Source organism: Babylonia areolata, chromosome 24 (genome assembly GCF_041734735.1).
Source record: "Babylonia areolata isolate BAREFJ2019XMU chromosome 24, ASM4173473v1, whole genome shotgun sequence".
In the NCBI taxonomy this organism is placed as follows: Eukaryota; Metazoa; Mollusca; class Gastropoda; order Neogastropoda; family Buccinidae; genus Babylonia; species Babylonia areolata.
The window spans coordinates 14232609-14294424 of record NC_134899.1 but is presented as its reverse complement, the minus strand read 5'-3'; the positions used below and the strand labels follow the sequence as shown (position 1 = coordinate 14294424).

General features: G+C 43.6%; 1 protein-coding gene across 1 annotated transcript; it reads left to right on the top strand.

Moving 5' to 3' along the window:
* The first annotated feature begins 18146 nt into the window (after window positions 1–18146).
* On the top strand, window positions 18147–31731 carry LOC143298563 (uncharacterized). Its single transcript, XM_076611441.1, has 2 exons — window positions 18147–18495; window positions 31331–31731. Exons 1-2 carry the CDS (start codon window positions 18294–18296, stop codon window positions 31729–31731), a joined length of 603 nt encoding a protein of 200 aa, XP_076467556.1. The 5' UTR covers window positions 18147–18293.
* The last annotated feature ends 30085 nt before the right edge of the window (window positions 31732–61816 follow it).

The window sequence follows — 61816 nt, the reverse complement described above, 5'->3', positions numbered from 1 at the left end:
GGGGGGGACGGGGAAAGGGGGGTGGTGGGGGTGGGGGCAGGGGAGGGGGGAGGTGTCGAGGGTGTGTGAGTTGGGGGCAGGACTAAATTGATTTCGATGTTGTCTGCATAGATTATCCACCATCTAAGCTTTTCCCTTTCTTTACTTTGACAGTATTATGCATGTTAGCACTGCGCTTGAATCCCGTTCCCAATTATATATGATTGGAAAACAAATCGCATCTCTATTTGGCGTGGGAGGTAGATTTTTCCTTCATTTGCTCCCCCCACCACCTCCCTCTCCCCGCCCGTCCCGCTAATGACTGACTGTGTTGTGTGTACTCACCGGAAGTCGTTAGATCAACAGGGCACTGCGCAATAGCCGGAAGTAATGGGATGAGGTGGAGGAGAGACTCGTGAGGATGGAGGACATGTGGGGAGGGGGGAGGGTGTGGGGGGGGGGGGGGGGGGGTAGATGAGGATGAAGACAGCTGATTTATTACTCTCAAATCTACATTTCCGTGGATTATTACCTGCATCAGAAACTGATGAATCGGTCAGAAAATGTCAGAATGCGCCTGTGCCAGTTTATGTCTGTAATTGGTGTGGTTTTTTTTTATGTGTGAAAATATGTATACGTCTCTGTCTGTCTGTCTGTCTGTCTGTCTGTCTGTCTGTCTGTCTCTCTCTCCCATTCTGTGTGTGTGTGTGTGTGTGAGTGTGCGTGCGTGCGCGCGCGTGTGTTTGTGTGTGAGTGTGTGTGTGTGTGTGTGTGGGTGGGTGTGAGTGGGTGTGAGTGGGTATTTTGTGAGAAAACTAGATTTGAATAAAAACAACACAGACAACAACTGGGATCTAGCATAATGATAATGAATGACCTCCAAGCCAAGGTGCTAATCTACAACTTAACTTCTATAACTTGTTGTTTTATATTATGTTGTGGCGTTGCTACGTTGCGTTGTGCTTTTGCACACGTGCGCACACACACGCACACACACACACACACACACACACACACACACACACAGAGACACTCACACACACATACTCTCTCTCTCTCTCTCTCTCTCTCTCTCTCTCTCTCTCTCTCACACACACACACACACACACACACACAGGCACGCGCGTGCTCGCCCACAAACATCTCTCTTCCTTGGTCTCTGTCTCTGTCCGTCTCTGTGTCTGTTTTTCTCCGTCTCTACCTCTCCTGTCTATCTGTCTGTCTGTTCTGCCTGCCTACCTGTTCTCCTCTCCCCTCCTCTCTACTTTCCCCCTCCGTCTCTGTGCCTATCCGTCTTATATTCATACACGTCGCATTATCAACATGCCAGCAGTGTGAGAACGGGGACAGACAGACAGACAGACAGATGTCAAGGCTGCAGGAGTGCCGAAAGGGGCCCGAACAGCCCTGCTGTATCAGTTGACAGACACCTAAGACCCTCTGACAATGGCCCCTAGATCACAGAGCAAGCCAGGAGGCTTCAGGAGCAGAAACATGAGCTACCTGCACCATTACAGGGCTAATGCCCAGTAAAACCCTGCAGACATTTTGAGAGAGAGAGACAGAGACAGAGACAGAGAGATAGAGAGGGACACAGAGAGGGAGAGAAAGAGAGGGACAGAGAGAGAGAGAGAGAGACAGAGACAGAGAGACAGAGAGACTTCCTTCCGACGCAAACGATATGTCTATGGTTCCACTAAGATATATGTTTACATTATATGTTTCTGCATGGTTCTAAGAATCTCACAATGGTGCGACATCTCCCCTGCTGAACTTGTCAACAAAACGCAGGATACTAAGAGCACGTTGGCGCGCTTCTACTAGTACAGGAAAAACGCCAAAGAAACTTGAACATCGTAAAAAGTAAAGACTCAGGCAGCCACAGAACGTTGCTGCAACAGCAGCGTCTGTCCCATAACAGACGTATGCATTGTATCTCAGAGGTCCGTCCATACAACACTGATCAACAGACTTCCAGTGCCTTGTGTGCAAACACCAGTTCTTTGCTTCCATGCAGAGCCATTGCCCGGCGTGTGCATAGCCACTGGTTCAAAAGCATAGCATATTTGAAGTTACCGCTTCGCGCTACACTGACACGAGTAGCAAAATGACTGATTGAACACTTCCGCTGGCTTCACTTAGCAAAGGTGCTCAAAGAAGGCATGCGCTATCCACCTTTTTTTTTTTTTTTTTTTTTTTTTTTTTTTTTAGACCAGTGGTGCATAGCTCGTTACACTCACATCATCGCTGAGACCAAGAGAACTACTATCTGTGTCTCAGCGGATATGTCCTCTTTCCCATTACACTGGTTTATTATCATTTGTTGGATGTTGTTTTTCCTTCTGCCTCTCCTTCCGCCCATCCTAACCATTTCCTTTTTGTCTCTGCGGCTGGCGTGAGCTTACAGTGCTGTCTATTAGTCTTCGTAATGGAAGCTCTTTCCTGTTTTCTTCTTTTCAGTTCCCTTGAGTTGATATAATTGTTGTAGTCTTTTTTCTTCTCTTCCTCTCTCTCGTCTGAAGCGGAACGTCTACCACTTGTGTGGGTTTTTTCCGTTCATTTTAATACTGTGTGTGTATATATATATATATATATATGTGTGTGTGTGTGTGTGTGTGTGAGAGAGAGAGTTGGAATTGAAACTGAAATTGGAATTGGAATTAATTCATTAAGGCCTATATGAAGAGGCATGAACATAGCAACATCTTTTTTTTCTTTCCTTTGGCAATGAAGAAAATAGTATTATAAGCCAGGGTATCAACATGAAAAAATAAGTGCCGAATGATACACAGTATAACAGTAATACTAAGTCATTTGTCAAGAGCTGACAATGTCTCATCTTTGAATGCTAAGAGAGAGAGAGAGAGAGAGAGAGAGAGAGAGAGAGAGAGAGAGAGAGAGAGAGAGAGAGAGAGGTGGGGGCGGAGAAGGGTGAGAGAACAGAGGACAAGATGTTGAGCTGTTGAGAGTTTACGACTATTTCCTCAAGGAAGCTGCGCGAGGGACGACGGACAAAGATGCTCTCAGTCAAGGGAGGTCAATGTATTCAATGAATGACGTCAATGCAATTTGTTCTCTCCCCTACCAACCCATCCCTACCATCACCCTCCACCAGCTCCGACCCCCGCCCTCTCAACCTACCCCCCCCCCCCCCCCCCCCCCACTCACCCCGTCCCCTCAGCCAACACTACATTCCTATTGTCTGACAACACAGAGAGAAACTCTCACGTTGGCCCACACACGCAACAAGTGGCACGTAAGGCCTCACCGCCTCACCTCTTATCTCACCCCACCTCACCCTTATTCCCTTCCGAGTCTGTTCTAATATTGCAGTTTAATTAATTAATACACCGACAAGCTCACATTGTGGATACATCACTTACTTACTGACTGACAGACGGACATGGCCGGCCATTCAGTTCTCTGAATAATCATTTGCCCTAACTGTAGTTGTCGGGGATAAAACAAAATAAATAGTAGTCTGGGCAGTCACCCATCCTTCTTTTCTGTCCATGAATGTTCTCTCTCGGCTTCAACTCTGTTAAAGCATTTATACCCCCACCCCCACCCCCACCCAAAAAAAAAACAACAAAAACAAAACAAAACAACAACAACAAAAAACCAACAACATATATTAAAAACAACAACAACAATAACAACGAAAAACAGGGAATGCAACGAGAGAGAGAGAGAGAGAGAGAGAGAGAGAGCAAGAAAGAAAGAAAGAAAGATTGAGACCCCCCCCTCCCGCCCCCCCCCTCCCCCTTACTTGCTTTTCGTGCGTTGTCATCTTTGTTGGAGGAAAGACTGACTGAATGTGGGGAACGACTTTGAAAGAAGACAGACAAGACAGACAAAGAAAGATTGAGAGGTCCCCCTCCCTTCACCCTCTTCCTTCCTCTCTGTGCATTGTCTTCTGCGTGGAAGCAAAGACACTGTATATGTGCACGGCTTTGAAAGAAAGAAAGAAAGACAAAAAGAATAAAAAATAAAGAACAAAAGAAAGAAAGAACAAAAGAAAGAAAGAAAGAAAGGTTGAGACTGAGGTCCCCTACCATCCCCTACACCCCCACCCCAGTCATTGTCCTCCATGTGTCTCAAGGACCCTGTGTGTACGGGGACGGATTTTGGAGTGATATGACGTGACGACAGGAAACAGCAGGGTGAAAAGTGGCCGTTTTAGGGACAGACGGTTACCGCCGTGCTCACAGAGGCTAAAATCTTGCAGGCTTCTGTCAGTTCGTGGCTATATTGGGGCGCGTAGCTTAGGGCCGGACGCGGGAGAGAGAGAGAGAGAGACAGAGAGACAGACAGAGACAGAGTGACAGACAGAGAGAGAGACGGAGACAGAGACACAGAGACAAAGACAGAGAGACAGACAGACGGGCAGACGGACAGACAGACGGGCAGACACACAAGACAGACAGACAGACAGAACACACACACACACACACACACACACACACACACACACACACACATATATATACAAAGACAGAGAGTTCAGTGTGCGAAAGTGTGTGAAATGGAAACAATAATTATAACACAATTGTCTTTTGCTTCTTTTGAAGCTATGAGCCACACTAAAAATGTCTCCACATACTGTCTTTTTTGCTTCTTGTGCTGTAACTTTGAACTAATCTCAAAGAAGAAAAGAAAATCACTGTAATTTTTATTTATGGATAAGGGCTGATAGTTGCATATTATTCTTTCCTGACTGTCTCCATGTCGGATGTCCACTATGGGGACAAAAGACAAAACAAAATAAATAATAATAATAATGGTATTTATATAGCACTGAATCTTGTGCATAGACAAATCAAAGCGCTTTCGCACCAGTCATTCTCACGCACACATAAATCTAAAACTAGAGAAACTGAAGACAGACAAGGAAGAGGCAGGGAAGGGAGGCTATTTTGGGAAGAGATGTGTTTTAAGGCCAGACTTGAAAGAGCTGAGTGTGGAGACTTGACGAAGCGAAAGAGGAAGTTCATTCCAACTGCAAGGTCCAGAGACAGAAAGAACGGCGGCCAACAGTCGAGAGTTTGAATCTGGGTTTGCGTAAAATAGAGTGGATCCGAAGCTGATCGTAATGAGCGAGATGGAGTGTAGAGGTGAAGGCAGCCACAGAGATAGGAAGGGGCTGATTTGTGAATACATTTGTAGCATAGAATGCTGATCTTGTACTTTATTCGGTGTGAGACAGGGAGCCAGTGGAGATGTTGCAAAAGAGGAGTGATGTGCTCAGATCTTTTCTTTCTGAGGACGAGTCGGGCAGCAGAGTTTTGTATGCGCTGAACGGACTGAATGGATGAAGCAGGCAAACCAGACAATAGAGAGTTACAGTAATCAAGGCGAGAGAGAATGAGAGAAACGGCAAGTCTAGATGTTGCGTCAATGGGCAGATATTTCCGGATGGAACTGATGCGCCGCAGTTGACAGTAGCAGGATTGACATGTCTGACTGATAAATTTTTGCACGGACAGTGTGTTGTCAAGGCCAGCGCCGAGGTTCCTGACTGAATTGGAAAGAGGGATGGATGTACTGCCAAACAAAACAAAACAAAAAACCCAAAAAACACAACAATAACAACAACAACCCCCCCCCCAACACCCCCCCCCCCCCCCCGCACCCCAAAAAACCCACTCTTGTTGCATCTTCCACTTCTTAACTTTTCAGTGGTGTTTGTCTCTTTTCATACTGGAAAGCAATATTTGGTTTGATACTGGGCGTTTTTTGTGCCTCTTGTAGACTTAAAGCTACAGGTGGTTCTATCTATCTATCTAACTATCTGTCTGTCTATCTATCAGGCTTTGTCAGGTCGTGACGACAGTTTCAAATCAATGCCGCTCTGACAGAAGAGGAGAAAACGCCGGGCGTTTCGCAATACAATTCATAGCGTCTGTGGACGTCGAAGTTTTGGATCAGCCACAGGATGCCATCTCATTGTGTGTCTGTTTGATTGCTTTTCTCCCTCATTCTTCTTCTTCTGCTCCTTGATTGTTTTTGTTAAGTATTTGACTCATGTTCTCAGCACGATGTTAGCTGGGTGAGCTTTTGCTTTGCTTATTTGTGCTTGTTTCCTTCGTTTTGTTGTTGTTGTTGTTTTAATATGACACAGATTGAGCACACACACACGTACTCTGTCTGTCTGTCTATTTGTCTATCCACCACCCCTCTCTCTGTCTCTCTGTCTTTCAGGTTGTTATGTACATTTGTTGATCTTTGAAACTCACATGCAACACTTACTTAATGTTTTGATGTCTGTACGCTGATCTCGTGTTCTCTATACTACTTGAAATTTCTTTTCTCCAGTCCGTATGGGTCAGACGGCCTGAAAACACAAAATGAAAAGTATGGTCATTGATTAGCTTTTATCATCGTTGATTTCGCTGTTGTTATTGTTACACACACACACACACACACACACACACACACACACACACAACCACTACTACTACTGCTGTAACACACACACACACACACACACACACGACTGTAACACACACACACACACACACACACACGTGCATATATAGACACGCACACACAAGCACGCACGCGCTCACACACACACACACTACTGTAACATACACACACACGTGCGCGCATACACACACACACACACACACACACACACTCACAAAAGCACACACACACACACACACTCACAAAAGCACACACACACACACACACACACTAACACACACTAACACGCCAAGAATGCCAGAGTCCTAGTTTTCACACCGAGACCTACGTGTAGTTAGTTGTTGGTGCCAGCTTTTCCGCTCCGCTGTATGCTTTGAAGATATCTAGTTGCCAATCAGAACCACATCCTGTTCCCTTCTTCCTGCTTCCTTCCTCTTGCGTGACGCTCTGTGTTTCTCCAGAGTTGAAGGCAAATCACAGTGACGCTCTGTTTCCGTTCCACCCCGTATTTAAAAAAAAAAAAAAAAAAAAAAAAAAAAGGAGGAAAAAAAAGAAGCAAACACAAACAAACCCGGAAGTCGTCTCATTTCCGCTTCCTGTTGATCTCTTGGAAACGCGTCGTGCCGGCTATATTGAAAGTGAACTACTATTCATTTTGCGAATCTGTTCTTATATGTTGATTGGTTGATGTGGATACCTCTATAAACGAGGTCTAAGAGCTTTACAAACATGGAATCATTTGCACAACAGGCTACCTAACTGTCTTATCTATTCTCTGAACGTATTCTTACATGCAGTGGCTTCTGTTTTGACTGTCTGGTGAGACTCAAGACATACGCATTATTACATTCTTACAGACACTACCATGTTTGTATTCCACTTAGCGGCATAAACCATGAAATACAAATAAAGTCTATGAGTGGCGTGAGGTTGTCTTCTTCACTGGTTAACTAAATAATATTTTGCTTTTTTGTTTTGTTTTGGTACTGATAGACTAGTTTCGAAACAAGAAACGACAAGAAGGTGTTATTTCATTGACTAAATGATATTGAACAAAAACAAGAACTGTCACCAATCATTTAACATACAGCCATTTATTGCAAATTTATGTTTGTTCTTTTCTATCTTCCATTTATTGTGACTTTTATTGCTCTTTTGCCCTGGCCAGTATGTTCAGCTCACAATTCAAAGTCTCAAATCCTCGGTCCAAGTAAACTGAGTAAGAGCAACAACTCTTCTCTAAATCAGAGTTATAATGCATTCGTTTTCTACCTAGCTGCATAGACCATGAGATATAGATATAGTCAATGAGTCTCTCTCTCTCTCTCTCTCTCTCTCTCTCTCTCTTTCATATGTGTAAGTGTGTGTGGCACGAGGCTGCTTTGGCATAACTGTTTGACAACACGATTTGCTGATCACCTGTTTTGGTAACTGATAGATTGGTTGCAAATCAAGAAATGGCGTGGAATTATTTCAATGATTGACTGACTGTTGAACAAGAAACGAAAACCGTTACCAGTCATTTATCAAATAGCCCAGTTGGCCGCTGAATGCAAATTCACGTTGTTGTTTTTTTCTTTTGTATATATAATGTAATATAGATTTATGCTTGTTCTTTCTTCTCAGTCCACCTGTTCATCTCATGGTTTAAAGTCTAAAAATTGTCGGTCCAGGTAAATTGAATAAGAGCAACAACAGCTGATGTATTCTAAATTTGTATTTGTATTCCTTTTTATCACAACAGATTTCTCTGTGTGAAATTCGGGCTGCTCTCCCCAGGGAGAGCGCGTCGCTACACTACAGCGCCACCCATTTTTTTGTTGTTTTTTTCCTGCGTGCAGTTTTATTTGTTTTTCCTGTCGAAGTGGATTTTTCAACAGAATTTTGCCAGGAACAACCCTTTTGTTGCCGTGGGTTCTTTTACGTGCGCTAAGTGCATGCTGCACACGGGACCTCGGTTTATCGTCTCATCCGAAATGGGTGCTAGTAGCTATTGGTGACCAATCCTTTTTAAATTAATTATTTCAAAAACACATATTTGAACAGATATGACAGATACAGCATAATTCGATCGGTTCAATACTAGACAAAAACATACTGTACAATGACTGATACGTTGTAACAGAAACAGAACAACCTGCTGGGTGATATACCGTTTCAGAATGTTCTCTCTGGAACATGGCAAGTCCGTGAAAAGACCAGATACCACCAAAGCAACACTCACCCTGTTGGTGTACGTCACTTGTCAAGTAATTTTCATTGTTGTTGTTGCTTCTGTTATCAATCTTCAGGTGCTTTACAGTTTGCTTTTATGATGTGAGACAGTCTTTCCCCCCGCTCTTTCGGCTTGCAATGGAATTTATTTTTTATCATTAATATTTCTTTCCTGTTTTCGTTGTTTGTTGCTATTGTTGTTGTTGTTGTTTTTGTCTCTGGCCAATGTCGATTTCTGTTTCGACTTTTTCTCTTCTTTGCTCTTGTGTGTGTTTTTCTCTTGCACTGTTGGGGGCGAGATGGCGTTGGAGGGTGGAATAAAGGAGTTCTGTGTTTTGATACTTTTGTTTGCTTTAATTTGCTTCTGCTTGCTTTCGTCCCTCTTTTTAGGGCGAGGGCTGAATGAAACGAAGAACACATACCTTCCACATACCTTGATTCAGAATTTGTTTTGTCTTGTGTCATGTTTTGTCTTGTCCTGTTTTACCTTGTCCTGCTTTGTCTTGCGTTGACCTGTCTTACCTTGCCTTGCCCCTTGCTCTGCCCTGCCCTGCCCTGCCTTGCCATGCCATGCCATTCATTTGTATGCGGTGCCTTGTCATGCTTTGTGTTGCCTTGCCATGCCTGGCCTTTGCTTGCCTTGTCCTGTCTTCGCCAGTGATGCCGTCAGCCCCATTGCCCTTGTTGTGGCAAACAGCCTGTCAAAATGTCTCTCTTTGGCTACCACACCAGCCAGCAGCAGAGGTGAGTTCCCCTTCCCCTTGGGTCGTGGAGTGAGAGAGTGAGAGGGTGACAGAATGGTGGCTGTTTGGTATGGGGGTGGGGGTATGAGAAGGTCAACTGTTGCTTAGTTTAGTTCCAATTTGGTAGATCTCAGCACCCCCTCTACCCACCTACCACCGTCATCCCAAGGCCATCTCGCATTCAGACAGGCACACACACACACACACACACACGCACACACACACACACACAAACACGCACACACACACGCACGCACGCACGCACACGTACACATATTAGACATATATTTCTAGAGAGAGAGAAAGAGAGAGAGACAGAGACAGAAACAGACACATGGAAACAGACAGAGAGAAAGACAGACAAAGAGAGAGAGAGAGAGAGAGAAAAGGAGAGAGGGGGAGACAGAGATAGAGAGTCAGAGAGACAGAGAGAAGGTCAAAGTGAACCGGAAGTTATGACATCTGGCAAATGACTTCCGGCCCCCAAGCTTCCGGTTTGCGATTGGTCACGTGATGTAATTGAGTGGCACCCGCCGAAAGTGAAAGGTTTCCGTGCTGCACGTGCACGGTCCACACACCTAGCCAGCTCCTCTGGCGGGCCTGGTGAACAGTGAAGATGAATGAATGAACCACCAATCCTCAGGATTGCAGACAGATCACATCACATGCACCCATTTGCTGAATTGCCGCAATACGATGACCCACATAGATGGGGGCGAGGGGGGGGGGATAGGCATGAGAATGGTGAGAGTGGAGGTGGGGGGGCGGGGCGGGGAGGGGGGGGGCGTAAGTGGGGGCGGGTAAGTTGAGGAGAGTGAATTGGGCTTGAAGACGGAGAAGGACGGATACGTGAAGGTACAGAGACAGAGACAGAGAGACAGATAGAGATCGACATAGAAATTCCAGTTCCCGATTCTTCAAAAGACGCTGCTACCTCACCAGTCCTGCGTCAGTAAAATCGGACGTAAAGTTTTCAGTCTCGCAAATCTGTGACCCCCACCCCCCACCCCCCCGGCCTTCCCCACCCCCCACTCCTTAGTCAACCCCACTCCTGGTCCACTATCCCCCACTCTCCAAACCCCACCCCCACCAGCCCCATCTACACTTCCTTCTTTCTCCTTCCAGTTAATTAGCAATGCGAAAGAGAAAATGATGACGGTGGTTCAGTTGTTGGGCTTCCAGTCATAAAGAAGTGGGCCAAGAACAACAATAATTAAACGATGAATCATCACACAGTGTAAACAAGAATATATCCACGCGCGTGCAATATGGAAGAGACAAACAGACAGACAGGTGGATACGTAGATAGATGGACAGATAGATAGACAGATAGATAGATAGAGAAGGGGAGGGAGAGACTGAGAAAGAGTGAAAGATAGAGACACAGAGAGAGAGAGGGAGAGAAAATGAGAGAGGTAGAGAGAGGGAGAGAGAGAAGAGAGAGAGAGGGGTGGGGGAGGTGGTTGGGGGTGGGGGGGAGATTGGCTTGTTCAGATATTGGGGTACAGCTGCCAAGCTTTACCCCAAGAGATGCTGCTGTATTAATTTTACGGCGGGATGGTCAAAGGGAGTCTTGATTCTTCTTGTGAATGAAACGGCACAGGGACTGAGAGAGAGAGAGAGAGAGAGAGAGAGAGAGAGAGAGAGACAGAGACAGAGACAGAGAGACAGAGACAGACAGACAGACTGACGGAAACATTTCCAGAAACAGAGACTGAATCAGACCAACAGAAACAGAGACATATCTATTGGCGCAAAGACAGAAAAAGAGAGAGTGGAGAGAATCAAACAGAGAGACAGACACAGACAGAGATCGAGAGGTGTGGGTGGGTGTGGGACAAGACGAGACAAAACAAGACGAGACAAGAAAGAGAAGATAAAACAAGACAAGACGACACCAGGCAGACGTTTCATCACAAAGAGGGCTAATGCCCACAGACACTGAAGGCGAGAGGAGAGAGAGAGAGAGAGAGAGAGAGAGAGAGAGAGAGAGAGAGAGAGAGACAGACAGACAGACAGACAGAGACAGAGAGAGCGAGAGTGAGCCACCGGAAGTCCCATGACCCCCGCGACACGCGGGTGACCTTGGCTGTACGGGGGTTGTGGAAGGGGAAGAGGGAGAAGCCCCTGTGACAGCACTAATGGGCGGAAGGGGGCAAAGTAATGAGAGGACCTGTCAGTCACCGTTTGTCAGAGGCACCCCCCCGCCCCCAACCCCCTCCCGACCCTCCTCTTCCCCAACCCCCCGACCCCTCCGAACGAACCCCCCACTTTTCACACCTTTCACCTCTCCTTGTCTGTTCACCGTGTCTGGCAGTGTGCCATCCGCTTGTTGCTGACCACGTGCCACAAATGCGTGTCCCCCCGACCCCCCCAGGCACACCCCCAACCCCCCCACCCCTCTCTCTCTCTGTCTGTCTCTGCCTCTCTGTCAACGTCTGTGAAACATTTGTCTCTCTGTCTCCCTCTGCCTGTCTGCCTGCCTGCCTGTCTGTCTGTCCGCATGTCTCTCTCCGTGTCTCTGTCTGTCAGCCTGTATGTATGTCTGTATGTCTGCCACACATACACTCTCCCCATCCCCCCCCCCCCCCCCCCCGTCCCCCCTCTACATTCTTGGAATCTGTTCTTGTCTCTCTCATTTCTTTGTGTGTGTGTGTGTGTGTGTGTGTGTGTGTGTGTGTGTGTGTGTGTGTGTGTGTGCGCGCGCGCGTGTGTGTTTTGAAATTCCATTTGATTTATCATTCACTAATACATATACAGAAACAAATGTATGTTGAGCCGTTCGATCATTCTCATTTAAATAATTATGAATGCATTTTAACTTACCTCTGAAAAACAAAGCCCTTCTCTCTAATCCGACGTATTTACGAAAAAAAAGAAGTCAATGTTTTATTTTTGTCTTATATAGCATGTATAAAATATCTTCTACAAAAGGTTTTGCATGTTGCTTAATAGATGCAAAAATCTTATCAATATGTCTTATTCATGTCTTACTTAGCATGCATACAATAACCACTACACACTGTTTCACGTGTAGCTGGACGGAAGCATGTTCTCTTTTTCCTCCAAATGTATCAAATGTGGGCCTGTTTCGCAGCCGACCAGTTTGTGTGGCCAAGTAAAGTGGGCAGAATGTCAAATGCGTTTCATATTCTGTATTAATTACTTGAAATGTGTAAGATTTTCATTGACCACCCACGGGGTTTCCGGAAATGAACGTATTTACGTGTTTATATATATATATATATATATATATATATATATATATATATATATATATATATATATACACATACACACACATACATACATATACACACATTCTTATACACACATACATATACACACATCAACATACGCATACATACACCCCCCTCAACCTCTCCCCTCCCGCCCCCCACACGCACACATATATATGTATATATATGTACACATAAGTACCCTCCCTTCCACCCACCCCCCTCCACACCCACACACACGCACACGCACACATATATGTATATTTTTACACACACACACACACATGCACACACACATACACTCCCTTAATAATAATTAGTTTTCAGCCTATAAGTATAACGTCCCATTAACAGGCATATTGAGAGATGTGATTGTTAATGTAATTTCCATACTGAGCAAAAGAAGTTCCATTTTCAGGAACAAAAATATTAATCAACTGTTATTGTTTATTTTGTCAGTATGTCATATAAAAAGGCTAAGTTTTGTGTACAAAAAGTAAAAATAAAAACTTAACAGTATTTTTTGGTGAAAATTTTTAAATCGATTTTGTACACTTCGCAAAGGTGCAATGTATCATTATGATTAGAATGCATGGAAAGAACTGATCATTTGCTATTTTTGTGCCAAATTTGGTATCAATGACTAAGTATTTCCGGAGAAAATGACAATGTTAAAGTTAACCATGGACACACAGACAAACACAGAGACAGACAGACACACACACACACAACCGAACACCTGGTTATTACATAGACTCACACTGTTTACACAAGTGAGTAAAAAAGTAGAGCAACGATGGGAAAGGATTATCGCTAAAAATGTATTCTGTAGTAAACATTCTGAACTCGAACAAAAAAAACCCCCAAAAACAAAAACAAAACAAACAAACAAACAAAAAGAAAAGAAAGAAAAAAAAAAAGTTGGAAACAAAAAGGCAATCTACAAGGCCAAAACGAACACGAGATGTAAGAGCGGTAAATTTGATTACTCTGTTAGAGGTGGTAACACCGTTACAGTCATGTTATTTTCATTATATCTTGATAATCTAAGACTACTTAGCTGTGAAGAAAAATGACGTGCCAAAGCCTCCGTTTTCTCCAGATCTACGCAGACCGGACATCAGACAGACGGGTGTACTCAACTAAAAGTATGAGGGTGCGAAAGAAAAGAGTCCGCATTTCAACCAAATATATGTGTATCTCGTGCTTCGTACATTTTGGCCCCTTTTTGTGAATATGACGTACAGTTCTATCGGATACATTGCAGTTTATTCCTTTTGCGATTTTTCCTTTGGGACTTCTTTCTCCTGGACTAGTTCTTCTGTTCAGCAAGCGCAGCGATTGCAATGTGTTTCCGTTGACAGCGAGAGCCGATCAGTTGGACCTGACTTTTAGATCACGAGTCAAACCATCTCTCTCTCATTTGTTTCTAAAACAATCTTTGTTCAAACTGAGAACATAGAGTTGGTAAAGTGAATATGTGCCGTCAACCAGTGTGGCAGAAATCGTTGGTAATTTCCTGTGTTATCTTCATGTTGGTCTACTCAGGTAATTACGATTTATTCAGTTATTGTCATCATTGTGCCTTTTGTTGAAAACAAAAACAAAAACAAAAACAAAGCAATCTCTGCCTCATTCTGTAAGGCGACTTTCCAATAACATTGAAGCAAACAACTATGAGGAATGGAACACTAAGAGAACAGATCGAAAGAAAACACGGTGTTAGACTAGTAAATGAATTGGTTGTCATTCTCCTAAATATCATCAAACGCAGGCCAAATATGAAAATGGTGTGTGTGTGTGTGTGTGTGTGTGTGTGTGCGCGCGCGTATGCATTTAGATATTTGTATTGTATTGTATTGTATTCTGTTGTATTACTCTTTTTGTCACAACAGATTTCTGTGTGTGAAATTCGGTCTGCTCTCCCCAGGGAGAGTGCGTCGCTACACTGAGACTGAGAGCACCCATTTTTTTCTGCCTGCAACTTTTTTGAATTTTGTTTTCCTATCGGAGAGGATTTTTCTACATAATTTTGCCATTGACAGCCCTTTTGTTGCCGTGGATCTTTTAACGTGGGTCTAGAGGAGGGGAGAAATCACCGGCGACTGTGGGATTCGAACGAGTGCGCTCAGATTCTATCGTTTCCTAGGCTGACGTGTTACCACTAGGCCAACACTCCACTTCAAGTGTGTGTGTGTGTGTGTGTGTGTTCAGATTGACACACTACAAGCGCTTCTCTCTCATCCAGTCACTTGCATGCATTTTGATCAGTTTCGCGCAAAAGAAAAGCAATCAGTTTGGAGTAAAATGATTAAAAAAAAAAAAAAAAAAAAAAAGGAAAATAAAGGTAAGTCCTCATGCATCATTTAGAAATTCATCGATATATCGTTTGTGTTATATGTGCTATTTAGTAGCATAACCATTCAATCAGATAATTCCAGATACATACTATGTGTGTGCTGATGTTCATCAACGGTTTTTCATACGCAAACGCACACACGGACACACAGACACAGACTCTCTCTCACACACACACACACACACACACACACACACACACACACACACACATATATATATATATATATATATATATGCAATATATATATATATGCACACACACACAAATGGAAAAGGATGAACAGATTGATTGTTCAAATAAACTGAATGATTTCTACTGTCGCTTTGAAAGGAATGATCTGGGAAGGGAACTGGATAGTGTTATCTCACAGTTGGAGGAAAAGATCAAAGATAGGAACACAGGTGAAGACTTTGAGATCGATGCAAAAGTTGTTGAATCTTTATTTTTAAAACTGAATGTCACGAAGGCAATTGGCCCCGACAATATCTGCGGAAAATTACTGAAAACATGTGCTTCCCAGTTGTGTGACGTGTTCTGTAAAATTTTCAACTGGTCTCTGAAGGACTGCTCTGTCCCCAGCATCTGGAAAAAATCTACTATCTGTCCTATCCCCAAGAAAAAGAACCCAGCCGCACTAAATGATTACCGTCCTGTTGCCCTGACTTCAGTAGTGATGAAATGCTTTGAAAAAATTATTCTCCGACATCTTCTTTCTTTCACTGAACAGCAGCTTGACTCTCTTCAGTTTGCTTATAAAGCACACAGAAGTACTGACGATGCTACCCTAACTCTCCTTCATAATGCTTTCCTTCATTTGAATAACACGGGATCTTTCGTTCGTATCCTTTTTGTTGACTTCTCTTCTGCTTTTAACACAATACAACCTCATCTCCTTGCCCTCAAACTGCTAGGCATGGATGTTGATCCGAAGCTTACTCTTTGGATAATAAGTTTTCTTCTCAATAGAACTCAGTCCGTCCGCTTTCATTCTGCCCACTCTTCTCTAAAATCTACTTCTACTGGTGCACCCCAAGGTACAGTGCTGTCCCCTGTTCTTTTTACACTGTACACAAATGACTGCAGAGGCACGGAGGAAACTCCTGTCATAAAATATTCTGATGATTCAGCAGTTGAAGATCTGTCCAACTCTGATGCTATTTATTTCAGTGAAATTAAAAAGTTCTGTTCCTGGTGTGAGAAAAACTATCTGGATCTCAACGTATTGAAAACAAAAGAAATGTTAATAGATTTTCGGAAAGACCCCTTGCCTGTAGCTGACCTTGTTATTGATGGTCAAACAGTGGAGAGGGTCAATGAATATAGATATTTAGGGACCATCTTAGACAATAAGCTGACTTTTGACAGAAATGTTGATTCCATTCATAAGAAATGTCAATCTAGAATTTTTTGTTTACAGAAGCTTAGAAATGTTGGCATAAATTCAAATATTCTTCAAAGTTATTATCGATGTTGTATCGAGTCTGTGCTTACAGTTTCATTTTTGTGCTGGTATGGAAGTTTGGGAGTGAGGAGTAAGCGTGTTTTGAACGATGTCATGAGTGTATGCAGTAAAATTGTGGGAGTGAAACAAGCTAGTATGCAAGAGCTGTATGAAAGTCGAGTGGTTAAAAAAAGCAGGCAGATAGCAACTGACGACACCCATATTTTAGCAAAGTATTATGAGCTATTGCCATCAGGACGACGCTACAGAACTTTTAAGTTGAAATCCAGAGCTCTGAAGACTTTTATTCCACGTTCAATCCACCTTTTAAATTCTTGAGAACTGTGTGTGTGTGTGCGCGCGCGCGCACTCTCATGTGAGACGTGTGAAAGTCCGTGCATGATAGGCTGTACCTTGTTCTAGTTGTGGTGTGTGTGTGTGTGTGTGTGTGTGTGTGTTTACTGAGCTTAAAACGTGACAATTGGTTATAATGAATGTGCAATATGTAGGAAGAATAATGTGCAATATGCAGGATGAATGTACAATGAATATGTCCAATGCTAACGTCCATATTCTAAATATATTTCTGTTTAATAATTACGATTTAATAATTAATTGCAATGTTTTTAAAAGCGAATATGTGAAATGCTTTTATTTGAGAACATATGTTTATTACTCTTGTTTGATCAAGTTATCCGCGTGTGTGTGTGTGTGTGTGGGGGGGGGGGGGGGGGGGGGGGGGGGGGGGGGGGGGGGGGGGGGGGGAGGGGTGCGGTGCGTGTGTGTGCTGATTATCTGGTTGTGGTTTTCCGCAATTCATCTTTATTCTTATCTTATCTGTCTATTATAATCAATGTGCAGTATAATAGGCTATGTTTATAATTATATTCAAATAATGTTTCTTAATTCTTTCTGTTTTTACATTAAGAATACTAGTTATTACCTGCAGTGTGTGGATGTATGTATGAAACGATGTACGTGATATTTTTTACATTTGTATTTTCGTAATATTTGTTGGGGCTGTTGTTGGCTTTTACAGTTATGGTTCCCATGTTGTTTGCTTGTCTATGTTGTGATAATGCACCTGACCAAATTTCTCCAGTTGGAGATAATAAAGTTATTCTTATTCTTATTCTTATTACACACACACACACACACATATATATGTATATATATATATATATATATATATATATATATATATATACGTACCCACGTACATTCAAGCTTATAAATTTGTACTTAAGATAAGAATAACTTTATTATCTCCAGCTGGAGAAATTTGGTCAGGTGCATTATCACAACATAGACAAGTAAACAACATGGGGACCGTAACTGTAAAAGTCAACAACAGCTTTTACGAATATTACGAAGATACAAATGTAAAAAATATCACATTCATCGTTTCATACATACATCCACACACTGCAGGTAATAACTAGTATTCTTAATGTAAAAACAGAAAGAATTAAGAAACATTATTTGAATATAATTATAAACATAGTCTGCACATTGATTATAATAGACAGATAAGAATAAAGATGAATTGCGGAAAACCACAACCAGATAATCAGCACACACCCGCACCCCCCCCCCCACCCCCCACCCACCCCACACACGCGGATTACTTGATTAAACAAGAGTAATAAACATATGTTCTCAAATAAAAGCATTTCACATATTCGCTTTTAAAAACATTGCAATTATTTGATTGTTGTTTAGGTTCATGCTCTCCCTATACAGTGGAGTGCGACAGCGGCGCAGATCTTGTAACTGGAACAGTCGACACATCCCTCTTTAACACTAGCTGCCTCTTTGCTGAGGTTAGCCAAATCCGTTTCTATATTGTGTGCCCCGGGATAATTGATCCGGAGATAATTTGCTCAATGCCGTACCCAGGATGTACACCGGGTTTTCATAAACAGAATCATCAGGAGTGCCAGTGTGTTTCATCTTCTGGGAACATCAACACCTACCAGCTGAAATTCGTCTTCAGTGAAAGATTTGTGAATTGCAGACATAGGATCAATAGCAACTGTTCACCAACAAATAGTAATTTCACATTCACGGACTGTGATATCACGCGCAGTAAGTACATGAATGTACTGTTAACTTCATTATATAAACATTTACATTGTGAAATGAGCTGTTTACGAACACCACTTTAGTTCTCTCTCTGTCTCTCTCTGTTCTCTGTCTTTCTCTGTCTCTCTAATGGCTCTCAGAAGCTTTGCGTCAGAGAGCAAACAGAGTTTTCTCCATAGTAAAGTTCTCCAATAGGGAACTACTGTATTGTTTAATTATTCTGCATTAAAAGTGTCTTTGAAAATTACTTACAGTGTCCAAAGGTGTTAGGAAAACTTTCTGCCCAGTTTTTGTTAACACTAGTCCGTACTAGTCGGCCATGTTGGTCTACCCTGTAATTCAGGTATAATCGCTGCCAGAAGCTTAGCGTGGAAGAGCGAACAGAATTTTCTGTACATTATCAGTTTCCAGTATATGCTTTGTGTCTCCAGACTAGTTTCATCCTTCCTGTTACTCGCACAAGTTTCCAGTAAACTTTTCTTTCTCCACTATAAATTGTTTTGAAGCGATTCCGCCATTTTGATTTGCTCACATTTGAATCTCTGGGATCTCTGGGAAAAATGTTTAAGAGAACTAAACGAATACAGTTCCTATAATTCAGGTATATGATAATCGCTCGCAGGCAATTGGCGGCAAAGAGCGAACTTAATTGTCTCTTTTATTACTATTTCTCAGCATATGCTGTGTGTCTGTTGCTCGCAAAAGTTTCCAGGATTTTTTCCCCTTCCCGTACGAGTAATTGTTCGAAAACTATTCAGCCGACTTGCCTACAAGGCCTAGTTGTTGTCATTCATTCTTATAATCACTTGTTCACAATGAGAATCAAAGAGTGAATGCACCAGGTTGAATTAGTTGTGGGCGAATGTTGTTGATCAGGTTGTACTGTGTTAAGTTTAGTATTTTTGTTTTCTTTATGGCAGGTTGTGTGTGTGTGTGTGTGTGTGTGTGTGTGTGTGTGTGTGTGTGTGTGTGTGAGTGTGTGTGTGTGTGTGAATCAGAATCAGAATCAGAATCAATTTTAATGTCAATTAAATCTGAACAAGGTTTATAAGACACGCATGCAAAGTTTCATGAAACCACGCACAAAAAGTAAAACAAAATAGATAAATATTGAACAAGAGATTGAATCACTCCTGCATGCTATGGCGTTTTTGGCAACAGTTACTGACAGATTTCCCAAACATTCCCACAAGTTTATCTTCCAGTATTAGCTTTCTGGGTTTAATAATATTTGGAAGGTATTTTTGAATGTTTTGTATGAATTCTATTCTGATTTCTTTGTATAATTCGCAGTCATCTAAGAAATGATATTTGTTTGACATTGTAAACATAGTCTCCTTTCTTTTGGGATGTTGAAATATCTGCCTTTTTCTATTGCTAAATCATGACAAGGTATTCTTTATATGATATTGGAATTTTTGACATGCTGATTGAATTTGACAATACTCGCATAATTTGCGTCCGAACTTTTAGATGTTTTGCAGACTTGCTGATGATACCCTAAGGTTACTGTGTGAAAATTTCCAATGAATTCGGTTTCTCTGTCACTGAGAAAATACTTGTCAAAAAGCGGTTCACTTTTTTGGTGGACACCCGATATATATATGATCAATTTCAAAGTTGGCGTACCGATGAGTAGAAATCGGAGAATGATCCTGAAAATCTATGTAGTATAAAAAAATACAGAACAAAGTAAACTTTTAATTTCCGTATGAAAAAGGCACAGGAAAATTCGTATTTTCTCTCTGCACTACTGAAAGACAAGAATGGGAAGTGGAGGAGTGGCGGCGTCATGCAGTACAGATTATTCAGCCACAATCTGCTAAAAAAACAAACAACAACAAAAAAACACAAACAAACAAACACACACACACAAAAAAACAAAACAAAAAACAAACAAACAAAAACAACAAAACAAACACACACACACACACACACACACACACACAAAAGCAAAAACAACAACAAAATATATTTGCCTGCCTGTAACTTTAAAACAATAATTTTCCTGAACATATATGTGGTGTCAAACGATTCAGAAATTGGTGAATTTTAAATTTCTATATGAAAAAGGCACAGAAAAATTCGTATTTTCTCTATGTACTCAAAAACAAGAGTGGCAAGTAGAGGAATGATGTCATGAAATATGGATTATACAGCCACAAGAGAGCGGAGTCAACAGCGACAGTGAATGTTTAAATATTTCATGCCCATAACATGATGCATGAGTCTTTGGAACTTCGGCTTAGATTCAGATCCAGATCAAACTAAAGTTTACTAACTGAAGTCATGATGTGCATTGCCACAAAATCAGTTGACATACAAATGAGCCTGGAAGCGCAAATCCATTGTATGTTAAACTGAAGTGAGGATCATGTCGATTGAATGTAGCATTTCCAACAGCATTCCTTCTTTCCCCGCACTACCAGTACAGGGAGTACACCAAGCTCCAGCCTGAGGCAATATCATCGTCGGTGTAGAGCCTTCAATCCTGCTTCTGACCCCGAATTTCACACACAGAAATCTGTTGTGACAAAAACAGTAATACAACAGAATACAATACAATACAATACATATATCTAAATGCACACACACACACACACCCTGTCCCTTCTCCCCTTCTCCTCCCCCCATCCCCTAACTTCCTTGCCACCCACAACAAAGTACGGCCTCCCAATACTGTCTAGAGGCCTGAAATTGGGGTGGGTAGCCCCAGCCCCTTTGTCCAGACCCCTTAGGCACTGACTACCCAAACAAACCCCACAACACAACAGCAAACCGGAACCCTTGCATAATGCCAGGATCTTCAACTTGTTGAAGGTGGGCAGATACGAAAGAAGAAGGAGCTCCAGTCTTGACAAGGATGCAGATCGTGTGTGTAAGTGGTTGAGGGAGTGAGAGTGCGTGCGTGTGTGTTCGTTCGTTCTTTTGTTTAACGTCTATCCATAATTGCGATTTTAGACGAAAATCCGTCACCTACCTTACCCCACCCATGCCTTAAATCATCACTACTTACGCTATTCCGAACTCCTCAAAAAAAGAAGAAGAAAAAAAAAAAGAAGAAGAAAAAAAAAAAAAAAAAAAAAAGAAGAAGAAAAAACGAACAAACTATTCAACCAGTAAAATTACAACAAAAAGCCAATGGGGCTCCTTATTAAACTTTGAACTATTTCAAACACAAGTTCATTGTCATATAAAATATTTCTAATGGAAGCGAATGGAACTGCGGATTTGGTAAATGAAAGAGGAAGATATATTTTTAACTGTTGACATTCATATATATGATACGCACGGGGGTAATTTCATTCTGACAGGGTCAGAGCGCGCGCCGCGCGCGCGCGCGCGCGTACACACACACACACACACACACACACACAATTACGGCCATGGGCAAATCAGCATGTTCCCGAACACAAAAAAAATCTTTTTCGGTGTGGAAATGCGACGTTTGATCCGCCAGTTACAAGTTGTCGAAAGAACTCGACTTGCTCGGAGTAACTGCTGAAAACATTTCACCAGAAATTGCGGGTGGCAATTTTGTTACAAGAAGAAGGCAGAAACATGCATCAGTGTACATGCTAATGCACCAGTGTCTGTGCATCCAAAAGTCGGAAAGTCGGGACAAAAATAGAGGAAGTTTTATTAAACTTTGACAGATCTAAATAATGATCTTAATGAATAAAGATGGATTTGGACTGTTGAAGATAGAATCGTTTCGTTTGCAGCACACGACTTCGGTTCGAAAAACACTAGTATTAGATGGTGATAATATGATTTGAATTATATACATATTACTGTTAACCCTCCTCCTCCCTTCCCTCTCCCCACTTTTGATTTTGTTGTTGTTCAGCAGGAATCGCACGTGAACTATGGCTTTGCTTGTTGGCAGAAGCAAAAGAAAAGCACGGAACACGTGGGCTGTTTGTAAGCAAACTACTGATGCCTTCCTGATAATGATGGATAACCAGACTGTCTAAGTCCCTGATGTACATTGCTGAGCAGTTGCCCTGCTGTTTGATTGAGCAAGCTGCGTGTCGTCAGCTTTGTCAGACAGCCTCTCCTCGCTAAAGAAAACTTCGGAAAATACTCCACCCACATCAGCAGCTGTTGAACGTGAAGAGAGCAGTTTACCAGAGAGAGTGCTTACATCTGGAGGTAGAACAGTGGGGATTGCAAAAAAGGAGAGGGACTGATTCACTGCTCCTGCACTGTGGTGTGCAGAGAAAGGTGTGAATGCTGCAAGACCAACTTAAAGTGCACATCTTTGTGTACATATAACAGGGACTGTCACCTGGACTAGACATTGACCATTTGGAAAGAGACGACCCAAGTAGTCGAGAAGGGGTTTTCAATAACTTTGTGATACAAGCTTGATGTTTGTTTTTCAGTCAACCCGAAACTCTCAAGATAGTTTATTTGATTCTACAGAGTGCACATTATGTACTTTTCTGACTCTTGTAACCACACATCCAATAACATGCAGGGGGGATTTTCATCTCAAGAAACCGTACCCAACACTATCTCCAAACTCTCATCGTCCCTCCTTTTCCATTGCCCTTTGATGTCTCGTGAGACTGATGACTGAATCAACGCCCAACAACCCTACCTCAACACTTACTCATAGCCATTAATCTCTGCTACAGATCTGCTTTACAATTTATGTGATATGGCCTGGTGTCCTAACGATAACTAATGGTAGATGCAAGCAGGCAGCAGCCAGTTTGGTGCTGTGATTGAAGTGGACTGGTCATTTTTGACTCACTTGTGTAAACAAAGTGAGTCTATGTTTTAATCCGGTGTTCGGTTGTGTGTGTGTGTGTGTGTGTGTGTGTGTGTGTGTTAAACTTTGACATTGCCATTTTCTCTGCAAATACTTTGTCAGTTGACACCAAATTAGGCATAAAAATAGGAAAAATTCAGTTCTTTCCTGTCATCTTGTTTAAAACAATATTGCACCTCTGGGATTGGGGAAAAAAAGAAAAGAAAAAAGAAGCCAAATTATATGCAAACTGCATTTACTGTTATATTTATATTTTTTATATTCTCTAAACTTGGCACTTTGATCTGATATTCAACACAGCAACAAGAGCAGTCATTATTATCATTTTTTGTTCAAACAGGAACTTCTTTCGCTAAGCATGGAAGTTATATTTATCTTGCAAACGTTTTGATGCAGATAGTAAAAAAGGGAAATTAATATGTAATTAATGCTAGGGGACTTAATTTGCTTTAAACTGATCTTTCTCATCTTAAACATTACATTTAGAAATTATACTCAGTACATAAAAAGCTTGTGTGTTTTACTCTGTGTACAGGGCTTTCACTATGTTCATTCGCACAAGTAGTCTTTTTCGGAAAATACTAAAATCAATATGACGAGTGGACTTTATAGATCTATTGGCTGAGCCCAGAAGGTCATGGGCAAAAATCAATTGCCTACACATATTTATACACATTCAAAACGCGTGCTCATATTCTTCGCGAACGCGAACGACGCCATTTTGTTTCAAGTTGTTGACCTGCCGGTTCAATCCTATATTCAATCGACAATACACGATAACAAGTGATGGAAAGTTGGAGAAGAAGACCGTTAAATATTTATTCAGAGAAAGATTTGTGAACGCCTCATCACTTACTGGATTATGCCCAAACTGCCATAAAAATATCCACGGAATCAGTCGGAATTCACAGTTAAAAATAATCAACCATGTGAGTTAATACCCTTGAACTGATGAAACGTAAAAATTTCCAGTCTTGACTTTTCTCAAAATGAAGTCCTTTTCACTTCATAAGACGTTTAGAAGTACTTCTACTTGGCTCTACGTGTTATTAGTTTAACAAAATACTCAATTTTCATATCAGCTTTAAGACAATAAAACTAGAATGAACATAAAAGAGAAATTGAGTTGACTGTGTCAACCGGGTGTAACTAACTGAAACTTGTACATCTATCTAGATCCAGAGAAAACGGCTAAATGTTGCAGTGTGATTTCGGCGATAGCCACGTCTCCTTTGCCGCGGCCTTAAAAATAATTTTTAATTGCCCTTAAAGATGTTTTGATTGCTCAAAATACACCAGAATAATATGATTTAAACAGCGTTCTCACCGCGAATACCGCAATCGATTTATCGCCCGTGCATGTTTAAATATTATACTTTTGAACGTCAGTTAAGGAGCCACGATAGTGTAATGGGTAAGACAGTTTCTTCTCACCCGAACACGCGGAGTTCGAATCTGCTGTTAGGACTTTTTTTTTCTTTTTCTTTTAACCCGAAGCTTTATAATAACAAATACAGAACACATTTTAACGATAAGATTTTTTAAATTTTTTTAAAGTGTATCACAAGTGAGTCTTGAAGGCCTTGCCTCTCTTGTTGTAACTTTTATTATGAGACTGGGCCAGCCAGTCATATATCTGTTATGTAATTTGTTGGATCAATCGTTTACAGTCAAGATCGGTTACTAGAGCACAGTCTGGAAGAAAGAAGAGGATCTTGGCTGGTGGGTAAAAGCAGATTTACATGTTTTTAAACTTCTGAGGACTGTGAGTTAAACATTCATTTTTCATGCTTTTTAGTATCGTAGCAAATATGATTTGAAACGACAACTGTCTTACTGTATTTCCCACATTATAAAATATCTGTATCGGTAGTTACAATAGCATGATTATACTCAGTTATGAATTGATAAGATGTATGTTGTTGTTCAGGCATGAGATATATCTTCCAGGCCTAAATATGGATTTGCTGGTCAAGGTCATTATATCTTGCTGTAACCTTATTACAGGTTTAATTAACCTCGTGACGTGCGGCTGATAGACTTTAATAAAACACAAATCCAATTACATTCCAGGTAGTGAGGGTGTTTATGAACATAGCTAATACAGATCTAGTGAAACACAATATTTGTGAATGGTTACAAGCCACAAACGAATAGGAAGAAGAAAAGATTAGAACAATAGCCCTCTTTGACCACTTTACCATAACAGACTCTTATCTGACAAAATCCTCTTGACTAACATTGCTAACCTAGTACATAGGTCCGGCCGCTTTGTAATGCTGTAATGCAATGGCTGATGGAACGTATTCTTATTACTTTTCACTTCGCCATAGCAAGCGCAACACTGCTTACATCGAGTCGAAAATATAAACAACCTTCGTACTTTCCTCAGAGCGTTTCTTTTGTGTGTTTCTGTTTGGGAGCGTCAGTGATGATGAACCCCGAAGTGGGATACCCTTCGCTCTCCAAACAGCAGCACGGGAAAAGTTTGCCGACGTCTGCTTCTGGTCTGATTGAGGGTTGGTGACAAAAAATAGGTCGCGGATATTTCTGCTCTCAAGCAGTTGGTACCATAGAACTATCAAATAAAAGAATCATGTTCTCTACTTTTACACAGGCTAATTTTTAATTTGATTCCTTTTGTTCGATTTATGAAAACGTGGCCCGGAATTTTACACTCTACTGCACTTTCCAAACAAAACAATTTTTTCCTCTTTGAAATGCCATACAGAATGACCCAAAATCATTTGAGCAGCAATAAGCTTATCTGATTAACAGAAAAGTTTGAATCGCCGTATGTTTTGATGAGTTTCATCCCAATGATCTAACTAGATCTATTTTTTTAGGACAGTGGTTTCAATGCCTGGCTTCGTCTTGTCGCAGAACTCAACATTGCTTACGTTTTGTTAAGATATACCAAACATTAAATTCTGTCTTGTGAATATGGTTGTTAAGTTCTATTTTATAAGATACTGAAAGTTGAAAATGCAAGTTTCGATCGCAGTAGCCAAATTGGAAGTGGCTTTTCGAAAGATGAAGAAAGCAGTAGAATGATTCAAATACGGGGGAAATCAAAAACTTTAATAACGGAAACCTACTTTACATTAATTATTTAAGTAAGAAGGTGAATGACAAGTTTCAGAATTTCAGGTAGTATAATCGCTTTCTGTTGTGAAACGATTTTCTTCCCGGCGATGAAAGACGGACGGTCAAAACAACATGAATTTTACAGCAAGAAGTTGAATTGGTCTTGTTCAAATTTGTGTTCACACAAAATAATTCTGTTTTATTTCACACACACACACACACACACACACACACATATGTATATATATATAATGTGTGTGTATGTGTGTGTGTGTGTGACGCAGCACGCGAAGACCCGGCGAAAGTCGCATCCAGCGATTCTTAGCTGTACACAAAAACAAGTAGTCTGGGTCAAAATCATCAAGATCGGGATTATTACATCATTATTATCATTATTATTATTATATTTATAAATATCGCATCTTGGAAGTCTTATCTTTGCTGTCGGTAAGTATCTTTGCACAAAACACCCTGGAACTGTAGTATTTTCAATGTTTTCAGGTGCATGCCTGTCAAAACATGCAGAAAAATACTGCACTCTTTCGCCCTATTTCAGTTGCATGCTAAAGTAACGAAGACGGGGAAATTCTGGTCTGCGAAGTCATAAATGGAAATAAGCAGTCAACAGGCATTAATCGTCTCCCCTAGACCTTCTGAATTAGGCTAAGATAGCATATGAATGTAGTCGGTTTTCAATGGTTTTACTGGCTACCCTCTGTAAGTTGCGACTTTAGCCGGGTCCCATCGATTCTTCGAATTTAGGCAAGTTTCCGACTCAAAGTTCGAAAAAAATTGATTTCTATTGAAAGTTCAGACTTTTTGTGGAATGTTTAAATTGATGTTGTTTCATTCTGTGGTGTGTGTGTGACTCACAAAAATTCACCGAAGGACCAATATATTCATAAAATCGACGCAACGTGAAGTGAACAAATATGGCGTCTTCGAAAACATCATCTGCTAAGCGGCTCGTAGCAATTCCCAACGAATCCCAACAGTTTGGTTGTGACGTGAAAGGATGACCTGTTGCACACATAAACGGTGACTCTATCTGAACATATATAGGTAATAAGCATCTTGACACTTTCCTCGTTTGGCTACAAATAGCTATGAAAGGTTACCCTTCACGCACCGGCCGCATCACTGTAACTGCAGATCTAAATGTCTTTCCTTTGAGCATCACTTTAGATTTTCAAACAGCGTGTTGTATTATGTATATTATTCGTCCAGACACTTTGCTTAATAGATTAAGCACTAAACATGTAATCTGGTCACAGTAAAACCAGATGACTGGCAAACCCTTTAACTTAAAATGTTATATATATCTGAACATTTTGAGGCACATAGATCTACCAGCACTTTCTTCAAATGTCTAAATTTAGTCTTGAAATTAGGTCACTACACGCACTGACTTACAGTGACTATTGTTCTAAACAGTGTGTTTGTTTATCGCACTACCTGTGACCATTCACATAAAATATTGTGCAGCACTATATCTGTATTAGCTACATTCATAAACACTCTGATTACCTGGAATCTAATTGAATTTGTGTTGTTTTAAAATCTATCAGCCGCATGTCAGGAGATTAATTAAATCTGTAATAAGGTTACAGCATGATGTCATGGCCTTGACCAGCAAATCAATAAATGGGCCTGGAAGATACTCTAATGTCTGAACAACAATATATATTTTCATTAGGTCGTGTTAACTGCGTATAATCATGCAATGGTAACAACCGAAACAGATATTTTATAAAATGGGAAATACAGTTAGACCGTTCTCGTTTCAAGTCATATTTTGTACTGACTAAAAAGCACAGTACTGATATGAATCTGATACATATAATTTTTTTATCACCATCTGATACTAGTGTTTTTCGAAGCCATGTTGTGTCCTGCAAACGAAACCATCCTATCTTCAACACCTCACATCCATCTTTATTTCATTGTTTTAAAATCATTATTTAGATCTGTCCGTTTCAAACTTCCTCTATGTTTGTCGCGACTTTCCGGCTTTATTAACTTGTAACAAAAATGCCAAAAGCAAATTCTGGTGAAATATTTCCGGCAGTCACTCCGGGCAAGTCTATTCCTTTCGACAATTTTTAATTGGCGGATCAAACTCGCATATCCACTTCGAATAATACAAGATTTTCTTGTGTTCATGTGCGTGCAGATTTGCCCACGGCCCTATGTGTGTGTTTATGTGTTTGTGTGTGTGTGTGCGCGCGCATGTGTTCATGCACACACTCGACACGTTTTTTTAAAATATATATATATATATATATATTACACTTACAGGGAAAAACGCGTGCGCTTGAGAACACACACACGTACTTTACTATCACTCACATACACAAACGTATAAAACACACAAACGTTCATAAACTGCACACGTACACGTGGGCACATACACATACACACGGGCACACACACACACACACACACACACACACACACACACACACACGTACACATGCGAACATGCACAAAACACGCAAACGCGCACACATATGTACATGCGCACGTGCACGCACGCATGCACACACTCTCCCTCCCTTCACCACTTTATTCACACAGGATCTCCATCTTTGTCTAGACGCTGGAGCTGTTGGTAATGCTGCATACAAGCGACATGATCGTCACTTCAATTGTAACGTTCAGTGGATTTGCGCATCCAGGCCATAGAGACAAACCCTATATAAAGACTTGAAAATCATCAGCAGTAGTGATACTTTTTCCGTTCTGTACCGGTCTGTGTGTCACTATATGTCATGTACAATACTGTTTTTCTCTCTTTTTTCTTTCTTTCTTTTTGTCTATCTGTCTGTGTCTGTCTGTCTCTCCCTCTCCATATCTTCCTAATCACGATTTCTATTCTTTTTTTTTTTTTAACATGCGTGACTTCCCAAAACAAAGGAAAGACATAATACACGATCGCTGAAATTTTCATATATATCTGAGAGAAAGAGCATGCATGTGTGAATAACCAACGTGGATAACCAATGATTAAAGTCAAAATAAAAATCAGGCATGGGGGGTGGGGGGTGGGCTTTTTCAAATTCGATAAGGTGTAAGAAGGCTCAGTACATTGTCCTGTTCAGCTTTAACCCAAACATCATAAATCAACCAAATGTTTGACGGGCGCTATAGCCTAGTGGTTAAAACGTTGGACTTTCAGTCTATGGGTCAGGGGTTCGAACCTCGGTGACGGCGCCTGGAGGGTAAAGGGTGGAGATTTTTCCGATCTCCCAGGTCAACATATGTACAGACTTTGCTAGTGCCTGAACCCCCTTCGTGTGTGTACGCAAGCAGAAGATCAAATACGCCCGTTAAAGATCCTGTAATCCATGTCAGCGTTAACTGGGTGATGGAAACAAGAATATACCCAGCATACACCCCCCCGAAAGCGGAGTATGGCTGCCTACATGGCGGGGTAAAAACGGTCATACACGTAAAAGCCCACTCGTGTACATACGGGTGAACGTGGGAGTTGCAGCCCACGAATGAAGAAGAAGAAGAACCAAATGTTTTCTCCAATATACCTATCCGCACTATGTCATATACTCCTCCTACACCCTTGTCCATCTCCCATGGCTATGCACAAGCCTAAATCAGCCTTCTTTTTATTTTTTATTTTTTATTATTTTTTTTTTTACCAGTGCAAAACATGCAGAAAAGTCCACTTGACAGACTGAGTCCTTCAACTTCTGTAACTGGCGTATCAATTGCTTTGACGGAGCGACTGAAAAACAACACTTTTGCAGGGAGGGAGAGAACAACACAGCAAAAATGAAATGCATCCATTAATACGCAATGGCTAAAAGAATAAGCAAGTTGGCTATGATAGAACAGGAAAGAAAAAAAGAAAAGAAAAAAAAAAGAAAGAAAAAAGGGTGGGGGTGGGGGGGGCTGGGGGGATGGAGAGCACAAGATCACAACAGTCTGTCAAATCAGATAGTGCTCAAATCTTGACACCAGATGCCGGTGTAACAGGCCAGATCTTACCCTGGCCAGAGTTTACCCCCATAAGAACTTCCTACCCGGGGTAAGAACCAGCCAGGGATAGGTTTCGGCCTGTTACATCGGCATACAGCATTGCTGTATTTTTTTATGAAGACAAGTGAAGAAGGACCCCTCACAATTTGTGTGTGGGTGTGTGCGTGCGCGCGCGTGCGCGCGCGCGCGCATCTAATCCACATCATGGTGATTATTATCCCAGTTGAGGTTTTTCATGTGTAGCTGACTAATACTAATAGTCATGTATAACAAGAAGTCGTCCGTAATGGGTTTTGTCATGCTGTTGTCGTTGCTGGTAGTATTGGCGGTGGTGGTGATTGTTGTGGTGGTGGTCGTCGTGATGTTTGCGTGTTTTCCTGACTGACTTAAATGAACATTTTCTTGAAAGGTGGGGAAAAAAATTGCCAGACGAATGTTGTCAATGAATAATCATTTTATTTTTGTTCAGTGGAGTCTCAATGTGTGTGTGTGTGTGTGTGTGTGTGTGTGTGTGTGTGTGTGTGTGTGTTGTATGCGTGTGCGTGCGTGTGTGTGTGTGTGTGTGTGTGTGTGTGTGTTCTGTATTTTTGTATTCTTTTCAACTGGCATGTTAATTTGAAAACAATGCGATTGAAAATTATGTTCAACGGAATCGTATTTCTGTGTAAACAATTATCATCACTGCTACTGTCCAAGGAGATGTATTGTTTTTCTCCTCGGAAAACAACACCCCCCCCCCCCCCCCCCCAACACCCCCCTCCCCCCCACACACCTCCCACCAGTTATTTTTTTAAATTATATATATATATATATATATATATATATGTATATATATATATATATATATATATATGTATATATATATATATATATATATATATATATATATTTAACGATTGGCACCTCTCCTCCCAGAAACGCAGGGGAAGTGATCTGACACAGTGTGAACCTTGGCATTGTTCTTCATATGTCCAGGCCCAGAGACGGACACGACGAACGTTTTGGCAATTGCAGCTGGAGGTTCAGTTGCTGCCCTCTTGTCTATGGTCATCATCATCACCATTGTCATCAAGTTCCGGCGCAGAACCAGTCTCCCTGCTGGCCACGTCGCCGTGACAAGCGCCACGTCCGGGGATGACGTTGCTGCAAGAAAAGAAACGCTGGACGTTGCTGCCGCCCAAACAAAACCTGGGGAACCCTCTGAGAGCACCGCTGATTTGAAATCCTCTGCCAATGAAAGCAGCGTTTCCAATGAAAGCAGCGTTGCCAATGAAAGCAGCGTTTCCAATGAAAGCAGCGTTGCCAATGAAAGCAGTGTTGCCAATGAAAGCAGCGTTGCCAATGAAAGCAGTGTTGCCAATGAAAGCAGCAGGTGATTGTGTGTGTAGGAGTGGGGGTGGGGGAGAGAAAATCTGAAGACATAGGATGGAGGACACATAAAAAAAAAATATGGGAAAAAACACCTTCAACAGTGAAAGCAATGGAGGAATGTCAAGATAAAAAAAAAAAATTAAAAAAATTAAAAAAGGAGGGGGGGTGGAGGTGGGTGGGGGAGGGGGGGGGGGGGTGAGAGGAGGGGGGGGGGGGGGGAAATAGAAGGATGGACACATAAAAAAAGATACAGGAAAAAAAATGGGAAATTGAAGGACCCACAAAAGCAAGTAGAAACAAACTTTCAATTTCAAAATAATTAACAACCTGTCTCTAATGTTTCTATAAATGAATCAATGCAGTCATTGCCATTTCTAAACCCTGATGGTAGATTGGAGGATCTTCCCCAACGCCTGATTTGTTCACAAAAGTTGCACCAGTCCGTTCATTTCGTTTATACACAAAACTGTGTTAGCATTTTGTTAACTTTTTGAGTATGAATAGATATAAGGTATAGATTAGGCAACCATAACCTTTTCCATTATTGTTTTTATGGCTTTGCTAACTTTATATATACTTTTATACTTTTTAACGTCAAGCTTTTGAAGAAATCTTTGATAAAACAAACACAGGTTTTGTGATTGTCCAATGAAACTTAAAGGAGAAAGCACTTTCCATTGTATTTGAAGTGGGTATTCCGGCAATAAATTTATAAAATGCACGTACTTGGGCCTAAATGATGTGTTCACATCTGCATATATATCGGGTGTCCCCAAAAAAAGTTAACCGCTTTTTGACAAGTATTTTCTCAGTGATAGAGAAACCGAATTCATTGAAAATTTTCACACAGTAACTTTAGGGTATCATCAACCAGTATGCAAACTGTCGTCTGCATCCAAAATCAGTTATGTCCAACGTTTCAGTTTGGAAGGATCAACCATGCCTTTGAGTGATAAGATTACCAGTGAAAACTGTTTCAAAGAGAAAGGCTGGGGTGGAAGAAGGATCGTAAAGGAATTTCTAGGCATGTCACTGTAAATAGACTTATCGCTAAAATACGCACTACAGGATCAGTAGCACGTACAATTGGCAGTGTGAGACCAAAGACTGCATGTTCGGAGGAGAACAAGGACCGTGTTGAGGAACTGATTCAATCCCAGGAGAAGAACCCAGGGACCCACAAATCTCTTAGAGAAGTTGCAAGCAATTTACAAGTGAACAAGTCTTCTGTGCAAAGAATGGCGAAAGAACTGGAGATGAAGCCCTTCAAGAGGATTCGGGTATCAAGGACGGACCAAAATGTTAGAGGGAAAAGAAAAACTCGCTGCCGTAACTTGAATGACCACTACTCGGCCACTGATGCGAAAAGGATCATTTTCACAGTCGAGAAAGACTTTACGTTAGAGATAGCTAAAAATCGCCAAAACGATCGCGTTTATGGGAAACGGAAACGAGAAATTCAGCCATCTCGCCACTATCATGAGACTTCTAGATTTTCAGAAAAGATAATGGTTTTAGCTGGAGTATCCTGGAAAGGAAAAACATTCATTTTATTGACACTGATAGAGTCAAGGTTAATAGTGAAAGCTACATTCAGTTATTGGATAGCAATCTTCTCCCGGATTGTAGGCGTCTTTATCCTAGAAACATTTACGTGTTTTAGCAATATGGGGCTCCTTCACACACAAGTAGGTAACCCAGGCCCATCTGGAGGAGGCTACACCAGAATTCATCAAGAAAGATGAATGGCCTCCACAAAGTCCTGACTGTAACCCAATGGATTATGCCATATGGGACTCTCTGAAGGAGAAATTTTACCGGGGAGTGACAGACAAATTCAGCAGGCGTTAAAGGACTGGATGATTATGTCATGGGTGGAGATATCGGTGGAAGAAATACGTAAAAGCATTTCTGCTAGGAAGAAACGGCTTCGTTTAGTCGTGGAGGAGGATGGAGGCCACAATGAGCACAAACTGAAATAAGTGAGTTTTCCTCTGATATTGGATTTTTTGACATGCTTTAAGATGTTTTGCAGACTTGTTGATGATACCCTAAGGTTACTGTGTAAAAAAAAAATTCAATGAATTTGGTCACTCTATCACTGAGAAATTACTTGTCAAAAAGCGGTTCACTTTTTGGGGACACCAGATATATAATGCATTACTGGATATTTGCGTTTGTATGTGTGTATCAGCACATATCAGTTTGCTTCCTCACATTAATTGATTGAGTCATCACTGTTTGTTCCACAAATAACATCATGCATTTAATCACAAAAATTTGTTAATGTCATTCAGAGGGCATTGTTTAAGGGGAAACATTAATCATATACGATAAAAGATATCGGCTCAAATTCAGCTCCAAAACGTCGATTACACAGTAAACATCTTTACGGTATGAACTTCTTCTTCTTCTACTTCGTTCGTGGGCTGCAACTCCCACGTTCACTCGTATGGGCTTTTATGTGTATGACCGTTTTTACCCCGCCACGTAGGCATCCATACTCCGTTTTCGGGGGTGTGCATGCTGGGTATGTTCTTGTTTTCACAACCCAACGAACGCTGACATGGATTACAGATCTTTAACATGCGTATTTGATCTTCTGCTTGCGGATACACGCAAAGGGAGTTCGGGCCACCACTGTAAAAATAGATGGATAGGTCATTGGCAAAGAAAGCTGAAGCCGAGTGGACACTATATTGTTACTCGTATCCGGCCGTCAGTCCGTTGAGAAGTCGTCTGCTACATGGTGGTAGTTTCTGAACTGTTACCGTGTATTTTCATGAAATCGTGTTATGCTTGCCCCCCACTACATGCCAAATGTTGTGTCATGATTGATATCTGCCAATGTATATTTACCAGGAAAACAGTACAGTGACACATAGCGCAAACTTGCTGTGGAAGCATACACAGAAATGTCGGCTTAACTAACGCCGCGAACAAGTGAAAGCTTTCCGTGAAGCCAGCTGAGCATTAGGCTACTTATATGATGTTACCACTTCGCGCTGTACTGCCACGAGTATCAAAATGGCTGATTGAACACTTCCGCTGCCTTCAGTTAGCAAAGGGACTCAAAGAAGGCATGCGCAGTCATCCTGGTCAATGTGTCGGTGATTGACCCACACAGACACACTGACACACACACAGACACACACACACACACACAGACACACACACACACACTCGCACCACAAAACACACACACACACACACACACACACACACACACACACATACACAGAGACACACACACACACACAACACACACCACGTATAACACGCACGCGCGCGCGGAATCATACGCACGAACACACACAAGACATCGTGTACATCAAGAGAGTGAGAAAGAGAGAGAGAGAGAGAGAGAGAGAGAGAGAGAGAGAGATTTCTTCTGTGTGTGTGTGTGTGTATGTGTGTGCGTGTGTGTGTGAATATGTGTGTTAGTGTGTGTGTGTGTGTTTGTGTGTGTGTGTGTGTGTGTGCGCGCGTACTTGTACTCTTTCGCTCATGCGTCACTGAGCTAAAATTGATGAATGACTGATCTTCCCTATTCTTCCAGCAGTATATTTTCCACCCACACAATGTATATAAAAAAGATATGTGTTTTTGAATGTATAATAAGGATGTGAATGAGGGGAGGGTGGAGGAAATGAATGACCTCACCGGAAGTTGCCCATCCCGCCATATGCATGAAGAACAAACAATCCCTCTGTTCCCTCATCCTTATCTCCGCACCTAGCTTTTCATTCTTGGTTTAAACATGATTTTATCATCAAAAACAAGTAAAGATATTGCAAACACAAAGAGCAGCAACCAGCTGAAACTGATGGTGTGTACGGGAAACTGCGCGTGCACACATTGAGCACATAACATAGTTGCAGTATTCTTCTACTTCTTCTTCGTTCGTTCATGGGCTGCGACTCCCACGTTCACTCGTATAAACAAGTGGGCTTTTACGTGTATGACCGTTTTTACCCTCATTTCGTAGGTAGTCGTACTCCGCGTTCGGGGGATGCATGCCGGGGTATGTTCTTATTACCATAGCTCATTGAACATTGACATGAGTTACGGGATCTTTAACGAACGTATTTGATCTTCTGCATAGATATACCCACGAAGGGGGTTCAGGCACTGGCAGGCCTGCACATTTGTTGACCTGGAAGATCCCCACCAGGCGCCTTGACTGGGATTCGAACGCAGGATCGTCAGATTGAAAGTCCAACGTTATACCCACTCGGCTGTTGCGACCGTCCTTTCCTGCCTCTCAACCTCTATACCATAACCACCAAATCCATCTCCTGCACATCTCAGTCCACTCTTTCCCGCCCTCCATGCCCCCCCATACTCTCCCCCAGCCTCTTCTCTCCTTCTCCATTACTACAATAAATACATCCTACGTGTTGTTTGTTGAATTCATTTTCGCCTAATTTTGAATTATCTGATTCGTTTTTGAACCTATTAATAATGAGAAATACTTAACATTTAACTCATCATTTAGCACGGAGTCAAAGACGCACGCATGCACACACGCATGCATACGTATAAGTCCATTTATCCTTTATGTATGTAAGACACACAGAGCGAGAACAACCAACAGGCATACAGACATGCAGATAATTATAAACCAATCACCCTCAAAGGTATCAACAGAAAAGATTAATCTTCGCCCACTTATTCAGAAATGGAAAGGGAACTGTATTCCCTTTTTTTTCTTGGTGGTGAGGACTTTTTTGACACTTTTTTTTTCTTCTCTGTATTGCTTCTACATTCTTTTCCCACTCCGTTCTCCATCCCCCTCCATCACTCCCCACTAATGACTTTAGACGGTAGGCCTCTCGCCGGAAGTCGTATAATCAGCAAGGCAATGCGCAGTGGCCGGAAGTGAGAAGGGAAGGTGGGAAGAAAGCTGCTTCACTCACAAATCCGCATTTCCGTTCATCTTCATCACGAGAAAAGGCGAAAGTGGTCATGAAATGTCAGAATTCAAATGCGCCAGTTCATGTGTGGGTGTATTTATGGAAGCGGACGTGCGCGCGCGTGTGTTTATATATATATATATATATATTGTAATTGCGCGTTTTGGGGGGATTACCTTCCTCCCTCGACCCCGCCCCCCACGTCCCCACAGCACACTTTTCTGTATCTTTGTGAACCACTACATTAAAACTAAAACTTTCCTGATTTTTGCAACACTTTTCTCAGAATGGTTGACTTTTGTCTGTCTGTCCGTCTGTCTGTCTGTCTCTGTCTCTGTCCTGGTCTCTCTCTCTCTCTGTGACTCTGTCCCTCTCTTTCTCTCTCCCTCCCTCCCACCCAACCCGTCTCCCTCTCTACCCCCGCTCTCTCTCTCTTGGGCGGAAGGGTTGTGGTAGGAAAAAGGGGTCGTTTGCGCGAACCCAAGAAAAAATGATCAACAGAAGATAACTATGTGAACAATGGAAAGAAAGATAAATAGATTTTCAACGTTACTGCACCATGCCGGACATAAACATTCAATAAAAAGGTGACAGTGAACGAAAGGTCAGCACTGGTGTTGGATAACATCTGGAAAAATAGAGAATGTTTGATTTCATAATATTCGTTTCATAACTCGTGCGTTTTTTGCTCATTGCCCTCTTATGCACACGCACAGACACACACACACACACACACACACACACACACACACACACACAGCCTTCTGTTTTCTGTCAACACACATTTCATGGGTAGAAAATAAATCGACGGGAAACGTGGGACAAACAAGGCCATCACGTATTTCCTGTGTAGCCATATTTAGCTGCAGGCAGAGAGAGAGAGAGAGAGAGAGAGAGAGAGGGTGGGGGGGGATGGGGGTGGGGGCGGCAGGGGTAGACAAACAGACAGATGGGTAGTACATGTTTAGGTTTTAAGGGAGTGGTTGGTTTAGTTGTATGTGGCGGAAGAAGAAGTTGATGCAATTTTTCTGTTTTTTTTTTTTAAATTAAAAAAAAATTATTTATTTATCTGTTTTATTTATTGTATTTATTTTAAACCACCACGGGAGAGCAAGTTCTAAATTTACCCTCTGTGTGCTTGATCTTGATCACTATACCACCACCACCGCCCACCAACCCATCCTCCCCCTTCACCTCCCCCCGCCTCATCAGTTCCTCTTACTCCTCCTCCTCCTCCTCCTCTCCCCTTCTCTTGCTGCTGGCTGCGATGTAGTGTCTGTACTTCCGGTGCCGAAGGGATGGTGCGTCTGGGGGTGGGGGTGGGGGGTGAGGTTGGGTTTGGGTGTGGGGATGGGGTCTTCCACTCGGTTGATGGCGGATCCAGGTGTGCGTGCGGCCAGGTGAGATCGGCTGGGATGGAGCATACCCCTTCACTTTTGGCGCCCCAGGCAATTCGACAATACAGTCGTGTTTAAGAAGAAAAAATACAACCTCCAACAAAACACACACACACACACACACACACACACACACACACACCAGACTCTTCCTTCTTTTTAACTGTCCTTTCTGTCTTGCCCTCCTTCCTTCTCTTGCACCCTTCACCTGTTAGCTTTTTCTTTATGTTGGAATACTTTGTTGACATTTCAGTGAGCGCTGTCGTCCAAAGACCGATATGGGAATGTTGGAAGTGTGCATCAGTAACCGAAGAGGTCATGGCCTGTCACGTTGTTTGGGGTGGTGGCTCCTGTTGGTGGTTTCAGCATCAGCACATGCGGTCGTCAGGTCAAGTGCTTTACACACGATGTGGCATCATTGCCTGTTGATAAGTCGTATAGTGTGGTGTTTGTGTTGTTTTAAGTCGTCGTGGTACGTTGCATCGTACTGTGTGTGAAAGTATATCCCCCAGAGTCTGTATCATTACAATAAACATGATGGCAATGATGAGGATGGCCACGTCGATGATGATGATGGTGGTGGTGGTGACAATGATGATAATAATGATAACAAAAACAAAACAAAACAACTATATACATCCATCCACCCATCCATATCGACCCATCCATCCATCTATCCACCCACCTATTTGGCACCCACACATCCATCCATGAAACAACAAAGGCAAACTGTGAGTACGGTATCCACCCTCACCAGGAGATGCACCACAATGGTGTATAAAAACAACAGCAACAACAGCAGCAGCAGCAACAACAACAACAACAGCAGCAGCAATAACAACAACAACGGCAGCAGCAGCAACAACAACGACAACAGCAGCAGCAGCAGCAGCAGCAATAACAACAGCAACAACAACAGCAACAACAGCAGCAGCAACAACAACAACAACAGCAGCAGCAGCACCAATAACAACAACAGCAACAACAACAACAACACTCAACAAGCTCCCAGATGGTCAAAAAGTGACAAGAGGGGGCCTGGGGTCTGACTGTAGCCAGCACCTTGACAGACAGACACAGTCAGACAGGAAGAGCAGCGTTTCTGACTGCCTGGCTGTGATGTGGGTCATCCCGACAGGTAAACAGACGAACAGCACGTGCTGTAGACGTCCCACTTGGCGTGGTGGTGAAGGTGGTGGTGGTGTGCGAGAGTCAGAGAGGCTGTCAGGACGTTGGGTGGGTGGGGGGTATGGGTTGGGGGAGTAGGGGTGAGGTGGAGGGGGATGGTGAGGGGGGTGGGGGGGAGGGTGGGGAGAGAGCTGAGGTCTATCACTTTAGACAGGAAGTGGGCGCTGACTCGCTGCCAATGGCGGCGGTTTTTGTGTGTGTGTGTGTGTGTGTGTGTGTGTGTGTGTGCGTGAGAGAGAGAGAGAGAGAGAGAGAGAGAGATTTATGCACGATGATAACGAAGGAAAGAAGGAATGAAGAAAGTAGGAAAAGACAAAATGTTCCACGTTTATTTCTCAGAACCATGAGAAGGTCAAGACATTTTGTGAATGCTGTTTCTTCTTCTTTTTCTGTGTTCGCTTCAACTCTCCGTGTTCATTGTTATGTACAAGCGGACTTTTACGTGCGTGACCGTTATTACCCTGCCATGCAGGCAGCCATACCCTGTTTTCGGGGGTGTTGCCTTTTCAGTCTCCATCTCTGAGCTTTCACTTCTTGGGGAAGAGAGAGAGAGAGAGACAAGACAAGACAAGACAAGACAAGATAAGACAAATTCTTTATTATCGAGGATAATAGATAAGCACTGGCGTGCTTTTTTTCCATCCAGTCCCCGCCCTGAAACAGGGTCTACACTACACAAAACTACATTATATATGTCATTGCATGCATTACACAAGAGAGAGAGAGAGAGAGAGAGAGAGAGAGGGGGGGGGGGGGGGGGGGGGGGAAGGAGGAGGAATTGAACGAACGAACGAAAGAGAACAAAAATATAATTATCATGTTCCCGAGGGCAATGAAGCAAATAATAAACATGCAGTGTTTTATTTTACTTCATTTTATTTTTCAGTTTGTTTTATTTCATTTCATCTTACTTTATCTTTTTTTCTTCTTTTTTTTCTTTCCATTTTATCAGTATATTTATTTTCAACCAGCCTCCGGGACACCGGAGGAAGAAAGAAAAACAATCTGCATTGCACTTTTAAGCCAAACTGATATCTGCTGATCTGTATCCGTCTGTCAAACACCTTCCCCTCTGGCAAATCCTGGACCTGAGTCATATTCATTTGAACTTTTTAAGAGAGAAAAAGAAGAAGACGACGACGAAGAAGAAGAAGAAGAAAAAGAAGAATTGTTATTGTTGTGATGCACTTTTCGTATCGTCCAACCCCCCAAGGCAACTCTCATGTCCTCTTCCGCACCACTTGTGTGTGTGTGTGTGTGTGTGTGTGTGTGTGTGTGTGTGTGTGTGTGTGTGTTCTAGTATGTTAGTTTAAGTGTGTATGTGTTAACGTGTTATTGTTTGTGTTAGTGTTGGTTTTAGTGTGTGTGTGTGTGTGTGTGTGTGTGTGTGTGCGCGCGCGCGTGCGTGTGTTTGTGTGTGTATTTGTGTTAGTGTGTGTGTGTTTGTGTTAGTGTGTATGTGCGTGTGTGTGTGAACACAATGTGCATAGGACAGTCATCTCTATGTCTCTGTCTTTGCCTCTATCTGTTTCTTTCTCTGTTTGTCTGTCTGTCTGTCTGTCGGTCTGTTTGTCTCTCTATCTCTCTTTGGGTTAGGAGAAACACTTATTTCTGAGATTCATTGACAGTTGTGAAAGAAGTTGCGTTGTTTACATTACCAATTACAATGACATGTAAAATTCTGTTATTATCCCCTGTTCTTATGGGGCTATGGCCTTAACTGAATAACTCCCCCCCCCCCTCTCTCTCTCTCCATCTCTCTCTGTTCTTCCATCCCTTCTGTCATTGTTTCTCTATCTCTGCCTGTCTGTCTCTGTCTCTCTGGTCCGTAATGGTGTCATCCAATGACTACATACTCAAGGACCACACGTTGTTACATTTTCTCATTCCCCCATCCATTGGATATAAAGCTGAAGAGAATGCTTCACTTATGAATTACTTTTTTTTTCTTTTTTTTTTCTTTTTCTTTTTTTTTAAAATATGGCCACATCTACCGAACCCATGCAGTCATCATGAAGACAGCCAAGAGGGTAGCCAATGTACAGTGAAATGTTGTTTTGTCTGTGTCAAATGCATTCTGAATGCAAGTTTCACAACGCTGTAGCGAAACCATTACATTACGATTCCCAACTCCCACACACCACCATTCCCATCCCTCACAAAGGTGCTGTCCAGTCCCCCTCGATCCTGTTATGCACCCCCCCCTAACCCCCCGGTTCCCCCCACCCCCGCCCCCACACACCTTACCCCTCCTCTCCCCTACCACCACCCCCCCTTTTCCCCACAATCTCTCCTTACTTTTTTTTCCCCCCTGTAGGGTAATTGTTTTATGAAGGAGGTTTAGCCTCGTACACTCCGTGTCAAGCTGTGTTGGATCACGTGGTCTGTGGTGGCTGGTCTTCGCCCCATTGTCTTGACAGCTACTTCCGTCCCGTGCGTCCTACGTCGTCGGTCTTTCAGTCCGTGTACTCTGGTGCAGTCGACGACCTTCTAGAAACCCCTTCGTCACTGGCCTCCCTCTATCCCCCCACCCCGGCCTGGCCTCACAATTAATTTTCCCTCCCTATTCACAACCTCAACTCCCTCCATTTTCTTCCCTTCATTTTCAAGGAGGCCTCAAAATGCTGGAGTAGATTTATCCTTCGGTTGCTTTAAAAGCAAACAAAGGGGGGAAACACACACACACACACACACACACACACACACACACACACACACACACACACACACAAACAACAACAAAAAACAAACAAACAAACAAAAATCCACACCCCAAAACAATTAATAAAAACAAAAACACACCATCACTGAATATGACTGAAGAGAACGACCGAATAAAAGAGAAGCCTATAATGGTGGTTAGTCCAGGGGTACCTAGCTGTTTTGTTCCTTTCTTCTTCTTCTTCTTCTTCGTGCATGGGCTGCAACTCCCACGTTCACTCGTATGTACTGAGTGGGCCTTTACGTGTACGACCGTTTTTACCTCGCCATATAGGCAGCCATACTCCCGTTTTCGGGGGCCGTGCATGCTGGGTCTGTTCTTGCTTCCATAACCAACCGAACGCTGACATGATTGCAGGATCTTTAACGTGCGTATTTGATCTTCTGCTTGAGTATACACACGAAGGGGTTTCAGGCACAAGCAGGTCTGCACTTATGTTGACCTGGTAGATCGGAAAAATCTCCACCCTTTTTTTCAGTTAATTGAGTTTATTTGGTATTGAACGCCAAGCGTGAATTCTGACTGTCGTAAGTGGGTTCCAAGCACAGGCACCCCACATAAACAAGTTAGCATTCTTGTTGCCCGTCTCAGTTTTAACGTGCTGCTCGTTCGATCTGGTAACGTGACAGTAGTGTTAGGTTCACGACCACCCATCACCCAACCCTTTCCCCCACTTCCCTGTGATGGTTACACACACACACACACGCACGCACGCACGCACGCACACACACACTCACGCGTACGTGCGTGTGTGTGTGTATGTGTGTGTGTGTGTGTGTGTGTGTGTGTGTGTGTGTGTGTGCGTGCGTGCGTGCGTGCGTGTGTGTGTGTGTGTGTGTGTGTGTGTGTGTGTGTGCATGTATACACACAGACTTCACAAAATGTTAAGGATCACTTCATGCAAGCAGTTTTCTTCTTTTCTTTTTAATGCCAAGAAGTGGAGGGGTCATTCAAACGGTGCATACTGCATGAGCTCTACCACTGGCCTCTGGTTAAATAAATACACAAGCGGCTGTTTCAGGCACACACACTCACCATGCATTAAAATTGAAACTTCACTGTTTTAGTCATAACAATTACAGTCATTTAGTGGTTTATAAACTATAGCTTTGGAATTTCGTTGTAAATAATTCAAAGAAAGCATATCTGATTCTAAGTGCTACTAACAAACATAGGCTGCATGCGGCACCGCTGTTTGCCGAAAATTCGGCATCATTTCATCTTACCCCCAAGTAGAAAACTGTGCACAGTCCAAAGTTGTTCCTGAACTTTTTGTGAACCCTATATAATGATGTCAGCCACAAATGCCTAAGGTGAACGTTGACATGGTTGACACTGGGCTTGACAATAAATCAGACTAGAGCAGAGGGAACGCACTGCTGTGCTATCGTGTAAAATATATATACACTACCCTTGAGGAGTGTAATGATGTAGAGTGCAAAACGTCTTGAAAAAAAAAAAGAAAAAAAAAGAAAAGAAAGAAAGAAAGAAAAAAAGAAAAATCCAAGGAAAAAACAACAACAACAACAAAAAAAAACCCAAGAAAAATTCAAGGAAAAATAAAAGAAAAAAAAGAGAAAAATCCGAGTAAAAAAAACAACTCCCCCCCCCCCCCCCCCCCCCCCCCCCCCCCGAAAAAAAAAAAAAGAAAAAGAAAAAAAAAAGTCCTTTCATTAAATCTAGTATTGTACGTTTTACCACGCATAACGGCGAAGTTTTAGTCTGCAGTTTCATTGAGTGGAGTTGTTCACGAGTTTTTTGTTTCTTTTTCGTCTGAAAATGATGATGACTGTCCCCGTGTAGAAGATGGAGGACATTTTCACTGGTCGGCAGCCATCTGCTACAGCCTCACCTACCTCCCCTTTCTCCCATTCTCACTCACCCTGTTCCTCTTCCCCCCCCCCCCCACCACCCTACTCCCTCCAAACCACCTCCCCCATAATTTATGCCGCATACCTTTACCATCTGTCAATATTCAGTTCAATCCCACATGTCGCTTTGCCAAAGACAGCTCTTCTAAGTCCTGCGGGTTATTTTACGCCGGCAAGGCAAACAACAACAAACAAACAAACAAACAAAAAACAACACACACACACACAGACACACACACACACACGCCCACGCACACACACACACACACACACACACACACACACACACACGCACACGCACTCACACACACGCTGAATATCGGATCATGGTTTTCAGTGTACCCGAAAGTCCAGCTCCCAGACACACTATTCCTCAGTCCCAAGAGAGAAAGTGAGGGAGAGAGAGGGGGGGTTGTGGGGAAGAGAAGAAAAGTGATAATGTTTTTGATTTTGTTCTCGCTTAACAGTTAACATTGTTCTGGGTTTTATAGTTACAAAATATAGCCGCACGGATTGTTTCCTACAATGAATTGATTTCATGGTGCCTAATTAGTGGAGTGATGGCCTAGAAGCCTAGGAAGCAAGAGACTCTGAGCACGCTGGTTCGAATCATGGCTCAGCCGCCGATATTTTCTCCCCCTCCACTAGACCTTGAGTGGTGGGTCTGGACGCTAGTCATTCGGATGAGACGATAAACCGAGGTCCCGTGTGCAGCATGCACTTAGCGCACGTAAAAGAACCCACGGCAACAAAAGGGTTGTTCCTGGCAAAATTCTTTAGAAAAATCCACTTTGACAGGAAAAACAAATAAAACTGCACGCAGGAAAAAAAATACCCAGAAAATGGGTGGCGCTGTAGTGTAGCGACGCGCTTTCCCTGGGGAGAGCAGCCCGAATTTCACACAGAGAAATATGTTGTGATAAAAAGAAATACAAATACAAATTTTCTGGATGACATGGGCACACCAAAATGCAATATACAGACAGGACACAAAAAGATAATCATCAACAAAACGACAACAGCAACAAGAATGACACACAACAACGACAGAAACAACAACGACGACGACGACGACGACGACAACAACAACAAAAACAATCTGCGGGAGCAAAGAGAATTGTCATCGGCGAAAATCTTCAGAAACATCTTTTTTTTTTTTTTTTTTTTTTTTTGTTTCGTATACGCACAATCTTCGTGGTCTACTGATGAGGTTCATATTTAAGTAACCCGAGGCCATCGACCCGATTTCGTCGTCACAGAGAGACAGAGAGAGAGAGAGAGAGATGGGGAGTGGGGAGGGAGCGGGGAGGAGGGGTGGTGTAGGAGCAAGAGAGGGAGAGAGAGAGAGAGAGAGAGAGAGAGAGAGAGGCCTGACTTTGACGGACACGTTAATCTGTATGTTGTGACCGAACGAAACACGACAGTACTATTTAAAGCTAGAACTATGCAAGGTGGCACCGGCAGCCTGGCTTTGACACGTTAATCTGTAAGTTGTGACAGAAAGTAACTCAGCACAAGGCAGAACCGTCTCCGTAAGGTGGTAGTGCTAGGTATACCTACTGCTGCTGGATGGTGGAAAAGCTTCTTGGGGATTAGTAACAAGATACAAGTGCTGTCTATGATACGTAAAGGGGGTAGTCCTGTCAACGTGGGAGGACAGGTTATATTATGTTCTTTGGGATTTGTGTGTGTGTGTGTGTGTGTGTGTGTGTGTGTGTGTGTGTGTGTGTGTGTGTGTGTGTGTGTGTGTGTGTGTGTTTCTGCAGGCTCAGCCAAAGGCAAGGTCAAGGCCTGGCCGCCAGCTTGTTTGGTTTATAAGAAGGTGGGGCATCAGCTTTTTATCTTTCTTAAAAAAATAAAATAAAATAATAAAAACGAAAACAAAAAGAACGAAAAAAAAAAAAAAAAAAAAAAAAAAAAGAACGGGGAAAAAAAGAAGACAAAAAACGAACACAAGAACTGACGGGCGCAATAGCCGAATGGTTAAAGCGTTGGACTTTCAATCTGAGGGTCCCGGGTTCGAATCACGGTGACGGCGCCTGGTAGGTAAAGGGTGGAGATTTTTACGATCTCCCAGGTCAACATATGTGCAGACCTGCTAGTGCCTGAACCTCCTTCGTGTGTATACGCAAGCAGAAGATCAAATACGCATGTTAAAGATCTGTAATCCATGTCAGCGTTCGGTGGGTTATGGAAACAAGAAAATACCCAGCATGCACACCCCCGAAAGCGGAGTATGGCTGCCTACATGGCGGGTTAAAAACGGTCATACACGTAAAAGCCCACTCGCGTATAATTATGCGAGTGAACGTGGGAGTTGCAGCCCACGAACGCAGAAGAAGAAGAAGAAGAACACAAGAACACATAAATAGAGATGAATAAACGGCAGATGTGGCGTAGCAGTGGATGTGGACCTTTTATTTACCTGTGAGCTAGCTGAATCGGTAGCGTACGCATCACTGACTTGAAGTTGTGTACCTTGTGTAGTGGAGAGAGTTACCACTCTTTACTATTCGTCATCAGTTGATTGACTGACTGACTGATTGATCGCGCGCTCGACAATGTAAACACAGAAAGATTGCTTTTGATCTTTCTCTTTCTCTCTCTCCCTCACTCCCCCGTCCCCTTCTCTCTCTCTCTCACAGGCACACACAGTCATACATACCACACACACACACACACACACACACACACACACCACACACACACACACACGCACACACAACTCTTCGATCCGCTCTTTTTCTCCCACCAGCCTCGTATTATCATTATTATCATATAGGCCAGTGCACTGTCTTTGCCCCTGGGCTGTTACGTGTACACCATGTAACATCGTAGTGGAGACGGGTAGGATAGACCGCCAAAGGGGTGGAAGCTGAACAAACACATATACCCGGGGTACCTGTGGACAGTCACGTTTCCCCCGTCAGTCAAACCAGTGTGGTATCAAAGCTGACTGTTGGACTTGTGATACTAGTATAGCAGTACAGCGCTCAGATACTCCCGCACTACTAGTAGCACTCCCTTTACTACTTACTATCTGGCTGTCTGTTCCTGCCAGACAGCTTGGTCTGTAAACAGTGTCAGTCAGTCTCCCCCGAGAAGATTAATACTCAAGTTGTTATAGTTCTGACGTGTGTGTGTGTGTGTGTCTGTGTGTCTGTGTGTGTCTGTGTGCTTGTTTTTTTGTGTGTGTCTGTGGTATGGGTGTTTACGCTTGTGTCTGAGAGAGAGAGAGAGAGAGAGAGAGAGAGAGAGAGTAGTATTACCATCATTGTCATTGTTATTGATATCAAGAGAGAGAGAGAGAGAGAGAGAGAGTGGAAAATCTCTTCAAAGTGTGTATCAAAAACAATCTCTCCCACTATGTCGCACACACAGACACCCGGACACACACACACACACACACACACACACACGAACACACAGACAGACACACACACACACACACACACACACACACACACACACACACACTAAACACATACACACAAATAAATACACACACACACACACAAGTAAACACACACACATACACAGAAGCATACACACACACACATACACACACACACAAGTAAACACACACACATACACAGAAGCATACACACACACACATACACACACACACATACACACACAGAGGCATACACACAGAGGCACACACACAGACACAAACACACACATACTGACAAAAGCACACACACACACACACACACACACACACACACACACACAGCGGAGTGGAGGTGAAGAGAGATGGTGTCAGCCCACAAAACGGGGCAGGGTAGCTGGAAAGAAAGAGAAGCCATCCGCCACCTAAGTCCCACTGGGGCCTCAGGAGGAATGCCATTAGTGCTGACAACCTTTCTACATCCTCCTCCTCCCTCAGCCCCCCCCCCCATCCCTCCCCCCACACCAACAGTCCCCACCTCTCAACCTCTCACCTCTCAACCCGCACTTAATTCTTTCTTGACAAGCTAGCTTCTATCTCGTATCCACCGCCTCCCCCCCCCACCTCCCCCCGACCCTCCAACTACTTGTTACTCAAGAAACCCATTACATTCATTTCCTCACTCTGAACATTTACCCCCCCCCCCCCTCCTCCCAACCTCCAGCCCTTCCCCCACACCTCCTCTATGTTATCCAACAAGGCCATTCATACAGCGCCTGGTATATACAGTACACACATACCACAGACTGACATAAGTTTACAGTTGGGCCAACAGCAAAGTAAGAGCTGTATTATCAATTTCTCTGGGAAATCATTTACAGCTTAGTCTTTTGTGAAGGACTATGACTCTCAAACTAGGAGGCAAAACTGCACTGGCTCTTCGTGTTGCAGCCTTGGCGGCTAGTTGGCCTTTGGGAACCATCCCAACGCCGACTGTCCTAAAACCCTCTTGGCCGAGCGAGTGGGGATGTAACTTGGACGAGACACTCTCCACTATATAATAAATTCTCAATTTCTCGCCCAGATAATCGTTGCTGTTCTGATGGTCATAGTCGAACACGACTGACTATCATACAGTACATACATACCAGTACAGTGCACAACCAACAGCCTCTCTCTCGCCTCCCTTATTGTCGTCTCACCTGTCCCTGTTACACTGTCGCCTGCCTGCTGTTCCAACGGAGACGGCGATAGTTTTATGACAAACGGTATCCGTAAAGGTGTCACCCCAATAGTCTGCCTATTTCCGTTTCACCTGTCACTGAGTTGGTGATCCTGATACGCCTGTATTAGAGTTGAGCTTACTGTACCCACAAGGCGTCATCCCAGTTCGCCTATTCCCGCTTCGCCTATCGCTGATTTATTGATCCTGATACGCCTGTATTCAGTTTGATTAACGACATATAATTGACCGAGGTTCACTGGGGGGGAACCCTGACTGTCAACACACACACACACACACACACACACACACACACACACACACACACACACAAAAGAAAACATAGATAGGTTGGGTTTTTTGTTTGTTTGTTTGTTTTTAAGGGTGCGGTGAAGTCCTGGTTGTTCTGGCGTTCCAGGACTGAGGGTGAGTGGGGTCTTGCCCGCCTCGGTGAAGAGGGTGAAGTCCTGGGTGATACGCCTATTCCCATTTAGCCTATAAGTATACTAAAAAAAGACAGCCAGTTGTTCAGCCATTGCCGACTTACGTTTCTCAAGCAGTACGGAGTGAACACAACCCAGTGTGGTGGGGCACGGACGGAAACTTCACGATGCTTTATTCTCAACACTCCTTGGAACAATCAGAAGAATCAAACAGACTCGTCAGTAACTCTTTGTTGGCTTCAAAGAGAAGGATTTGGCACGTGCAAGGAATATATAAAAATGGTACAAATCAGTTGTCGCTACTCCACGCCTAATGAATCATAGAAATTGAGGGCGGCTCGCTCATGTTTTCTCTCCCTGACCCTAGCTTTTCAACACACACACAAGCACGCACACACACACACACACACACACACACACACACACACACACACACAATCGCCTTACATTTCTATTGCAAAACACAAATAGGTTCTGACATTTGTGAGGCAGGGTTAAACTGGGCTTTCGACTTCCATGTGGGTTGGACTTTTCTCTGTCCCAGGCAACGGACAGTGGCAGGATCAAAGAATGTATCTTCAAACAAGATGAAATAGAATTACCCTTTATGCTCAGTTCACTTGACTGATGTGAAAAGTGTGTAACATAGTCGTCTTCTTGTGTGCCAGACCATGCGGCTGTCAACGGAAAGCAAAGCCAGGAAAGGAAGAGTGCTCTCGAAGTAGAATGTAACTAAATATCCGTCAGAAAAGAAAAAAGACATTTGGTCTATAATTTTACATGACAGAAAGTAATCAAGTTCATCTACAACATTCTTTATTGAAAAGTCACAGATGTGCTTAATGACAACTGTAACAGCTGTTCACACAAACACACCCACAAACCTACACCCACACCCCCACCTCACCGCCCCCCCCCCTTCCCAAACCCCACCCCCACATACACACAAGGTATCACATGACAAGATGGTTTCTGTCAAGTCATGTTTATGGCGTGTGTCTGGCCACCTCCACCACCACCACCGCAATTGCCTCTCTCAGTCCTCCCCCACCACCCCTCCATCCCCTGACTAGTGTGTGGGTGTCGGTCGGTGTGTGCGGTTGAACGGAGTTGGAAGGGTTGGCGGTCAGCCAGGAACGGGGAGAGGGTCATTATCTTGTCCACTGACTCCCACTTCCTCTTGCTGCTCCGGCTACCCTCCCCTTCTCGCCCCTCCCCTACAATAACAATATAACGTTGACCACTTCGCTCGGTTTCCACACACAGACATTGATATTTCAGTGTCTATGTTCCAAACAAGGGACCTCTTGTCATAGTCGGTGGTGGTTCATCCCGTTTTGGAGTCCCTGGACATCAGGGATCTTGTGCATGAGACGAACCCAAATCCAGAACTTGATCGATGGTCTATGACTGATGTACTTGGTGTGAAATGCATGAGCCCAGATGAATGCGAGTCTGAGATTAAGTCAAAGGTCAAAATTTAGTCCCGTCATTCTTCATGTTCTTCTTGTTCCTCTTCTGTGTCTTCTTTCCGTTACACGACCAACATCGACATGCCGATGACTCTGTCGTCAGTTGTTGATACCTGCTGGGTATTTACCCACCGAATACTGATATGTATTACATGATCTTTAACGTGCGTATTTGATCTTCTTCAAGCGTATACACACGAAGGGGGTTCAGGCACTAGCAGGTCTGCACGTTATGTTCACCTGGGAGATCGGAAAAACCTCTACCAGGCGCCGTTATCAAGATTCGAACCCGGGACTCTTGGATTGAAAGTCCAACGCGTTAACCACTCGGCTATTGCGTCCGTCTTCTTCTTCTTCTTCAACAAAGTGAAATAAGAACTGTTGACCAGATTCCTTCAGGTCTGTCGGCTGTGTCCAAGCCTGGGAATGTGCAAGTTGTTTAACTGTCCACTTTGCAGTGTTGTCAGTCCATCTGCCCCTTCGTCTTCTTCTCTCAACAGTCCCGTGATTATCCAGGCGAAAAGGGTCAGTGCAGTCTTAGGCTTTGAAAATGAAAAGGCGGCAATTATTTACCTGATGAACCTGAACGGTTGAAATTTGTTTTGAGATCTGTGCTGACACAACTGTGTACAGTCAGTGTCGTTTCACTCGCTGTGAAACATAAGCTGACGGACACTGTGAAAGAATCGATTAGGTGACCCTTCTTGTGGGAACGCCGGGTACACTGAAGACCGTGACGGTGGCCGGGGCAAGTGAGTTACGTAACAACTGCAAGGATTGAAACGGGACGATCGTCCCACTTTTCCTAAATATAGGGATAAACCCAGAGAGGGGTTGGGGTGGTCAGTGGTGGTGGTGGTGGTGGTGATGGTAAAAACGTGCATTACGTTTACAGTCTGGACCGTTTATGATTATCGCAAGCCACGTAGCTGAAGTAAGGGCCGACCGATAAACGCAAGATGAGGAAAATTATCAGCATCCTCACCCCCCATCACACACACACACACACACACACACAGTGCATGTTAATGTACAAAACATGACTGACAGATGTAGGGAGGAGGCGGGAGTTATGTTGGGTCGGGTGGGGACGGGGATGGGGGGGTGGGGGTGGGGGGGGCATAAGGGGGGGGGGGGGGGGGGTTGAGTTGCGGATCCGTTGTATCCTCCAGAGACTGACAGATGTCAGAGAGAAACTGATCCACGCGGCACATGTATGTTCTGTGGAGACAGGAAAACTGCAACTTGTTGAAGGGGCTAGTTTTCAGTCCTCTGACACGAGATGTTTTCATAGCTTGCTGTCGTCATTGGTCTTTATAATGTTTTAATTCAGTCTCTCAAGCAGGCGTCACTGCGTTTGGACAAACCCATAGAACGCAACACCCCATCAACAAAGCGGAAGCCTAACCAGCAGCATAACGCAACGCAGCTTGTGCACTATCAGAGTGGATTTGGTTTAAACATTTTTAATATCAAGAAACAAGGTGAAATACAGCGTTCAATTAAGAAAACTTGAGCAACAACAAGCCTGAGCTTATATCGTGCTCGTTCATATGTAACAAGCAATATACAAACGCAATGGCGAAAATACACACATTATTTGATAATGAAAAGAAAGTTGAAGTGCAAGACAAAACTAAACAAGAAAAACACCACCAGCAACAAGAACAAAAAAACAAACAACCCCCCCCAAAAAACCCCCCAAAAACAACAACAAAAAACAAAAACAACCCAAACAAACAAACAAAAAAACCCAAACAAAGCCAAACAAACAACAACAACAACAACAACAAAAAACCAACCAAACTACTATTACCGCAACTGCCACTGACAACAACAACAATAATAATATTAATGATAATACTAATACTAACATAGTAACAACAACAATAATACACTGGAAAGTGAACATCACCTAAGGAGTAATGTAATGAGGGGAGGGGGGAGGAGAGAGAGAGAGAGAGAGAGAGAGAGAGAGAGAGAGAGAGAGAGAGAGAGAGAGAGCAGAGTGAAACCGGGACCATTCGTCAAAATAAATGTTCAATATAACTGCAGAGAATATTTCTTATACAGAAGTTTACCAGAGCATAACACTTATGTTGCCGTGTTTTTTTTGGTTTGGTTGGTTGGTTTTTCACTGCCGTACACAGTTTATCTTCTCATCCGAATGACTAGACACTCAGTTAGGCTTCCAGTCGAACTTGGGAGAAAGGGCGAGACCGGGAAAGGAATCCAGACCCTCAAGGACTGTATTGGCAGATAAGTATCTTAACCATTCTGCCACCCTCATCTTTTTTTTTTCCAGTTCAAGAAGCAAGACACAATGACAAAACATGGCGTTCAGTAAGCCTTGTGAACCCCCCCCCCCCCGCCCCCCCCCACATCCCCCCAAAAAACAAACAAACAAAGAAACAGACAAAACAAAACTTGAGAAACTTCGTGGGCCTGACCCAGCTCGATGTGTCTATGCGTGAGTCAGGATTTTTCTTTCTTTCTTACTTTCTTTCTTTCGTTCTTCCTTTCTTTTTAAAGTAGGAGTGGTTTAGCGTTCAGCGCTCAGTCTGCATGCTTTGTGTGAAAAAAAAAAAAAAAAAAAAGGTTCGGTGATATCCGTGTCTGACAGCCTGGCACACTGCCCACCATACCCTGGCAGATCCTGCCTTTGATGTGGGAAGCTGATGGACGGTAGACACACACGTACAGGAACACGCCCCCACTACAGTGCCTCAAACACGCTCTCAGTCTCCCCCTCTCCCCCATTCCACCCCACCCTACCACACCACCCCCCCACCCCCCCACCGCCACTCTAGCACTCACACACAGCTCAGTCAATGAACTCCATTCATAACTTCCCCTTTTACATTCTGAACACGTCTCCCTCCCACACCTAGTTTACTACCCCCTCCCCAGCCCCCACCCCCGCCCCCGCCGCCCCCCCACTCCTCCATCCCCGTCCTTACCCCCCCATCCTCACGCCCCCACGCAAATCCACCTCCAACCCATCATCCACCGTAGTAGTGGCCCCTTCCTCTTAAACTCTCCTTCTCCTCCACCCCCCCCCCCCGCCCTCCCTCAACCCCCTCCACCCTCAACCCCCTCCCCCACCCCCACCCCCACAGCCTCCTCCACCTCCGCCGTTGGAACGTCATAATTGCCTTCCCAGCAGCCCCCGGGACAGGAAGTTGTGCAATCGATTTCCGCCTGGACAGTTTTGGGGCAGCCAAGGGGCCTGGTGGATGCCTGTGGTTCTGAAAAAGGAGACAGATAACGGGGTAGGGTGAGGGCGTACACAGCTGGGGAAGAGTGTGAGGGTGGAGGGGAATGGGGGATAGGGGTGGGTGGGGAGTGAGTGTAGTGTGGGGGTGGGGCGGCTGACGGAGAGACAGAGAGAGAGACAGAGAGAGAGAGAGAGTGTGTGTGTGTATGGGAAGGCAGGTGGAAGAGGCGGCAGAAGGAGCAAGAGTGTGGTTTCTAAGACGGGTGTTGCTTGCTTGCTTGCTTCCTCCTCAGTAGATCTCGTCTGCTTTTATTTAAGCTGTCGAGGGAAGCTTTTAAAAAAAAATTTTTAAGAACGCACGCATTGTATAACACCCAAGCTGGTTTTTGACAAGTTAATAAATTTCTTGTTGAATCTGAATGCGTTCCGGTCACGTGCACACACACACACACACACACACACACACACATCACACACGCACACACTCTCTCTCTCTCACCGTCACGCGCGCACGCACAAAGAAATGTACGCCATTACCTTTAAGACTGAGATACCCTTTTTTTTGCATTTCAGACCCGGCAGTGCTTTCGATTTTTTATTAAGGTCATCCAGCATCCTATCAAACTACAGTCTTAAGCAGCCTTGACTATTACTTTTCTTAGTTTGAATTCTGTCGAACGAGACAGCTTGGGATGATTTTGTTGTCAGTTTTGTTGTTGACAGTGTGTAGCAATGCTTGGGTTTTCGTTGGATTGCCGGGAGATCCTGTGTCCTGGCACCACTCGGCGATGTTACTCAGTTGTTTCTGGACGGGTGCAGTTTTGTCTTGAGCATTTTTTTTTTTTTTTTTTTTTTTTTTTTTTTAATGACTAGGCCATCGTCCGTGACTGTAAGCGCACAAGCCATTCCATTGTTCAGAGCTGTAAGTTCTTTCGTATAAACGTTGTGAAGTACGGGGTAAAGATGAGATCTTCGTGGCAATCCCATAGAGAGTCCCATTTTATTTTATTTTTAATTTTTATATTTATTTTATTTATTATTTTATTTTATTTATTATTATTATTATTATTTTCTCAAGGCCTGACTAAGCGCGTTGGGTTACGCTGCTAGTCAGGCATCTGCTTAGCAGATGTGGTGTAGCGTATATGGATTTGTCCGAACGCAGTGACGCCTCCTTGAGCTACTGAAACTGAAACTGAAACAGTCCCATGGAGGGTTTTTGTTATTTGCAGAACATCCAATCTCCAAGACGCAGGTCGACGGTTCTTTCCTGAAGAGCCGCTGCTGTCTATGTTGTTAGTGTTGATTTTACTCCATACTTTCGCAGCAGCAAAGAGTGATCATAAAAAAAGGGGGGGGGGGGACGTAGATGAAAAGAAGATAATTATGTTTGGATGCATTGAACCAAAACATTATGCAGACTGGTACGGGTGTTAACATCATATCACCATGTATGATTTGAATGAAGCAATAACAAGATGCAAGAAAGATACTGACCGTGACCTAGAAAACGTACGCTACTCAGATATCAAGGAGCTCTCGGAAGAAGACAGAAGCATTTTATTGCTTATATCAAAACAGGTTTCGGTGTGGAAATGAACCAGAGGACTGGACACGCAGCTTCTTAAAGCCCATACCAAAAACTGGGAAAAGATCATCATCATGTAAACAGGTAACGATTCCCAACAAAGCAACACATAGCTAGAAAGCTCATGGAATGCATAACAATGAGAAAACGTGTTAGAGAACGAGAGCAGAGGCATAGCCTCCTCCAAATTAGGTTGGGTACAGGACAAGTAAGTGTAGATGGGGAAAACGCGGCAGATTTCGTTTATGAAGTGTATGAAGGATTTCGAAGAAAAGAAGAAACATTAGCAGTATAAACTGACTTGGAAGATGCATGTAACAAAGCCTAGTTTGCACGACTGATGGAGCTGCTGTTTGAAATACGCAGAACTACCAGCACATTACACTATACACTAAACTACACACACACACACGCGCGCGCACACACACACACACACATTACAACGCAATACACACAGACACGTACAAATTAACTAAGTCACCGACATTCAGCCTGTTGTCAGAACAGCGAAGATCGAATAACCTCCATTCATAACTTGGTCTTGTTCATCCCCCCAACCCTATACCCCCATCCCCGCCCAATTCCCCGGCTTTCCGCAAATGTGTCGCTCTTTCTCTCTACGTTCATTCTCTCTCCTCACCTCCTCCACCACCGCCCCTCCCCCCTCCCCAGTCCCCTTACCACCTCCCCAAATGGAACGTCAAAAATGTTTCCCCTGCAGCCCCCCTCACCGGAAGTTGCACAATCGATTTCCCCGGTTGACAGCCTGGGAGCTGATGGACGGAAGTGGTGGAGAGGGGAGCGGAAGGGGTGAAGAGGGGGGTGAGGGGTTAGGTAGGGGGGTGTTTTGGAGCGGAGGAGGGAGTGTGGCGCTGGGGATGAGGAGGGAGAAGGTGGAGTAAAGGTGAATTTGAAATGGAGGCTGCTAACTGAATACACATGCCGTGACATTGCATGTTGTGAACAGTGACATTGCATGTTGTGTATAGTGGGATGACAGTTCAGTTTCAGTTTCAGTAGCTGAAGGAGGCGTCACTGCGTTCGGACAAATCCATAAACGCTACACCACATCTGCCAAGCAGATGCCTGACCAGCAGCGTAACCCAACGCGCTTAGTCAGGCCTTGAGAACAAAGGTCGTCCCTGGGTGGGATGACAGGCAGGAGCTAGGGGTTCGGGGTCGGTGTGTGTGTGTGTGTGTGTGTGTGTGTGTGTGTGTGTGTGTGAGATCAATAAATTTGTCATGGGCTATTATGACTAGCACTGACGTACAAAGATTCAGCCTGCAGAACAGCAAACTGTACAGTGGGGGGTGAGCTGGGGGCTGGGGAGGGGCTGGGGGGTGGGGGAGGGATGATCAATAGACTTGTCATGGGCTGTTATGACTGGCACTGACGTACAAAGATTCAGCCTGCAGAACAGCAAACTGTACAGTCGGGGGTGGGGGTGGGGGTGGGGGGACGTCTCTGTTATACATGCCTGAGATAAAAAAGAAAAAAAAGAAAAAAAAGAAAGAAAAAAAAAAAAAAGAAAAAGAAGAAGAAAAGAAAACAAAGCCTGAGTGAGAATGCCGTGATAATTCACCGTGATGGATATCCCACTGAACTGTGGGTCTGACGTGACAGACTGTCCCCCATGATCTTCTGTGGTGGTGGCTGTACGTTCGTTTGTGGTGTTGCTGTTGTTCACCACTTGGCTGTGTATCATCATTATTATTATGCCCCACAGTGAAGGGCGACCATCACTATTACATTGTTAAAACATACACGTTACAGGTCCAGAAGTCGGTCACCGTTCTTTGTTTTGGACTTCTTCAGTCCTCCGTCTTCAGGGGGATGCATTAGTTTTCGTTCAGCAAAATCAATTTCACCATTTACTGGTACTCACAGAAAGTAGTAACCAAACTGCAATTTAGAGCTACATCTCCTTTCCAACACCACGATTAAGCAGTTAAGGGGTCAATATACATCCACGTTGCAGTCAGTATCGTTTTACATGTACTGAGACACAACCATAACCTCTCGTAAACACGCATGCACGCACTCACAAACACACACACACACACACACACCAGAGCGCTCGCATAATTAAAAAAACAAAAACAAAAACATCTCTATATATATCTATAATATGACTGTATCTCTGTCTCTCATTCTCCAACCCACTCCCGACCCCGTCCCTCACCCCCCCCCTCCCTACCCCCCCTCACCCCCCCACCCCCCACACACACACTCACACCGTCCCATCTCTCTCGCCATTCATTCCTCTGGTATCTCTGCACTCTGTTTTCCATTCCACGAAGCCTGGAGGGGGCAGCCAAATAGCAGCACTGACCAGTACAAGTGAAAGCAGTGCGTGGGTGGTCAGTACAACAGGGCTGAGCGGTGCTGAGTGGCTCAAGTCCGCTGAAAGCTTTGATCACGGAAGGCCAACTTAGGCGGCACACAGCAAACACACCTCTCCATCCCCACTACACTTCTGCCTCCCTCCCCTCCCCCTCGCCCAGTTCCCCTCATTCCCGCCCCCTACCCTCGTCCAAAGTCTGGCACTCGAGAAATAAAAGCGGTGGAGAAGGATTACAGGTAGGGGGGATAACGGTAAGAGTGGGTGGGCGGGCTATCACATTATTATTATTGGTTAATGATACTCTCAGCAACTCCTGATCTTTCCCAAACGAAAGCTCACTGGGGTTTAATCGCTTCCACAAACAATATAATGCAATGCTGATCTTCACGCTCCTTGCTGTTGTATATATTACAATCACACACGCAGTACAGAACCAACGTGCGCGCACGTACACACACACGCACGCGCGCGCGCGCACACACACACACACACACACACGTACATACACACGCACACAGACACAGACTGATGAACACATGCACACATCGCAGACACAGACATAGACACACACAGAAACAGACACAGACGCACACAAACACACACACTTGTGTGCTTGCTTCTTCTGCTTGCTGAAGGACGTCACTGCAAATCGCAAGAAACAGACGGATACACAAGTTGACATTCAGAGAACCGAACACTTTGCCCGGCAGCTGTAGTTCTTTAGTTTCCGACGTCTTTGGAAGGAGGGGGTTCACGGTTCCAGATAACAGGGCGTTGCATCGCCTAATCCCCATGTAACAGGCCGGAATATACCCCAACCCCCAGAATACACCCTGGTAAAAATGGGTCTGGGCCATTTCTTTGTCCGTGCAGCCCAGGTCGTGTTATTCCTAAGTATAATTTGGCCAAAGCTGTATTCTCGAAAGGGTATGCTGTTACTGCTACTACACGAACTACAAAGATCTATTCATCATGACTGTGAAACAAGTTTTTTTTGCAACCGATGAATATAGAGCTAGCACATGGCGGACTTCTTTGTTTTGCGCTCAAACCTTGAGAAACTTCACCCCCAGCTCTGAACTGTAATGGGTCAGGTGAGGAAACATAACGCTAGTAAGACCGTTCATGCAACCCAGTCCCAGAGTGTGTCGTTGATAGGACATGGAGGGACGTTGCGGGGTCTTCTTTGGGTGGTGATCATGTGGCGACATGATATTGGTAATTGTCTATCATATAGACTTCTGGCGTAGAGGTTGCCCGAGAACAAGCAACCCCATGTGTGTTGTGTGTGTGTGTGTGTGTGTGTGTGTGTGTGTGTGTGTGTGTGTGTGTGTGACAGTAGTTTGTACGTAACTCACATAGATTATGAACGGATTGTATGGTTAAATATCGATTCAGGCTCTGACATGACTACACAGAAACACAGTCCATTATCATCATCAGCAGCATCTCTCTCTCTCTCTCTCTCTCTCCACACACACACACACACATAGACAGCAACAGTGCAGAACCGTGAGAAGTGAGTGTAATGAAAACGCGCCAAGCAGTCCTGTTAGGCATAGGGGAGTTGGGGAGGTTGGGGAGGGGGGCAGCAAAGGAGGGTGTTTTGAGGAGGGGGCGGGTGCTGGCGACGCGGTGACCCGCAGTGTCAACACCGGCAACACCTCAATGGTGCGCTCTGAACGCACGAGACACGCTCCACACCATGAATGGGACCACCACAGCCTCGTGGCCCAATGTATGGCCACCCGCCAGCGTCAGTAGGATGAAGAAAGTGCAAGGCAATTTTGGAGGACGGAAGGAAGGAAGGAAGGAAGGAAAGAATCTTTCCCGTCACACATTCTTGTGACTGTGGACATCTAATTAAAGTATGAATTTTCACATTTGAATGTCGTCATTTATATATATATATATATATATAAGAAAAAAAGAAGAAACAAAACAAAAACTAAAAAAAAAAAAAAAAAAGAGAGAATAAAAGGTAGGAGAGGAGGGGTGGAGTTGAAAGGTGACCTTGGTGAGACAGAGTAGACAGAGAATGACAAGGCATTTTCGTTTTGTTTTGTTTTGTGTGTGTGTGTGTGTGTGTGTGTGTGTGTGTGTTTCATTTCTTTGTACTTATTTGTTATTTGTTTATTTATTCATTTATGTCATATATCCACAAGGCACATAGCAGCTGATCGGCAAGGTATTCCAGTGTCTGTGTTTCTGTTTGTACGTCTCTCACTGTTTTTATCCCTGCCTCCTGCATGTTGTCTTTGTCCCCGTCTCTCATTGTCTTTTTCCTTCTCTCTCTCTCTCACTTTCTTTGTCCCTATCTCTCTCACTGTCTTTCTCAGTGTCAGTGGTCTTTCTATTGTCTCTTTCACTGGTCTTCCTGTCTGTCATCTTCTATCTCCACGTCTCTCACTGTCACACTTTTCAGTGTTGAAGAGGTTTGAAGTGCTTCCGTGGCTAGCCAGCACGAAGGGAAATGCAATGGTCTGTCTCTGATAAAATACATACACAAATTGATGTTTTGGTTGCTTCTAGTGTGAGGCTTTGAGCGTATGTAGCTGAAGAGTCTAAGTTCATGGTATGCGGCCTGGCTTTTCGTGTGTGATATGTTTATGCACTGTGAGATTGTGACCGAAGTAAAAGCCAGTCACACTTGTGATCAGAGATCGAGATACCGTGCAGTGTTTTCAAGGAAAAAGGCAGGTGGATGGAAAGAAGAGTCTGCATGCACAGATTGAGGAAAGACTTATTGTGTTTGTTTCGTAATGTCATTCAGTTTCAGACGGTTGTTCGACATCAACGACTTAACTTCAAAGACACCATCACGTCCTGAAGAGACAAAGATTATTCCGTCACCACTACTAGTATCCACCGTCTTCGTCACAGCAGCAATCTCTTTCGTTCGTTCCTTCCTCCCTTTATTCTCAAGGCCTAACTAAGCGCGTTGGCCGGGGTTACGCTGCTGGTCAGGCATCTGCTTGGCAGATGTGGTGTAGCGTATATGGATTTGTCCGAACGCAGTGACGCCTCCTTGAGCTACTGAAACTGAAACTCCCTTTATTTCTCCTTCCTTTCTCGTTTCATCCAAGTTGTGGTAACGTATATCTAGAAACTCTGCTGTATTTGCACGCAGTTTGTACACTCAGTCGCACACAGATATTGTACAGCATAGTAATGATGATTCTTTATTGTTGATGCTCATCAGTGAAGGGCTGTCGCCTCACTGAGTTAAAAACAGGACTCTAAGGCCAGGATGTCTGTTGACTTACTTGGACTTATGCCTCTTGACTCCTTGTGGAGCATAGGGCTGCTACAGCACTCCTCCAGCGGACTCGGTTTTGGGCTGTCCTCTTCAGCCGGGTCCATGTCCATACGTCTGCCTTCATCTCATCCTCCCTGCTTCTTCTCCTCTTTCCTTGGGGATTCCATTCAAGTCTGTTACCACTCTGTATTTAGACAGCTTCCTCTTGAGTGAGATTGCACTGCTTACGTTCATCGAAATCAATGGCATCGTCGGAAACCGCACAAACAAGTAGTCAACTCTACCTTTCAGGACTTATGCCACACTAATCTTACTTCACCGAGCTCCAGTGGTCAAAGGGTTAATGTAAGTTGACACTAATAAACAGTCTAATATCGTTACTTGATTGCCATCTGCGCCAAACAGCACTCTGCATAAAGCAATGAATTCACCTAATCAACCCATCTCTAGTTGGTCTTCTTTCTTTTAAAACACACACACATGAAATATATTGCAGACACATAATTCTGTACATCAACAAATACAATAAACGATTGGTGAAATGAATGAACGAATAAACGAAACATTCCCCGGCTTTACCCCCCCCCCCCCCCCCCTGCCCTGCCTCACCCACAAAGTAAAATAATCACAAACAACAACAACAACAACGTTTCAAAACTTGTTTTGACGACCGAAAATAGTAAAGTAAGCGAACCCAACGGGTCAGAGTGGGAAAGACACAAAGAGAGAGGTGAAGGAAGCAAGGAGCTGGAGTGGGAAAGAAAGAGAGTGGGGTGGGTGAAGTGGAGGTGGTTGACGGCTGGGAGGAAAATGGGCCATCTGGGAGGGAACGGTGGTCTGCATGAATGGACAAAGCACAGCCCTACACACACACCACACACACCACTAACACACAAACACACACACAACTACACACTCACACACACACACAACACTACACCACACACACACACCACACACCACTAACACACAAACACACACACACAACTACACACACACAACACTACACCACACACACACACACACAACACTACACACCACACACACACACCACACTAC

Bases quoted from the DNA above. Each gene is read 5' to 3' on its own strand.
- LOC143298563 (XM_076611441.1), top strand. From the start codon at position 18,294: ATGCCGTACCCAGGATGTACACCGGGTTTTCATAAACAGAATCATCAG. The intron at 18,496-31,330 runs GTAAGTACATGA...TCATATGTCCAG, and splicing joins GGACTGTGATATCACGCGCA to GCCCAGAGACGGACACGACG.